Source organism: Humulus lupulus, chromosome X, assembly GCF_963169125.1.
Source record: "Humulus lupulus chromosome X, drHumLupu1.1, whole genome shotgun sequence".
Taxonomy (NCBI): Eukaryota; Viridiplantae; Streptophyta; class Magnoliopsida; order Rosales; family Cannabaceae; genus Humulus; species Humulus lupulus.
In genome coordinates, this window is record NC_084802.1 from 18,956,862 (window position 1) to 19,028,950 (window position 72,089).

The 72,089-nt window shown below is 39.3% G+C and overlaps 3 protein-coding genes across 5 annotated transcripts; 2 read left to right on the forward strand and 1 right to left on the reverse strand.

The window, feature by feature from the left end:
* Positions 1 to 30,365: 30,365 nt before the first annotated feature.
* Positions 30,366 to 36,718, reverse strand: LOC133807027 (dolichyl-diphosphooligosaccharide--protein glycosyltransferase subunit 1A-like). Of its 3 annotated transcripts, none has more exons than XM_062245150.1 (11): positions 36,372 to 36,718; positions 33,725 to 33,966; positions 33,577 to 33,621; positions 32,750 to 33,384; positions 32,523 to 32,670; positions 32,253 to 32,429; positions 31,993 to 32,061; positions 31,772 to 31,861; positions 31,301 to 31,459; positions 30,991 to 31,215; positions 30,366 to 30,796 (listed from the first exon to the last, which is right to left on the reverse strand). In XM_062245150.1, exons 2-11 carry the CDS (start codon positions 33,848 to 33,850, stop codon positions 30,605 to 30,607), a joined length of 1,866 nt encoding a protein of 621 aa, XP_062101134.1. In that variant the 5' UTR covers positions 33,851 to 33,966; positions 36,372 to 36,718; the 3' UTR covers positions 30,366 to 30,604. The 3 variants fall into 3 exon arrangements, with proteins under 3 accessions (XP_062101134.1, XP_062101133.1, XP_062101132.1); XM_062245149.1 differs by having other exon boundaries at positions 33,725 to 33,996; XM_062245148.1 differs by having other exon boundaries at positions 33,725 to 34,023.
* A 2,802-nt stretch (positions 36,719 to 39,520) lies between these two features.
* Positions 39,521 to 42,420, forward strand: LOC133803477 (protein trichome berefringence-like 7). Its single transcript, XM_062241538.1, has 3 exons — positions 39,521 to 40,808; positions 41,373 to 41,531; positions 41,884 to 42,420. The coding sequence occupies exons 1-3, from the start codon at positions 39,991 to 39,993 to the stop codon at positions 42,167 to 42,169; spliced, it is 1,263 nt and encodes a 420-aa protein (XP_062097522.1). The 5' UTR covers positions 39,521 to 39,990; the 3' UTR covers positions 42,170 to 42,420.
* A 356-nt stretch (positions 42,421 to 42,776) lies between these two features.
* LOC133805593 (protein TRACHEARY ELEMENT DIFFERENTIATION-RELATED 7A-like) lies at positions 42,777 to 43,244 on the forward strand. The gene has a single exon (XM_062243773.1). It carries the CDS (start codon positions 42,777 to 42,779, stop codon positions 43,242 to 43,244), a length of 468 nt encoding a protein of 155 aa, XP_062099757.1.
* Positions 43,245 to 72,089: the final 28,845 nt, after the last annotated feature.

Consider the following 72,089-nt stretch of genomic DNA (forward strand, 5'->3'; position numbering starts at 1 on the left):
CAAATTTTTTTTTTTAAAATTAAAGAAAATTAAAATTTTGGATATTTATTATTTATAATCAAAGCAAAAAATATCATATTTTTTTTGTATTTAAATTTTTTTTTTAAAAATAAGATATTTTTGTTAGTTGAGATTTAAATAATTAGATATTTTCTATAAATATTTAAATTCAAATTTAAAAATAGACTAACAACTTAATTTTAAATCTTTTAATATATATTAAAATATTAGACTTAAGATATCAGATATTTAAGATATTTTCTTTTAAATTATTGATATTTTTATTAAATCTTTATTTAAAAATATAAATATCTTTTTATTCTATAGTTTTAAATATTTAAATTATTTGAAATTTGAATATTGTTAGTGAGATATTTTTATAGATATTTGAATTTTTTTTAACTATTTTGAGATATTTTAGGATTGTTATAACTATTTATATTTTATTTTATTTTTTAATGGTTAAAATATTAACTAATAGTTATAACAACACAAAATATTTTGGAAAATAGTTAAAATATTGATTTTAAAATTTAAAATTGGTTAAATTTAGAAAAATATCATTTTTTTCAGCCAATTAATAAAATATTTTTTATAAATGAGATTTAAATTAACTTTGGTTAATTGTTGATAAATCCTATTTAAATTAAATTAATATTTTTTTTTCCAAATTAACCTAAACAAAGTTGATTGTTGATAAATGAAATTTAAATTAACTATTGTTAATTGTTGATAAATTTCATTTAAATTGACTTATTTTTGAATTTTTTTAATTAATTTGAAATTTTTGATAAATTCTAGATAATTAATTGTGGTATTTTTGCAAATGAAATAAATTGTGGTATTTTTGCATAAATTCATAGAATTGCTCATATAGTAACATGATTAGGCCCATCCAATTATAACATGTTTGTTTGCACTATATGTGACATTTTTGCAATTGGGCTTAGATGCATATAGTGGCCCATATGTTTGTTAGATATATGGATTTTTCCAAATAAAATATTCATAAAATGATAGGTTTTATTTGGGCTCATTAGAAAATGTAAAGTTTAAATTCCTCTCTTGTGAGTGATTCCACTTGGGAAGGCCCATTTGCTTTGCATGACTATAGTGGGCCTAATCAATTAATAACAATTAATAAAACGAATTTTTAAATTCATGTCTTTTGGACCTTGTATGGAAGATAGGGGGCCTTTGTAGTGAGAACGACATACTGGACTCAACCCTCCTCCATTCAAGCCCAATTGTTAAGGCCCATTTACCTGAGTTGGACTTAATTGTATAAGTTCATTATATTAGTTAAACCTAAATATTGATTAGCAACAAATTAATTCTAAATTAATTGAATTTGTTTCAATGTGACACTTTAGAATTAATAGGAAATTATAGGACTTTGGTTTTAAAAATTTTAATCTATTTAATTTTTTTTTGGGAAAACCATAATCATTAATTTTCTAAAAATAAATAATAAAAATATTATTTTTTTAATTTAATAATGAGCTTATTTTAAGAATTATATTCGATCTCCACCGTTGGTTTAACATAGTCAATAGCTTAATGGGGCCTTGTAATGACCCACTAATCTAGACTATTTGGACCATTAACGAAACTATACATAAAACTTACATTTTTACGAAAATACCATAATTTCATTGAGTAACTTGTAAAAATAAGAGTTACTTACAAATAAATAGAATACTAAGAAGGATTTGGGATCCCATTGTCTTTAAAAACAAAACATGATTTAAAGGAAAAGAATTACATAAGAAAATGCGGAAAATACATATAAAACCATAATAATTAAAATGAGACTACATCCTCGAATCGAATAACGCTCGGCCCCTTGACTCCATTCACCATCGATACACATCCTCTAAGCGTCACGAATCTTTCCGCCTCTAAAGCTTATTTCCTGCACATAAACAGAAAGGAATGAGCCTAATGCCCAGCAAGGAAAAATCTAACACATAGTCATAAACATAATTTCATAAGAAACATAAAGACATATCATAACACATAATACACTTATTATAATGGCCATTATTACTCGGGGTCCCATAGACTAAACAAGCTTATGCCCATGAGATTAGTGGGGTCCTACCAGCTAAATAGGCATATGCCCACAATCTTTTTGGGGTCTTGTTAGTCAAATAGGGCATAAGCCCAAGCCTACAAACAAACACATTTATAACATATTCATAACATATTATAACATAACACATAAGATAACATAAACATATAGATTCTAGCCTATTTTCCTTACCAAAGTTACCGGGATATGTGGACTGAGTTGGGACTTTTTGGAACACTCCTAAAACCAGAATGAACAAGAGTGAGTTGAAAGAAGGAAAGAGATGAAAATGAATAGGAAGACTAAACCATTGAGAATTATGCTTACCACAACTTATGTAATTAAGAACTTGGATTCCCTAACCAAAATAAGAATGAGGTTAGGAAACTGAGTAGAAGACTAAGAGAAGGGAAACATAACATAAATCAAATGAACTAAAGTTTTGGGTTTACCTCAAAGACTTGCAAGATCAATCTAACCACAACCGAAATACTAACGAATCTCACTTCCCAAAGTGTTTGATAAGCTTATGATGTTTAAGCTTATGATTTTTCCCACACCAGGTGTTTACACTCTCACACTTACTTAGCATTAGCAGCTTCTGAACTTAGAGTAAAAGGTGAAGAAATGGCTGGGTACTAGGTCCTATTTATAGAGTTTGGGAATGAAAGTATCTTGATTTTACTTGAATAAAAATAATGGCTTTTTAGGTGAAAATCATTTGAATAATCGTTCAGCAGAGGTTGAAGACTCGTTCAAAAGATGCTGGACTGTTGAAGGAGTTTGAATGGCTGAAAGGAAATGAATTCAAAAGAGTTTGAATTTATGCTGAAGGAGGCGATATATCGCCCCCTGTAGGCGATATATCGCCTGGGCCAGTATGCCCGAGGCGACCGTGCATCGTCTCGTGTTTTCCGTATCTACGTGCTGCGATATATCGCCCCCTATAGTTGTGATATATCGGCACACGCTGAATATTTAAACACGAAATTACACATTTTTAGCTAAGTTTGAATGGAGTAAACAGCCTTGACTAAGCCTTCAACGTATTCAAAGCTGCTGACTGACCCTATATCATTCAAACTTTACCCTTATTTAATTTAATCCTCAAAAATACTTAATCCTTAATTACCATTCATAACATGTGCTTAAAATCCTATTGGTTGATATCTAAACCTTATAATATAACAAATACTATCCTTAATATCAGTCATATAATCAAACCTTAGGTTATACTTAATATTCTTAAACTATAGGTTAAACTTAGAAAATCTATAAGTACTACTATGAGTGTCCAAATAATTCCCGGTCTGAACCAAAAATCCACAGTAACAAAGATAATACTATACATACTATAATACTACTAAACAATTAGCTAAGTAAAGTTCTTGGACTGTACAATTCTTCCCTACTAAAAAGAATTTCGTCCTCGAAATTTACTTACCAAATAACTCCGGATACCGGCCTTGCATGTCCTTCTCCAACTCCCACGTTGCCTCGCGTTCAGAACTATTACTCCATAAGACTTTGACTATAGGAAAGCTCTTGGACCGTAACTGCTTCATCCCTCTATCTAGGATGCTAACCGGTCGTTCCTCGTAACTTAAGTCTTTCTGGAGCGCTATGGTATCGTACTTGAGGACGTGAGATGGGTCTGACACATACTTGCGTAACATCGAGATGTGGAAGACGTTGTGACTATCGGCTAGTGCTGGCGGTAGGGCTAGTCTATACGCAACTGGTCCCATTTTGTCCAATATCTCAAAAGGACCTATGAATCAGGGACTGAGCTTGCCTTTCTTCCCGAACTGCTTGACACCCTTCATAAGAGATATCTTCAGGAAGACTTGATCTCCAACTTGGAACTCCACATCGCGTCACTTGGTATCCGCATAGCTTTTCTGACGGCTTTGAGCAGCAAGCATACACTGTCTAATTAGCGTTACTGCTTCTTGTGCTTGTCTAACAGCTTCGGGCCCTAGAAGCTGCCTTTCTCCTATCTCGTCCCAGTGCAACGGTGATCGACACCTTCTTCCATATAGCAACTCATAAGGTGCCATTCCGATCGTTGACTGGTAGCTGTTGTTGTATGAGAACTCGATCAGCGGTAAGTACTTGTTCCACGATCCTCCGAAATCAAGTATACACGCGCGTAGCATATCCTCTAAAATCTGAATCGCATGCTCGGACTGCCCATCTGTCTGAGGATGGAAAGCTGTACTAAGGCTTAACTTAGTACCCATGGATTTTTGTAAGCTTCTCCAAAATCTTGACGTAAATACTGATCCTCTATCTGACACTATAGTCTTGGGGACTCCATGCAACCGTACAATCTCTTGGATGTAGAGGTCTGCATATCGGTCTGCTGTGTATGAAGTCTTAACAGGCAGGAAATGAGCCGACTTGGTTAGTCTATCTATTACTATCCAAGCGGAATCATGCTGCTTATTCGTCTTTGGCAGACCCGTCACGAAATCCATGGCTATGTCGTCCCACTTCCATTCTGGCACACTAAGTGGTTGCAATAAGCCTGCAGGGCACTGATGCTCCGCTTTCACTTGCTGGCATACCATACACTTAGATACATACTCCGCTATGTCCTTCTTCATCCCTGGCCACCAATAGATTGCCTTGACGTCATGAGTCATCTTGGTAGACCCTGGATGAACTGAGTACGGGGTGCTGTGCGCTTATTCTAGAATCGTCTTCTTAATACCTTGATCATTCGGCACGCATACCCGATCCTTGTATCTCAATAAGCCTTGGCTAGATATTGAGAACTCTGTAGTCTTGCCTTCTCTGACTGCATCCATGTGTGCTGCTAGTGTGTCGTCATGTCCCTGACCAATTTGTATATCCTCTAACAAAGTCGATTGGATAGACAAATTAGCCAGCTTGCCTACAATCACTTCTATTCCGGCACTGATAAGCTCCTGCTGAAGCGGCTTTTCTATTCCGGATAAGGCTGCTAAATTCCCATAGCTTTTCCTACTAAGCGCGTCGGCAACTACGTTCGCCTTCCCTGGGTGGTATAGGATTTCACAGTCGTAATCCTTGACTAATTCTAACCACCTGCGCTGCCTCATGTTGAGCTCCTTCTGAGTAAAGAAGTATTTTAAAATTTTGTGGTCCGTATAAATCTCGCACCGTTCTCCGTAAAGATAATGGCGCCAGATTTTTAACGCAAAGACCACTGCTGCCAACTCCATATCGCGAGTTGGATAGCGTTGCTCATACTCCTTTAACTGACGTGAGGCATAGGCTATCACTCTGTCGTTTTGCATCAGCACGCATCCTAATCCTAGCTTTGATGCATCACAGTAGACAACGAACTTATCGTTGGGTGTCGGAACACTAAGTACTGGTGTTGAGCAAAGCTTATCCTTAAGCAATTGGAAGCTTTCCTCACACTTATCGTTCCAGTTAAACCTTTGTTGCTTCCGGGTCAGGTTGGTGAGTGGAGTGGCTATCTTAGAAAAGCCCTCTACAAACTTCTTATAATAACCTGCTAGCCCTAAGAAGCTCCTTACTTCTGATGCGTTCTTTGGTCTAGGCCAATCCTTCACGGCCTCTACCTTTGATGGATCTACTGCAACTCCGTCTTTTGATATGATGTGCCCGAGGAACGCCACTTGCGAAAGCCAAAATTCGCATTTCTTGAACTTGGCGTAGAGTTGATGCTCCTTCAATCGCGTCAAAATCAACCTCAAGTGTTCCTCGTGCTCTACTTCATCCTTGGAGTAAATTAAAATGTCGTCGATGAACACAACGACGAATTTATCCAAGTAGTCTTTGAAGACCCTATTCATTAAGTCCATAAACGCGCTGGCGCGTTAGTAAGACCAAAAGACATAACCAAGAACTCGTAATGTCCGTAACGAGTCCTAAAGGCTGTCTTAGGAATGTCTTCTCCCTTTACCTTGAGTTGATGATACCCGGACCGTAGATCGATCTTCGAGAATACCGTCACGCCTCGGAGTTGATCAAACAAATCGTCGATCCGAGGAAGCGGGTACTTGTTCTTAATCGTTACTTTGTTCAGCTCACGATAGTCTATGCACATCCGCATACTCCCGTCCTTCTCCTTCACGAATAGTACCGGAGCTCCCCATGGTGAATGGCTTGGCCTAATAAAACCCAAGTCTATGAGTTCTTGTAGCTGCGTCTTTAACTCCTTGAGTTCCGTAGGTGCCATCTGATATGGTGCCTTAGAGATAGGCTCGGTGCCTGGTACTAATTCTATCGTGAAGTCTATTTCTCGATTTGGCGGCAATCCTGGCAAGTCATCGGGAAAAACTTCTGGGAATTCTTGTATAACCCGAACATCTCCAACTTTAAGTGATGTCTCCTTCTCCACATTCGTGATGCTGGCTAAGAACGCTTGGCATCCTTTCTCCATCATTCTTTAAGCTTTGAGAGATGACACTAACGGGGTGCGTAGTCCTGAAGCTTGTCCCATGAAACATAGTTTCTGGCCGTCAGGAGTATCGAATGTCACCTTCTTGCGTCTGCAGTCGATTGTTGCGCCATGCCGTGCTAGCCAATCCATGCCTAGTATGACGTCGAAGTCTTTGATCACTAGCTCTATCAGGTCTCCTTCTAGTTCCTTGTCCTCAATCTTGATTGGTACGCCTCGTACAATTCGTGATGATAGAACTACTTTGCCCGAAGGCAACTCGGTTACAAACCTAGTTCTAAATCTTTCACTAGGTTTGTCTAGTTTATCTATCATTCCTAATGAAATATATGAATGAGTGGCTCCCGAATCAAATAATACATGACATAATTTATTGAGGATGGAAATCTGACCTGTGACCACCTTGTTGCTAGCATCCGCCTCTCCTTGGGTTAAAGCAAAAACCCGAGCAGGAACCATCTTTTCATCCTTCTTTCCTTCTGGCTTTTGCTGAGGACAATCTTTCTTGCGATGCCCCTCTTGACCACAATTGAAACACTCCTTGGTGTTGGCACGACATTCTCCGTGGTGCTTCTTCTGACATTTGGCACATGACGGGTATTCCACGTAGCCCGACCTATTTCCCCCATTATTTGGTCGTGCCCTTTTATTACTGTCGGCTTGCTTGTTGTCAGGATGCCTTCTCTTCTGTCCGTTACCGTTGTTGTTGGACTGATTGTTGCCGCTATTGCTAGACTGATTGTTGTTCCGACTGGCCTGAGGTTGGCTTTGCTGTCTGGGTTCTAGCTTACTGGCTTCTTCTTTGCTTACGTTGGCCTGCAACCTTTCTACTTCAATTGCCGTTTCAAGAACGTCGGCATATGAAGTGTTTCCCGGGTTCGCTAGTTTCACCCCCATCTCGATATTTGGTCGGAGTCCTCTCACGAATTTGTTCACCCTCAGGTAATCGGTTGGAACTAACTCTGCCGCGAACTTGGCTAAGCGGTCGAACTGACGAGCATATTCCGCCACTGTTAAATTCCCTTGCTTCAGATTGGTGAACTCCTCAACTCTCGTAGCGAGTACAGCCGAGTTGTAGTACTTTTTGTGGAACAGCTCCACAAATCGGGTCCACGTCATGGTGGCAGCATCATGGGATTGCTGGACCAAGTCCCACCATATCCTGGCATCTTTCTTGAGCAAAGATGAGATGCAGGATATGCGGTCTGCATTACTTAGGTTCATGTGGGCCAGAATTGGCTCCACATTTCTTAACCACTCTTCTGCTTCAAAGGGGTCTGTAGTCCCTTCGAAGTTTGGAGCGTGCTGCTTACGGAACCTTTCATACACTGGCTCCACGTGCTGTACTGAATATGGAGCGTAGTTCGTCATAGGCCATCCCCCATATGGACCAACTTGTTGGGGTGCTGGGGCCATTGGCTGTGGCTGCGGCTGTGGCGGAGGCTGAGGCTGAGATTGAGCCTGTTGGCGCTGTTGCTGCAGAAGTTCCTTGACTTGTTGTCGTAGTCTGGCAATCTCTGCAGTGTTGTCAGCTGGCTGTGCCGGCGCGTTGCGGCGAGCAGTAGCACGCACTCCCCTTCGGCGAACGGTAGGGACCGCGTTGGTCGCTGGAACATCGTTGGAGGTGTTTCCGTTGGTGCGTGCAGATCTTCGAAGAGACATCGTTGCAGAGTTCTAATAGTTGAAAGAAACATGTTAGAACTTGACCTAATAGGCTCTAAGGCAAAAACTTATTCTAAAACAAACATATCTCGGACCTATTTATTATGACTTCTTATGAAAAAATTATATAGGTTTTTATTTATTATTAGAGTGGGTTTCTATACTTAGAAAAACAAGTCATCTTTATTTTCTAAGTGTGTTTCTAATCATCCTATATGACTTAATTCTCAGGCTCGAAACTTATCTTTGTTCCAAAGTTAACCATATTGAGGGAGGGCTGGGATCAGTAAAATCGTTCCCACTACTATGGCCCCCTAACTCTCAATAAGGAAACTTGGTTCATTGATTTGTATCCACCCTCACCGAACTTAGTCATTATTCATTTTATTTAGTATTTATTATGATTGCGAAAATAGAATCAAACTCACACATGATATTCAAATAGCATGTTATTCATTTGGAAAAAAAAAATTTCACTTATTACAATCAAAAGTAAATAAAACAAATAAAAACTACTAATCTAAAAATCGGGATCTTCTACATCCGATCCGTCATCTAACATATCATCATCTATTGCCTCATAGTCATCATTATCATGAGCATCAAAATGCCCTCTAGGAAGGTTGGTGAGAATCCTATGTTTTTGCTCATTGGTGAATTGAAACTCTAAATCATAGGTGAACTTAAGTATGAGAGAATAATATCTTAGGGCTACTTGCAAGTCATCATCATTATTTATAGTCTCCCATATTTCTTCTAAAGCTGCTATTACAGGATGGAAATCTTTAAACAACCTAATTACTAATACATATTGTTCCGTTGATCTTAGCATTATTTGTTTAGCCTCTTGAAGGCCACCTATCTCTTGGTGAAACAAAAGCAACCTTCGAGTGATCCTTTCTAGGGCTCCTACGGTGTTTCTTGGCTCCCATATTCTTTTTAAGGCCTTAATGGCTCGGATATCTTGGTAGGTTAAAGCTCCGTTCATTCTTAACTGAAACATAAACACTAAAGTTGTTAGCTATATACATAAGTAAGGTAACTTGTAACTTAAACACTTACTTGGCGGTCAGATTCGGAGCTTTGAGCATGTGTATCGAGGAGAACTTCATGAGAATGAACCGTTTCTCTGATACCAACTGTAATGACCCACTAATCTAGACTATTTGGACCATTAACGAAACTATACATAAAACTTACATTTTTACGAAAATACCATAATTTCATTGAGTAACTTGTAAAAATAAGAGTTACTTACAAATAAATAGAATACTAAGAAGGATTTGGGATCCCATTGTCTTTAAAAACAAAACATGATTTAAAGGAAAAGAATTACATAAGAAAATGCGGAAAATACATATAAAACCATAATAATTAAAATGAGACTACATCCTCGAATCGAATAACGCTCGGCCCCTTGACTCCATTCACCATCGATACACATCCTCTAAGCGTCACGAATCTTTCCGCCTCTAAAGCTTATTTCCTGCACATAAACAGAAAGGAATGAGCCTAATGCCCAGCAAGGAAAAATCTAACACATAGTCATAAACATAATTTCATAAGAAACATAAAGACATATCATAACACATAATACACTTATTATAATGGCCATTATTACTTGGGGTCCCATAGACTAAACAAGCTTATGCCCATGAGATTAGTGGGGTCCTACCAGCTAAATAGGCATATGCCCACAATCTTTTTGGGGTCTTGTTAGTCAAATAGGGCATAAGCCCAAGCCTACAAACAAACACATTTATAACATATTCATAACATATTATAACATAACACATAAGATAACATAAACATAAACATATAGATTCTAGCCTATTTTCCTTACCAAAGTTACCGGGATATGTGGACTGAGTTGGGACTTTTTGGAACACTCCTAAAACCATAATGAACAAGAGTGAGTTGAAAGAAGGAAAGAGATGAAAATGAATAGGAAGACTAAACCATTGAGAATTAGGCTTACCACAACTTATGTGCTTAAGAACTTGGATTCTCTAACCAAAATAAGAATGAGGTTAGGAAACTGAGTAGAAGACTAAGAGAAGGGAAACATAACATAAATCAAATGAACTAGAGTTTTGGGTTTACCTCAAAGACTTGCAAGATCAATCTAACCACAACCGAAATACTAACGAATCTCACTTCTCAAAGTGTTTGATAAGCTTATGATTTTTCCCACACCAGGTGTTTACACTCTCACACTTACTTAGCACTAGTAGCTTCTGAACTTAGAGTAAAAGGTGAAGAAATGGCTGGGTACTAGGTCCTATTTATAGAGTTTGGGAATGAAAGTATCTTGATTTTACTTGAATAAAAATAATGGCTTTTTAGGTGAAAATCATTTGAATAATCGTTCAGCAGAGGTTGAAGACTCATTCAAAAGATGCTGGACTGTTGAAGGAGTTTGAATGGCTGAAAGGAAATGAATTCAAAAGAGTTTGAATTTATGCTGAAGGAGGCGATATATCGCCCCCTGTAGGCGATATATCGCCTGGGCCAGTATGCCCGAGGCGACCGTGCATCGTCTCGTGTTTACCGTATCTACGTGCTGCGATATATCGCCCCCTATAGCTGTGATATATCGGCACACGCTGAATATTTAAACACGAAATTACACATTTTTAGCTAAGTTTGAATGGAGTAAACAACCTTGACTAAGCCTTCAACGTATTCAAAGCTGCTGACTGACCCTATATCATTCAAACTTTACCCTTATTTAATTTAATCCTCAAAAATACTTAATCCTTAATTACCATTCATAACATGTGCTTAAAATCCTATTGGTTGATATCTAAACCTTATAATATAACAAATACTATCCTTAATATCAGTCATATAATCAAACCTTAGGTTATACTTAATATTCTTAAACTATAGGTTAAACTTAGAAAATCTATAAGTACTACTATGAGTGTCCAAATAATTCCCGGTCTGAACCAAAAATCCACAGTAACAAAGATAATACTATACATACTATAATACTACTAAACAATTAGCTAAGTAAAGTTCTTGGACTCTACAGGCCTCGAGGCGCTTTGATTCGTTCCCCTACGGAAGGTGTTCATTAGCTATTTTTACAAGGTTAGATTTCGAAAGATAGATAATTATAGGTCAAATTCTACTAGACTCACCCCTACGGTAACTACTAGGACTAAATCTATGATTATTGAAACCGTGGGTCTAACTCATAAAATAAGAGATTTTGTTTTCTTATTTTGATCGAATAGTAGGTTGTTAATAGTGATATCCATTATTAAATGAGTTTACAACTCTATTTAACAAGTGGTATTTTTGACTTGCATCAACCGGGACAATGATATCATAGACTAGTTAAAAACCTAAAGAAATAGAGATATGGTTGTTTTTGGTATTTTTTCTCATATCTTACATATTTTTGGTATATGTTGTGTTATTTCTTGAAATTTGTGTGAATAGAAGTTTTATTGAGCAAATGTGATTGATTTATATTTTATCGGTAGTTTGTAGTTTTAAGTTAAGTAGTGTCTGTGTCTACTCCCATCCTTTCTCAACTTTCGATGGAGAAATTCACTGGAGAAAACATCCTTAATTGGAAGCAGAATATCAACATCGAGTTGATTGGTGCCAACTCCGAGTTCGTCATGATTGAGGAATCCCCAGAACGAGCATTGTGTCCGCACGTTCATGATGGCACCGTAAATGCTTGGATATCACCTTCTTCGCACATACGTGAAGACACCGTAAATGCTCGAATAACACCGTGTCTGGACGTTCGTAATCAACTCAACTATGGTCTGACGCATCTCATGAACGAGCTTCAGAATTTTGAGCCTATCATGGGTGGACCTAGTAAAGGAGGAGAAAATAAGACTACTGATGTTGTTGCTGATCTAGCTAAGGCTGAAGCTAACCTAGCTTCGTCTTCGAAAGCTGGAAACAAGAGAAAAGGTGGACAAAACAACTACCCCAAGGCTGCAAAGGCGAGTGCACAACCAAGTGCACAGATGCCTAAGGGGAAGTACAAGAAAAACAAGAAAGGCAAAGGTAAGTGTTTTCACTGCAAAGAGAAGGGGCATTGGAAACAGGATTGACCCAATTTTCTAGCAGATAAAAACAAAGGTAATGATTAAAGTTCATTTATCTTGGAAACATGTGTTTTAGAGAATGATAAATCTGTTTGGATTATTGATTTTGGATCTACTAACCATGTTTGAAATTCTTTACAGCTTCTTGAATCGTGGGAGGAAGTGGACGAAGGTGGCTTAAAGCTTAGTGTTGACTGTGTTTTTAGCCAACGACGTGAGAACGTCAAAAACGATGAACCTTCAAGATAAGTAAAACGACACAGACAGTTTAATCAAGAAAAGTAAATAACACAAGAGATTTTATAGTGGTTCAGCCCCGATCAGTCGGCAATAGCCTAATCCACTCAGAGATTTTATTATTTTATCCACACTCAAGATCAGATGAACCAGTGTCAACTGAGTTTCTTTAGTGTAAATAGGAATACAAAAAGGGTTTCTCTCTCAAGAAAAATGCACTTTATCTCTCTAGAACTCAGACCAAATCTCAAATTGCCAAAAAGTCCCTTTCTGATCCCATTAACCCTCTATTTATAGGCTTGGGATCCTAAACTGATCTCCCTCTAGAATCGGGATATTCTATTATTTATATTATATTTAAATTACACAAAATATTCAAAATACAACAGATTCCTCAATTTGAGTGAGGAATGAGAGATTCCCGTGGTGCCCAGACCGATTCTTGCTGAAGTCGTTTCTGGGAATTTGACGTAGCCTAGTCCATTTATTTGATGAATATCATCTTTTGGTCGGACATATGCATGCTGGACACCTGCATACGGACCATAACCCTTACTCTCCTCGGACCAAGATCTGACCACACCCTCCTTGGTTCGCCTCGGATCAAGGTCCGAGCCACTCCTTCCTTGACTCTTCCTCGGACTAGGATCCGAGCCACATGCCTTGACTCTTCCTTGGACTAGGGTCCGAGCCACATGCCTTGGGCCTCCTCGGACTAGGGTCCAAGCCACCTCTTTTGGCCCTCCTCGGACTAAGGTCCGAGCCACATCTAAGGAGTACTCCTCGGACCAAGGTCCGAGCCACCATTTGTGGCCTCTCCTCGGACTAAGGTCCGAGCCAAGCACTTGTGACCTCTCCTCGGACTAAGGTCCGAGCCAACTCTTAAGGGCACTCCTCGGACCAAGGTTTGAGCCACACTTGCATGGGGCTTCTCCTCGGACTAAGGTCCAAGCCACTCACTTGTGGCCTCTCCTCGGACTAAGGTCTGAGCCAACTCTTAAGGGCACTCCTCGGACTAAGGTCCGAGCCACACTTGCATGGGGCTTCTCCTCGGACTAAGGTCCGAGCCACTCACTTGTGGCCTCTCCTCGGAATAGGATCCGAGCCAAGCACTTGGGCTCCTCGGAACTAGGGTCCGAGCCAAGCACTTGGGCTCCTTGGACTAGTGTCTGAGCCAAGCACAACTTAGCCCAAGTATTCTCCTCGGGTGCATTTGGCTTGGTTATGACATCTCTCAAGCAGTCCAAACTCTTCACTGATGCATTGGGCTACTGCTAAGCCAGATTACCCAGCTAATCCATGCCACATGTCAATTTTATTGCCACATCATCATTTTCAAATTTTTGGGATAACATTTGCCCCCCAAGTTTATTATATGATATTCACATAATAAACTTTTTCTCCACAGTTGATGACATTATATAAAAAATAACTGTTCATCTTCTCCCATGCATGAGACTACAACTTAAAGGCCACGATCACTGCAAAAAACTGCCCATGATCGTGGGGAGAAAAAATAGTCCCGGAATGCCAAGGGTCTAAAAATAAACAATAAACCCCACTTTTTCCCCTTTAAATAACCCCATTTTTACACATCTTTCTTCACCCAAGAAAATCATATTCTAAAAACCCTCTCTTCTTCTTTCTTCTTTTTTGGCCGAAACCCCAAAGCCCCTCTTCTCTTTGCCGAATCTTCAAGGACTTCAAGGGAAGCTCTCCATCTTCAAGCAATCTCCAAGCAAGCCAAAGGTTCTTCAACCTTGAGTAAGTATTCTTTTCCATGTCTTTACATTGTGGTTATTTTTCAAAAAATTTCATGAAAACCCATGCCATGGGCGAAACCCATTGATAGCTTTTTTGTTGAGTTTGTTCTTGAATCTCATATGAATGCTTGTATAATGTGTTGGTATGTTGGGTTTTGAGGATGTTTGTGCTATGGGTAACCCAACATTACCTTTAATTTCATAGGAATTTCAAGAAAAATGGGTTACTTTGACATAAATCATGAGTATGGGTTTTGGGGTTTTTGATAGTATAGTGGGTTTTCAAGAACATGAAAAAACTCTCCCACCCCATGTTTTGATCTTGTTTTTGTATGTATGGATGAAGAATTGTGTTTATGATAGGGAATCTAGGGCTTTGCTCTTATGGTTTGGGTTTTATGGTTAGAGTTGGGGTATGAAGAATGGGTAGATTAAGGAAGTGGCCGATCGGCCACTTAAAATTCTGGGCAAACATGTGGTCCGATCGGACCACATGTTCACTTCCTCGGATGCCCTAGGTGCCTTCTCCCCTCGGACACTCCATGTCCGATCGGACACCTTGGGCTGTTGGCTGCAAGGCTCCTCGGAGGTGCAAGGCGTGCAAGACGTTCAGAGGCTCGGACACCATTCGCTCGGACCGTGGGGCGCGCATCTCCTCGGGCGTCTCTCCTCATGGCAGCTGCCTGGTGCATCCGCTCGGACCTACACACTTTAGGCACTTAGGCGCACCACTCCCACTTTAAGCATCCCTTGGCCTTTCCTTGGGCCTTTGTTGTCCGATCGGCCCCTCCTTGGGCCTTTGGTGTCCGATCGGACACACACACCTGTTTTTAGCACTTAGGCTTAATTTTAAGCTCAATTATGGCATTCTTCATGCTATATTTTTCAAATATTTCTTAGGCACCTTTAAGCATTAAAATCTTTTTTCCATGCATTCTATACTTTTTCCACTTAGATAAATTTTTCTAAGTGTGAAAATAAATTTTATTCTTGTTGAATTTTCTCTGTATGGTTACTCACCTCCCCATTTTTTATTTATTTTTGTAGATGAATCGCTCTGATTATAGGGGAGGTGACAACCATACGGACTCCGATACATCCATCCCACAGTCAATCGAGACTCCTCAGAACAACGATTCCTCATTAAAATCGTCCACCAGTTGCACTCCCAAGGACCGCCTTCGTCGCTTCAAGCAGATCCTTCCTCGCTCAGCCTTGTACCTTCTCCACGAGGAACAGTTTCTTCAACAAGTTTCTCAGTCGACGATGAGGGTGAAGAAATCCAATAGACTTCCCCAGGAACAAGATCCACAAGTTGCCCGCAGAGCGGTGCAAACGGTGGTGAAACGCAGTGATGCCCGCACTGCAACTCCTCCAGGATCACCTTCTCAGGAGTTTGCCACCGTGATCCAGAATTTGGCCGTTCAAAAGCCACGGAAGGGGGGAGGAGAAGAACCTTCCTGGTTCATTGCTGAAGTTTCAAAAATTAATCCCGCGTCGTTCCACAAACACATTGAGGCTTTGGGTTTGAGTGGGGCGAACGTGATATGCCCAGGTTCTCACCAGAGAGCCAATAGGCCTGGTGGAGCATACTGCGCCTGGTCTAGGCATCATGTCCACGCCGGAGCGACACTTCCATTACATCCCTACTTCCGATCTATAGCGGACTATTTCAATGTCTCCCCATTCCAGATTGCACCGAATGGGATCTAGGCATTGTCTGCATTATATATTCTCTACTTCTTGCATGGTTGGGACGAGCCTACCCCTCACGAGGTGCATTACTTATTTGACTTCAGGACCAACCCTACCCACAACTACACGGGCTTCTTCCATCTCTACCACAGGCAAAGGGGGACTACATACCTTAATGGTATCTCTCACAAATCGAACCCCGGGAAGTATTATAAAGAATATTTCCTTACATCGGACATTAAGGCCAACAACTTGGCCTTTACCCATGCGGGTCCATTCCAGCGACCCTTGCCTACTGAAGGGATGTTTGATCGAGCAGAGAAGTTGGCTAGCATGAGCCCTGCGGAGAAAGATGTGAAAAAATTGGTCACTGTGGACTACCTCCAGATGGTGGGCCTGATACCGTGTGACCAAGATATGACGGTGGAAAGTACCACCGGGGAGAACAATACAACTGATCAGACCAATGCGGGCACAGAGATAGTGACTGACCAGTTTTCTCCTGGACCCTCTCCGCTTTCTCATAGGCCTGGTGACCTTGTCATTAGGGAGCCTCAGCCTCAGCCTCAGCGCAGATCTGCTATTTCTGCTCAGTCTGGGAAAGGAAAGGCCATCCAGATTGAGAGAGAACTCAGCTCGTCTTCAGACAATGAGGACGAGTTCATTAACCAGATGCTCAACTCAGGTTCAGTAACCATAGGAATAAGTTTAATAACTTGGTGATTTGAGACTAACAAAATTGTAGTAGTAATATACTCATATACATTTTATTATGTTGATATCTCTAACAACTCTGTGTTTTCCTCTATTGCAGATCCAGATATGTTCAGGCAGTGCATTGCTTCTGTTCCAAAGAGGAAAGCTGGCGATGGAAGTGGCTCTACGCCCCCGAGGAAGATTCCAAAGGCAGTGCCGCCCAGCCGAGGGAGACAACCCGAGGGGTCGACCACACTCCCACCGTTAACTCTTCGTCACTTCCTCTATCAGCGAGCGTAACTCCTCCAGGCTCGCCTGGCCCGAGCGAGGCACTCCGGGTTGCTGATACCAAGCTCAGGGGGTCAGCTGATCAGACCCTCCGCGATGCATCAACTATTCGAAGCTTTGAATCTCTTCCTCGGCTTAGTGTCGATGCGGTCCTAGATAGTGGGATTGCTCAGCTGACACACGTAAGTACTCCACCATAAGATAGATTATTACTTACGCTATTGCTTTGTAGTAACTTTTTGTTTTTTCATGCAGACGCTTATGACCTTCTGTCACGCCCAGCAGCGGTTAGTTGATTACAAGGAGTTGATCAAGGTGCTGAATGATCAACTGGTGGAGGCCCAAGCTAAAGCAGAGACTCTAACTGCCTCAGAAAAAGACTCCAAATCCAAGTTGGAGCAGGCGGAGAAGACCGTGGCCGAACGGGATGAGTCTCTTAGGAGACTATCTAATGAGAATCAGCAGCAAGCTCAAACCAACCAGTCCTTGACCGCTCAACTGGAGAAACTGACCCTTGAGAATAAGGAGTTAGCTCGTGAGAATGAAGGACTAATCAGCGAGAATGAAGAGTTCAAACAAGAGAAGGAGTTTGATTTAACTCGCTTCGAGGAGGCTAGCTTCGACTGCTTTTACCAGGTCTGGAAACTGAATAAACCTCTCAAGCTCGATTTTTTAACCAAGGAGGTCCAGGCAGAGGAGCTTGCTAGATGTGAAGCAAGGGCTGCTGAGGAAGCTGCCAATCCTCCTGGCCCTACACCAGCCTCCTCTACATTATCATTCCGAGCAAGAGGAGCAGCTGAGGCCGAGGAGGGGGTTGATCAACCCACCAGAGAAGCACGCCAGTGACTCCTCATCCTGCTAGAGCACACCTGCATGACTAGTTGTAGTCTTACTAGTTTTTATCATATTTTGTTTTATTTTGTAAACTTTTACTCGAACAATTGAGCCATTTTGACACTTAGCACTTTACTTTTTTTTTTCTTGACTTAGCTATAAACTTTTAAGTCTTTATTGTGAATAGTAAAGTGCCTACATGTCTTAAATTTCACATGAGTATTTAGTTTTCTAACTTAGAAATTCTAAACATTTCATAAGTCCATACTAAATACACTTCCTCATGCTCTTCTTGCTCTAATTTTTTATGAGCATAACTTATATTATTACACGAATATCTATTTCTAACTTAATTTTTTTTTTTTTTAAATTCTAAGTTACTTAAGCTTTGGCAAACAAGTTAGCTTGATGGCCTTTTTAGACTTCCAAATTTACAAGTCAGCCCAAAAATAGATATCTTTGCTCGTGCTCTTATTGCCTGTGTTGAAGTACAAACCAGTATACCCTATGTGCCCCCCAAGTGATTGAGGGTTGAAAAATCCTTGATCACTTGCTACTTGATCGAATTTGTCCGAGCAGTTACTACTCGTGAAACACATAAAATATACAAACATATTTCAGTAGTTGACCACTACAAAAACATTATTTAAACGTTGGTCATTCATATCATGATACCGAGCAGTTGAACACTGTTCGGTATATATTTACACTTAGTTTTTAGAAGACCTGTTTTGTTCAAATCATAATGACAGTTGAACACTGCCAAGCAAGAATAATCAACACATATGAAAAATTTGTAGCAAGATTCGACCACGCTGCGCGTGATCTCTTTTATTACTCGTAATAATAAATGACAAAACGTGTCTAACAACGAGTTCCAAACAAAATAACATTGTTCAAAATAATGTGACGGGTAGCAAATAACCAGTTCACAAACAAAAAACTTAAATAACAAGTTAAGCACTTGATACAAAGCTACTACTCTGCAAGCAGTATTTATTGATAATATTTTCTCAAGTGCTCGCCATTCCAGTAGTTCCTGATCTGCTCTCCATTTAACCGAGCAAGCTTGTAGGTGCCGGGTGGCAAGACTTGCTCAACTTGATATGGTCCTTCCCAGTTTGGTCCTAGCACACTAGCTGCTGGGTCTCTAACAAACACCTTTCTGAGGACCAAATCTCCGACTTGGAACTTTCGATCTCGCACTTTGGAATTGAAGTAGCGCGCCACTTTTTGCTGGTGAGCAGCAACTCTCAGGTTTGCCTCCTCTCTTCTCTCCTCGAGGAAGTCCAAGGATTCTGCTAGCAACTGATGATTCTCCTCTTGGTTGTACATGGTCCTTCTATGAGATGGGGGGTTTATCTCCACAGGTATCATGGCCTCATACCCATATGCCAAAGAAAATGGGGTATGACCAGTTGCCGCCCGAGCAGTAGTCCTATATGACCAAAGGACTTCTGGTAATTCCTCCACCCAAGCACCCTTAGCTCGCTCCAGACGCTTTTTCAGAGTGTCCTTCAGTGTCTTGTTTACCGCTTCAACCTGCCCATTAGCTTGAGGATGGGCTACCGAGGAGAAACTTTTTGTGATGCCATGCCGAGTGCAAAAATCGGTAAATATGTCGCTGTCAAATTGGGTGCCATTGCCGGACACTATCTTCTTAGGCAGACCATAGCGACATATTATGTTCTTAACCACAAAGTCCAATACTTTCTTCGATGTGATCGTGGCTAATGGTTCGGCCTCAGTCCACTTAGTAAAATAATCTACCGCGACCACTGCAAACTGCACTCCTCCTTTTCCTTTGGGCAACTTCCCGATCAGATCAATACCCCACATTGCAAAAGGCCATGGACTTTGCATTTGCTTCAAGACATTGGGGGGCGCTCTGGGCACTTTAGAAAATCTTTGGCATTTGTCACACCTACTCACGTATTCCATGGAGTCCTCATTCATGGTAGGCCAGAAAAATCCTTGCCTCAAGATCTTTTTAGATAGACTCTGCTCCCCAGCATGATCTCCACAAAACCCTTCATGCACCTCAGCTAATAAACTTTTTGACTGGTCGGGTGTTATGCACTTGAGTAAAGGTAAGGAATACCCTCTTCTATACAACACCCCATCCACCATGGTGTACCTAGCAGCTTGCCTCATAATCTTCCTTGCTTCATTACGTTCCACTGGGAGGGTCCCTTGCTCAAGGTAAGCAATGATGGGAGTCATCCAAGTGTCAGCTATCGTGATCGGCATGGCCTCTTGTTTACCAATGCTCGGCTCCGCCAAGTATTCTACCGGTACTATATTCAGAGTTTCGGCGTCTTTTGCACTAGCAAGCTTTGCTAGAGCATCTGCATTAGAGTTCTGCTCCCGTGGTACTAGCTTGATGGTATACTCCTCGAATTGTGCTAGTAGATCTTTGGTCTTGTTTAAGTATGCCACCATGCGTAGGCCCCTTGCCTGGTATTCCCCCAATACTTGGTAGACCACCAATTGGGAATCGCTATTTATTTCCACCGACCGGGCACGTACATCTCTAGCCAATCGCAAGCCTGCTAGGAGGGCCTCATACTCCGCCTCATTGTTAGAAGCATTAAATCTGAATCTCAGTGCACAATGAATTCGGTGCTTCTCTGGTGTGACCAATATAATTCCAACTCCTGAATGATGCTCATTTGACGACCCATCAACAAAAAATTGCCAAGTAGGAATTTCTTCTTTCTGCCCAGTAACACTCTCTTGCTGATCGGGAACATCAGTGATTCCGGTACATTCAGCGATGAAATCTGCCAAAGCTTGGCCTTTAATAGCAGTCCTCGGCTGGTACTTTATTTCAAATTGGCCTAGCTCAACCGCCCATTTAAGTAGCCGACTAGAAGACTTCGGCTTCTGTAGGACTTGGTGTAGAGGCTGATCAGTAAGGACCTTAATGGGGTGTGCTTGGAAGTATGGCCGCAATTTTCGTGATGCAAGTACCAAGCAGTAAGCCAACTTCTCGATCACGGGATACCGGGACTCCACTCCTATCAACCGTTTGCTAACATAATATACCGGGTGCTGCACTCTCTCCTCCTCACGCACTAAGGCAGCACTAACAGCATGCTCTGTGACTGCTAGGTACATAAATAGGTCTTCTCCATCAACTGGTTTGGAAAGAACAGGAGGTTGGGCCAAATGCTCCTTTATGGCCTGGAAAGCTTGTTCACACTCTGCGGTCTACTCAAACTTCTTGCCTCCCCTAAGCAGGTTAAAAAACGGGACGCACTTGTCCGTTGATTTCGAAACGAACCTGCTTAGAGCTGCAATCTGCCCAGTCAAGCTTTGCACATCCTTTATTTTAGCTGGAGACTTCATTTCAATGAGGGCCTTGATCTTTTCTGGGTTTGCCTCTATTCCTCGGGAGTTTACAATAAACCCAAGGAATTTTCCAGAACCCACTCCAAATGAACACTTGAGGGGGTTTAACTTCATGTTATACCTCCTCAGTATTGCGAAGCACTCCTCTAAGTCTCGCACATGCCCTTCAGCTTCCTTTGACTTCACCAGCATATCGTCTACGTACACCTCCATGCTCTTGCCGATTAAGTCACGAAACATACCATTCACCAAGCGCTGGTAGGTAGCTCCTGCATTCTTCAATCCGAAGGGCATGACCTTATAGCAGTATAGCCCTATATCTATTTGGAAGCTGGTATGCTCTTCATCAGGAGGATGCATGCTGCTCTGGTTGTACCCTGAATATGCATCCATGAAGGACAATGTTTCATGACCAGAGGTTGCATCTACCAACTGGTCTATTCTCGGTAAAGGAAAGCAATCCTTCGGGCATGCCTTGTTTAGATTAGTAAAATCTACACAAGTCCTCCACTTTCCATTGGGTTTGGGCACCAACACTGGGTTTGAAACCCAAGCAGGGTAGTATGCCTCTCTGATAAACCCATTCTCCTTTAATCGCTCTACCTCCTCCTTAAGAGCTTTTGCTCGATCCTTGTCAAGCAATCTCCTCTTCTGCTGCACTGCTGGATAGCTTTCATCCACGTTGATCACGTGGCTGATCACAGTTGGTGAGATACCCACCATATCCTTGTGAGACCAGGCGAAGACATCTTGATTCCTTCGCAAGAATTCTATCAGCTGTGCTCTCACCTCAGCTTTCAACTTTTTTCCAATCTTGACCCCTCTCGTCGGGTCATTCTCATCTATAGGGACCTCCTCTAACTCCTCGGATGGTCCCACATCACTTTCATAATCCCCAAAGCGAGGATCAAAATCCCTTCCCTCACTTTGGGCAACGCCCTATTTGGTGACTTCATCACCGGATGGGGTCTTCTGCTCTTTCAAACTAAGAATGCTCTCCTGACCACACTCCTCTAACATCTCTTCATCGGTCACTACTGTAAAACTCTGGTCGACATCCATCTTTTCCACCTCCTCTCTCTCAACACATACAATCATGTTGTTCTCCTTGGCCCCTTTCTTCGCCTTGGCTAACGAGGCATTATAGCACTCCATTGCCTCCCTTTGGTCTCCTTGGACACAGCCTATGCCAGCACTGGTCGGGAATTTCATGGAAAGGTGCCAGATTGAAACTACCGCATGCAAGTTGGTGAGTAGTGGTCGACCAATAACCACATTGTAGGTGGACGGGCAGTCAACAATCAAAAACTCAGTCATCACGGTTTCATGCTTGGGAGCTTCCCCCGTCGTGACTGGTAACTTGATTGTCCCAGCTGGTGAAAATCCTTCTCTAGTAAACCCATAAATGACATGAGAGCATGGCTTCAAGTCATTGATAGATAGCTTCATTTTCTCAAAGGAGGACTTATAAATAATGTTTACGGAGCTTCCTGTGTCGACCAGACACCTCTTCACTTTCATGTTAGCAATTTGGACTGTCACAACAAGAGGGTCATTGTGAAATTACCTCACGTGCTTAGCATCTTCTTTAGTGAAAGTGAGGGACTCACTTTCATATCTTGGGTTCTTCGTTGGTCGCTCCTCCACCGTCATAACTTCGGAGGTGGATGCCGCACCCAACTCATGACGAAGGGTGCGAGCATACCTCTCCCTCGCCTTGTTGCTGTCTCCAGCAAGATGTGGTCCTCCACATATAGTATCTAGTGTGAAGTCCATAGGTTCGGGTTGCAAAGGTGGGGACCGTTGCCGCTTGAACCCAGGATTATTGTTGCTCCCCTCTCCTTGGGGCTTCTCTGCTCGATACTTTTTTAGCTTCCCTGAACGGAGGAGAAACTCTATCTCATCTTTAAGGTGATTACACTCATTCGTGTCGTGACCATAGTCTCCATGGAAACGACAGAACTTGTTCATATCCCTCTTACTCATCTCCTTCTTGATTGGTGGGGGTTTCCGGTAAGGGACCTCCTGATGACTGGCTAAATAGATCTCCGCCCGGGTCACCGAAAGAATGGTGTAGTTGGTGAATCGAGGTTCATACTTCGTTGGCTTGTCGTTTGATCCCGACTTAGCTTTTTTCTCATTGCGGCGGTCAGACCCGTTATTCCCACGTTTCTTACCACCACCTTGATCATTTCCGCTATCCTTGGGAGTATCACCTGATCCACTTGGATTGTTCAATCCATTTTCTCCCTTCTCAATTGCATCGTCCAACTTCATATACTTATCTGCTCGGTCCAAAAACTGCTGTAAAGTTGAAATTGGATGGCGATGGATGCTGTCCCACAAAGGACTTCGGTAGATAATACCGGAAGAGATTGCCACCATCTTCCCCTCATCTCCAACCGCAGTAGCTCGGTTAGCTTCTCTCATGAACCTTTGAATGTAGTTCTTGGGGGACTCATCTTTACCCTGCCTAATATCCACCAAGTGGTTGGCATAAACAAGAGGGGTTCGGGCAGTACTAAACTGCCTACAAAACTCCTTCCTAAAACTCTCCCAAGAGGTGATGGAGTCTGGTTTGAACTTCCAGTACCACTCCTGGGCAGTGTCTGACAACGTGGTGGGGAAGACTCTGCAGCGGTAGTCATCACTCACCCCGAGCAGCTCCATTTGATCTTCAAACTTCCCAACGTGTCTTACCGGGTCTGCCTTTTCTGTATAAACTGGCAGTACCGGTGCTTTATATTTCTTTGGTGGTTGAGCTGCTCTAATTCGAGCACAAAAAGGGCTACCACTCCTGTGGTCTACCGGATCAATCGCAGCTGGTTGTTTTGACAAACTCTGGACTGCTGCTGTTAAAGCATCAAGCTGGGCTTGGATGCCTGGGGCCACCGCTGGGGACTCACTTTCGGAACCGCCTGGTCGGGCACTCTTATCCGGCAAACCATCATCGAGTATTTCTACTCGACTGGTAGGACGGATTGGCTCTTGCCCTTCGACCGGGCCGGTCCTCCTCTATCATCAATGACGTCCTTCAGGTCCTTCTGAGCAGTGTTCTTTCCCAACCGGTCGAACACTGTACTCCTAGTCTTCTCGGAAGGTCTGCTGGGTGGAGCGTGCTCCTTGCCATTGCGCTGGTTGGGATGCCGTGGTGGCTTTCCTGTTTGAGTTGGTCGATCCTCTCCTCCTCATTGGTTATTATTCTTCTCCTTCGACTAGTTGGTGTGATGACTGTCAGCCTCATCACGTCCATGCCCATCTTTGAAGTGGGAAGTCTCATTGCCACGAGGAGCTCTATTGTGCTTCTGCTCAGAAGGTGTTTTCTTACTGCCTGACTTATGACTCCCTGACCTTGAAGTCTCTGATCGGTGACTCTTTGAGGGGGTTTTGGAATTCCCCCTTTGAGTTGAGGCAGTGCGTGATTGGACTCCATCCTCCTCATGACCAGGTGGGTTATTACCACCCCTGCCTGGTCTATCAGTTTTCTTACGACCAACTTCTATGGTCCTTGCCTCTGGGGTGGCTGCCACCCCAGGCGCAGCCTGAGCATTGGCTCGGGTCAGTTGCGTAGCTGCCTCCAGAGCGAGTGCAGCTTCGCGATGTCGCCTGTCGGCCTCCTCCTGCTGTCGACGGATCTCCTCACTCCTAGCGTCCATCTCCCGTTTCTGCTGCTCAAATGCGGCATTCTGCCTAGCCATTTCCTCAGCAAACGCCTCCTGCCTGGCGTTGAACTGAGCCATCTCCTCCTGGAATGCGCTCATGGCCTCCTGGAGCTCTTCAACTTCTGGAGCTACGTCCTCGAGCACGACTCTAGGCTCAGTTTCACGATCTTGAACGCTAGGACCCTCTGAACTAGCATGCTCCTTAACAGTGCTAGTCTTCTTGGAGGCTGCATTGGTGTTCTTAGGCGCCATATTGCTTCAGGGACTGTCTGTTCTTCTCTTCAAGCTCTCAATGAAAGCACCAAAATGTTGACTGTGTTTTTAGCCAACGACGCGAGAACGTAAAAAACGATGAACCTTCAAGAGAAGTAAAACGACACAGACAGTTTAATCAAGAAAAGTAAATAACACAAGAGATTTTATAGTGGTTCAGCCCCGATCAGTCGGTAATAGTCTAATCCACTTAGAGATTTTATTATTTTATCCACACTCAAGATCAGATGAACCAGTGTCAACTGAGTTTCTTTAGTGTAAATAGGAATACAAAAAGGGTTTCTCTCTCAAGAAAAACGCACTTTCTCTCTCTAGAACTCAGACCAAATCTCAAATTGCCAAAAAGCCCCTTTCTGATCCCATTAACCCTCTATTTATAGGCTTGGGATCCTAAACTGATCTCCCTCTAGAATCGGGATATTCTATTATTTATATTATATTTAAATTACACAAAATATTCAAAATACAACAGATTCCTCAATTTGAGTGAGGAATGAGAGATTCCCGCGGTGCCCAGACTGATTCTTGCTGAAGTCGTTTCTGGGAATTTGACGTAGCCTAGTCCATTTATTTGATGAATATCATCTTTTGGTCAGACATATGCATGCTGGACACCTGCATACGGACCATAACCCTTACTCTCCTCGGACCAAGATCCGACCACACCCTCCTTGGTTCTCCTCGGATCAAGGTCCGAGCCACTCCTTCCTTGACTCTTCCTCGGACTAGGATCCGAGCCACATGCCTTGACTCTTCCTCGGACTAGGGTCCGAGCCACATGCCTTGGGGCTCCTCGGACTAGGGTCCAAGCAACCTCTTTTGGCCCTCCTCGGACTAAGGTCCGAGCCACATCTAAGGAGTACTCCTCGGACCAAGGTCCGAGCCACCATTTGTGGCCTCTCCTCGGACTAAGGTCTAAGCCAAGCACTTGTGACCTCTCCTCGGACTAAGGTCCGAGCCAACTCTTAAGGGCACTCCTCAGACCAAGGTCCGAGCCACACTTGCATGGGGCTTCTCCTCAGACTAAGGTCCGAGCCACTCACTTGTGGCCTCTCCTTGGACTAAGGTCCGAGCCAACTCTTAAGGGCACTCCTAGGACCAAGGTCCGAGCCACACTTGCATGGGGCTTCTCCTCAGACTAAGGTCCGAGCCACTCACTTGTGGCCTCTCCTCAGACTAGGGTCCGAGCCAAAAACTTGGGCTCCTCGGAATAGGATCCGAGCCAAGCACTTGGGCTCCTCGGAACTAGGGTCCGAGCCAAGCACTTGGGCTCCTTGGACTAGGGTCTGAGCCAAGCACACCTTAGCCCAAGTATTCTCCTCGGGTGCATTTGGCTTGGTTATGACATCTCTCAAGCAGTCCAAACTCTTCACTGATGCATTGGGCTACTGCTAAGCCAGATCACCCAGCTAATCCATGCCGCATGTCAATTTTATTGCCACATCATCATTTTCAAATTTTTGGGATAACACTTAGAGTTGGGAACAGAGCATTCGTTGTGGTCCAAGCTAGAGGAAGAGCTCGTTTGAAGTTTGGAAATAAATTTTTAATTTTAAATGATGTATTTTTTATTCCGGATTTTAGTAGAAATTTAATTTCAGTTTCCATGTTGCAATTAGAACGATTTGTTATGACTTTCAAAAGTTCTAATATGTCTATTTCCTTCAATGGATCACAATTGTGTATTTCATGTTTGGAAAATGAGATTTATATTCTGCGACCTAACAAACCCCTCGCTCTTAACAATGATTTATTCAAAGTAGCTAAACCTAGGACCAATAAACATCAAAAGACCGATAACGATAATATGACGTATTTATGGCACTTGAGACTAGGTAACATTGGCTATGATAGGATTAAAAGACTTAAAAAGGATGGACCTTTGAGGGAACTCACCTTAGGTGAATTACCTGTCTGTGAATCTTGTCTAGAAGGCAAACTGACCAAGCGTCCATTCTCTGCAAAGGGTGATAGGGCCAAAGAACTACTTGGTCTTGTGCATTCAGATGTTTGTGGACCTTTGAATGTACAAGCCAGGGGTAGTTTTGAATATTTCATCACTTTTATTGACGATTACTCTAGATACTCATGTCTTTACCTAATGCATAAGAAATCATAAGCATTTTCAAAGTTTCAGGAATTCCTAGCAATGGCTCAGAACCAATTAGGTAAAACGTTAAAGATCTTGCGATCTGATAGGGGTGAAGAATATTTGGATATGCAGTTCCAAGATCATTTAACTGAACTTGAGATTTTATCACAACTTACTGCCCCAGGTACTCCGCAACAAAACGGTGTCGCGGAACGCCGGAACATAACTTTATTGGAAATGGTTAGATGCATGCCTAGTTACTCAACTCTACCAACTTCGTTCTGGGGACATGCAATTGAAAACGCGAATGACATTCTCAATGTCGTGCCATCTAAATCAATCCCCAAAACACCTTTTAGAACGCTGGAATGGTCGTGAACCTAGTTTACGCCATTATAGAATCTGGGGGTGTCCCGCTCACGTCCTGAGGAAAAAGGAGGGAAAGCTAGAACCACGAACTGAAGTTTGCATGTTTGTTGGCTATCCTAAAGGTACTCGGGGTGGAATTTTCTATAGTCATTCAGAAAATAAAGTGTTTACTTCTACAAATGCTACTTTTTTGGAAAATGACTATGTCCAGAACTTTAAACCTTGCAGCAAAGTAGTTTTAGAGGAGATGGTTAAAGAATTGATTCCAACCAATGTTCCATCGTCATCAACGAAAGTTGATGATGAAATTCCCACTCTTCATGTCCAACCGACGCAAGTTGATTTAAATGAAGAAAGTACCACTGTTCCTGAGCAAACAGTCACAGAGCCTCGTCGTAGTGGGAGGGTTTCTAGGAACCCAGTTCGCTATGGTTTGGATGGTGAAACCAATATGGTTGTTGGTGACACTAGTGATGATGATTTGTTGTCTTTTAAACAGGCAATGGATAGCCCTGAAAAGGAACTATGGCTCGAAGCTATGAAACAGGAAATAGAGTCCATGTACTCAAATTCCGTCTGGGATCATGTGGAAGCACCTAGTGACTTTAGGGCCATTGGGTGCAAGTGGATCTACAAGAAGAAACAAGGTGTTGATGGAAATATTGAGACTTATAAAGCTTGATTAGTGGCAAAGGGTTATACCTAAAGAGAAGGCGTGGACTATGAGGAAACTTTTAGTCCGGTAGCCATGCTCAAATCCATTTGCATCCTCCTATCCATAGCAATCACTCTCGACTATGAGATTTGGCAAATGGACGTCAAGACAACATTTCTTAATGGAAAGCTTGACGAAGTCATTTATATGGATCAGTTAGCCAGAAGGATTTAAAGTAGCTGGACAAGAAGGAAAAGTTTGCAAGTTGAATAGGTCCATCTATGGACTTAAGCAAGCTTCTTGTTCCTAGAATCTTAGGTTTGATGAAATAATCAAAACCTATAATTTTGAACAAAATATTGATGAGCCCTGTGTTTACCAACTGAAGGCAAATCAAATAGTGATATTCCTGGTTCTTTATGTAGATGATATCTTACTCATTGGAAACAATGTTAAGAAATTATCAGATGTGAAGAATTTGCTGAGCACTCAATTCCAGATGAATGATTTGGGTGAAGCAAGTTATGTTCTAGGTATCTAGATCATCAGGGATAGAAAGAACAAACTTTTAGCTCTATCTCAAGCAGCTTACATTGATAAAGTGCTTGAACATTTCTCAATGAAAAATTCCAAGAAAGGGTGTCTACCGTCCCGCCATGGAATTCATCTTTCAAAGAAGCAGTCTCCCCAGACTCCTGAAGAGGAAGATGCAATGAGAAACATACGCATCTGCAGTTGGAAGTCTGATGTATGCCATGTTGTGTACTAGACCAGATATCTGCTATGTAGTGGGAGTAGTGAGTAGGTATTAGTCAAACCCAGGACTAGAACATTGGATAGCAGGTATCTATTCTTTGTTTCTCTTTGAATTCAATTTTAGAAACATGTTTTAGGCTATCTCGTATTAATTTGTTTAATATTAGATATACATGAAAATAAATAAAGAACATGTGTAAATTTTCCCAACACACTCTTTCAAATGACACAATCAAAAGTCTTAACCTTTACATTTAATCTAAATCCCAATTTGAATTAGAATACACTCAACAAAAAAATCAATTTAAGAAAAATTAATTATCATATTACAACAGTGTCGCATTGTATTTGAATATCAACTCAAGCAAAGATGACAAATTATTGCCAAATTTTTATTATTTGTTTATTTTTTTCAAAGTTTTCCCATCAATAATCCCTTCCCTGAAGTCATTCAAAGTTCTAGTCATTTAAAGTCTTAACCTTTACATTTAATCTAAATCCCAATTAAGGGAGCAATGAGATCCCTGTAAGCCCTTCTGTTTCACCTCCTCATTTCTTCATCTCTATTCACTTGAATGATGACTTCTTACTGAGATTGTTTTTGCAGCCTGGAGCTACTATTGAATTAAACATTGAGCTTCTTCAAGTGAACCCTACTCAAAACAAGTGAAAGTGATCTCTGTCTATGCCGTGAGTTTAGTTCTTTGCATTTTTCTTTCTTTCTTCAATCTTGTAAAAAGCAAATTTAATTGAAATATGGAGAGAATTTTACCATAAATATATAGGGTGCCTGGCATAATAGTCTTCTCGACATAGACGACACCCTAACCCTATTTGTACCATAGAGAGCAAATTTAATTGAACTATGGAGATTGGAGAGGATTTTACTGTAAACATATCATACTAAGAGTGGATTTGGTGCAAGTTTTCATAGCTCCAAGTAATTATTTTAGGGAAATTTGAAGCTTTAATAATACTTTCTAATTATAAAATATGACAACCAAACTAATCCTCTCATCACATCTTAAGCCCTCTCTCTCTATCCCTCTCACTTCTCACTCTCTCTCTCTCTCCTCTATCCCTCCTCCCTCTCTTCAATTTCCCTCACTAAAACAAAAATACCCAAACCATAAATTTTTAATATTTTAACTTGAATTTAGATCTCAAAACGATAGTTAACGATGTTAAAATAGTGGTCTCATAAAAATTTCATTTTAGAACAGCTTTGACTATATCAAATTTCTATGGGACTATCACAAACCATCATTTTTGTTCTAAATTTAACTTTTCAAAAAAAAAAAAAAAATCGTGATTAAAACGAAAAAACCCTGTAAAAAAGTGTTCAAAATCTAGGGTTTAAGTTTTAAATTTGATTTTGAATCGTAAAAAAATAAAATAAAAAAATAAGCCTCAAATTCCCTTGTGTTATTATTTGCTGCTAAAACTCAACTCCATCATGTTCATCGAAATATAATAATTAGATTATAGATTGTTTTCTTCAAAATGGTACGAAGGATCCTACAGCAGAGTAGTATTCTTCTCTTTCTAAAATCCTAAAGAGCACAGAAAGAACCAATTGGAATTAGTTTTTACTCTTCGACAACCTATCTGATATATTTGAGGATTCACAAGTTAACATGTAATCATTCTTGCACTTTTCCTTCGATTACAAGGGAGAGTTCTCTCTATGTCGAATTCTTATATCTCGTCGATAAAGTCCAGAAGATCATCAACCTCCTGCCTCAAGACACTGATTTTCTGCTGATGTAGAGCAACACGGTTCTCGATTTCCTTTCCTCCATACTTTTTCTCATAGCAGTCCACAACTGTTGAGTGCTTTGCCAACAATCTCTCTTGTAGATCTTTCTCCTTGACAATCAGGTCCTCCACCTATTTAAACCAAATTTTAAAACCACAATTAGAAAGGCAGGTTCTAGCAGCAGAGCGTATCATAGCACGATACACTGAGAAATAATTCATATTGAACAATGAGAACGAAATTCTGACAATCAGGTCCTTCATCTAAAGTCTTGTTCCAAGTGAAACTTGACACGAAATGAATGGAAGACATAAAGTAAGCAAACCTTGGGCAATATCTGAGCAGCTTGCTGTGACGATTGCAGGGGTGCCAACAATGGCTTCAGCTCTTTCGTAAGCTCTTTCAACGAACCATCAACAGCTTTTCGGGCTGCTTTGCAGGCTTGAACATCCCCTGTCCTCGAAAGATCGTGTAATGATGCTTCCAGTTTATCATGTAGTGTTATGCAACGACTGATAATATTTTGGACCTGCTGAACTGCAGCTCGCACCTAAAACAATGCACCCACGTAATTGGCACTCTTCCAATAATGATCATAAACTATTAAGTAGATACTGAATGGAACGACCACTCACCTCATCCCACTGAAGTTTGGCAAGATAAGAAGGAGATGACTTCGAGATTGACATGTCTGCATGCATATACACAATACCAGTAAGAAATAGGATGAGAAAACCAGAAATCAACATAAATGGTTCCCTAAACATGGCGAGGCTGTTGAACTTGTAATAGACCTGCAAAAACAAATTGCAACATAATGTAAAAGTCACACAAACTTATCTATGTTCTCTTGTATAGTTAAAGTTGAAGACGCACCTCTCTCAATCCCAACCCCAAAAAAGGAAAATAAAAACAATTATATTCATATCAGAATATCAGTTATAGTGGATGAGCCACATGCGACTATAAATAAATTTCTTTACTAGTTAGAAACACCTTACACAGACAATTTCGCTTATTTGAGAAAGTTTTAGGAAAATCTGATTCATGTGCCATCATCACTATAGCAGAGCCCTGCTACTAAATACGCACAACAGTATTATTACCTGGAAATACTGATTATGCTCAGGCACAACATTAGTTTTTTCCAGTACAACCACAGGTCTACCAGCAACATCCAAGTGGGAGATTTTTGTCTGCGGAATAATAAACATAACAATAACAGCGTCATTCACTTAATAGAAAATAAACACAGCCAAATTATAATATCAACATTCAGCAAGTTATGGGAGAAAAATATAAAATGACAACCATAGTCTGGTAATACCTCATTTGATTGTTTAACAGGAAACGGTGTAGACACAGAGATATCCCCAGCGCCCTCAGGTAAAACAACCTGTAGTTCCAGTCACAAACATAGATACCTATTATTATGCTAATCAAATTATTTACATAATACACCATAGTAACAGATTCAAAGATAAATGCGTTTTACATTCTATTCACTTTTCTGATATAACACCTTCTTATGTTATTTGAGAGCACAGAGTTAAAAACCTAACATCAAACTGTCTTCATTTCACTAACCTTCACAATGAGAGTATCAACGACAAGATCGCTAATAGGAGAACCGAAAGTGAAGTTAAGAAAACGTTTTCCCTGTGACTCAAATAAGAAGTCATGAAGCGGCAAGCCATATCCGATGGTAAAAGCAGTTTTCCAACCACCAAACAATGGATACCTAGGCTCAATTTCTAGTTCCGTCTGAATTATGGAAAAGAATTGAGTAAGATTTAAAAAAAAAACAAAAAAAAAGGAACTCCATAAAATCAATTCATATTTAGTTAAAGAATCTACCTTTTTGGAATCACCCCATAAATGAGAAGTTGAAATGTTGCCAATCTCATCTCTATAATAAGCAGAGCGAGCTCTTGGAGGCAATTTTGCAACAAGATGCCTAAATGCAGATGCACCTCTCACATGAGGTCTAGATTGGTAATCAAGCCTGCAACAAAAATGAGGAGATGCTAGATTAAATCCCAACACCAGCAATGCGATAACTACAAGAAAACATATTACCAAACCTGGAAAATTCCCCCTTGAGTTGGGCACCTCCATGGTGAAGATTGTAATGCTCAGTCACCTGAACATTACCCCAGTGTGAAATCTCTAGCTCTCGCACCAACTCATGAGCAACAGCAAAGGGTTGCTTGTTCTCATAATGAACAACAATAGGCGAGTACGAGAAGGGAGGAAGATTCTCATAGGGGCCATACTTGATCTCTGAGCCATGAATCTTGGTATTATCTAATTTTGTATACGATTCAATCCTAGCATCAGGTAATTTAATACTGAGTGATTGAACTTTGATAGCATAAGGAGAGAGAAAATAAGAGCTATCTTGAAAGACTAGGAGCTGTAATTCAGCCTGAGAAATTTTCTCAGGAAATGGCTGCAAGGCATGAGAGTAGACAGCCAATACATCAAGAGTAAAGCTTTCCCCTTTAGCCAGTCCCTTTTGTAGAGTCACCGAATAAAATGTCAAGGAAGAAGGCATGTCTTTAGGGTGGGCAACTTGGACAGGTAAACTATTAGTGAAATCTTTTGCTTTTCCCTTCCCACCAGTAGGGTTGGCACCCAAATAAGCCAAATGTTTAGCCTGTTTATTACGGAAAGCCAACAGAACCTCCGAAACCAAATTGGTTCCTCCATTCTCCACCTGCCAAGTTCAGATTTTATTATTTTTTTTTACAGGTAAGCACTTCAATCATATTCAAAATCCCATCTCAGATTTAGGGTCAGCATCCATTTTAACTAACACTCATTCCGAACAAAGTTTAACATTACAAAATCTCACAAAACCCATTCAGAATTGTTAACAAGGTAAGTAAAAGAGTATTAAATGGGGTACCTTGAGTGTGGAAATTACACGAACAATTTGCGATCTCAAATCAACCTGCGACCCAACAAAATTGAAATGAAGAAATTAAACAAACATTAAAAGTGCATATCGATAGATCTAAAACAAAACCGTTAATAGGGAGTGGTAAGAGACTTACGCGTCGGTCAACCTTGGACAGAACGAGATCGGAGAGTACAGTCCCACAAAGAAAGGAGACTGAAATGATGAACATAAGCACTAACAGATCCAACCTCAAACCCATGCCCTGCCTATGAATCCTCATCGCTCAATTCTCAGTGAGCCACGTTCAAAGTTCAACACACCAATGAATCTTTATGAATACTTCACTCCACAGACTTCGGAAGCCAGCCGAGCGTCTAATTGATTCGTGATTGAAAACTGTAATTTTGAATATCATGATTCTGAGAACTGAAAATATGTTCCATTATCTGTAAACTGTTAAAATTTAAAAAAAAAAAATTGAATATATGACTGGTAGAATATCGTATCAAAATATGTGGTTAAGTTGAATCTCAAAACTATTCTATAATATTTTTAAACAAATATTGAATAATATTTAATTTTAATTTATAAAAATAACTAAATTCAAAATAAATTATAAAATTAGTACATCTATTAAATTCTTAATAATAGTAAATATAGTATAAGTTTTTATCTATTTTAATTAAAATTTCTTAAAATATTATAATATATAGTGTGCAATTTTATTTTCAAACATTTAATTTAGTGAGTAAAACACTTGATGTGTCTTGTACACAATATTGGTGGATAAATATCTATATAAATATATTACACAGACATATTAAGTAAACTCCATTAAAAAAATAGTTTGTTCATTAATACATGGTTATTGATAATTACAATGCTCCAGAGTTAAATATGTGTAAACCTAATTATAAACTCTAAATTGGTGGCCATAGATTGTCTAAGTTGCAAATGAAAACCATTGAAGTTTCAAATGCAAATGCAAGAACTTAAGTTAAGCTGAGAACTAGTCTATGCATATATCATCATTTTCAAGCTTAGTCAATTCATCAACATTTAAAAGAAGACTTGTTTGGAATAGCATAAATGCATCTTTGCACGTTCTTGACCACCACACAACCACTATGATATGCAGTATCCACTTTGAGCTATATTGAAGCAAATAATGCAATTTTTGTTTTCTTTCTCAGCATTTGTTCGAAGAGGTCACAGTTAGCAAATTCTCAACTATATGGGGCATTATAACAACTCAAAATATTAATGCATTACATCCAATATGAGAATGAGAATTACTTATGTTGCAAAATAAAAACCGGAGAAGAAGAAAACACTTTCTAATTAGGTTTTGGAAGATTACAATATGATTCTTATATACAAAAAGAGAGCAGATAAAGCTCAACAAGAAAATGACAGCAATAAGGTCCTAACAAAACATGAGGTAGTGCCACCACTACTAACAACCTGTAGCCATGCAGTACAAGGGAAAGCAAATTACAAAATAGGGAAATAAAATAACAAAATAGGGAAATAAAATAAGATAGCAGTCATATAATTAATAAAACTTAAAAATAAAGAAGAAATCAATCATTTACCTCATAAGATGTATCTAGAAGCTAGAATTTTTCTTGACTTCTTGCAACTAAATATAGGATAACCACTTTTGAAAAAAAAATGCAGTATAATCATAGTCATAAAAAGACAATTTCAGCTGAAAAATAGCCTAATGAAAGCTATATAATGTCACATGTACCTGAATTTGGTATAATCAAAGCTATATAATGGCAATAATACCTTAACATAACAAAACCACCGCTATAAATGGGCACCAGTAACTGATATAAATTGTATAAATAATCAATATTATCTACTTGAGTGAGAACGATTGTAGCCGATGGCTAATAGAATTAAATAACTAAAAATAACACTAAAGCAACAATAGAAATGGAACACCCTTCCATGTTCCATACCCAAAAGAGATGTCATTATGGTAAGAAGGGTGCAAAGGGAGATGAGATAGAATTTCTATTACATCCAATAACAGAGAGTATCAAGTAGGCAACAGCTATGCGTGAAAAGTACGAAAATTAAAACTTATTAAAACAAAAATAAAATAGAACAAGAATGTTCCCAAATATCATACCCAACATAGTTCGAGAAAAGAGAAACATGTTTTACAAATCAGATTCAAAGAAACAATAATCTTGGCACCAAAAAATCTTTGAAACTATCTAGAACACTGAGATTAAATTCCTAAAGTGCCATTTTACAATATATAATTTCCTAGCTATAACGCATTAATAGACCAAAGCCAGCAAGCCTGATGTGTATATATATATACACACAATTATACCAGATGCAAAAAGTGAAGAAAAATAAAAATATGAAGAGAGTCTTATTATTCTCTTCCACAATTGATGACAGAGGAATAATATAATCACGTGTAAATAGGCTTGAGAGTGCAATATGCATTTAGATAATACTTTGAAGATCTTCACTTAAGATCTTGAGCCACCTAATTTCCTCTTTTTTTTAATACAAACAATTAATCTGAAATGGAATTTGTAGTATAAGTGATGCACTTGAGCTAATCTCCTAATTAATTAAGTGATGCTCTTGCAACATACTATTGCAAGGAGATAGACAAAATCAAAACAAGTCCAAGTACAATCATCCACATCAACATCCGTAGCCAACTCACCACATAGATGATCAACATCCCCTTCCATTAAACCCAGAAGCCAACCACCCAAACAAGTAAAAGTCAAAGCATATTTTACGTATAGAATAAATAGTGATACCTCATATGTGGGTGTGGCTAATGACAAAGAAGATGATTTGATTAGACGTGCAGGTGGGGCAACAAGTCAACGTGCAGTTAGTCAACCGTTCACCGTCGATGAGGAGGAAGCTCAGTCCAAATGTGGAGAGGAGGAGAGCGGAGAGGGAACGAGAGAAAGGATTTGATTTTACGTTGTGTTTGGTAGGGGGGATTTAGTGAGGGAGGGAGAGAAGAGAATAGAGACTACTAATCCATTTGTTTTGTAGCATATGTGAGAGGATGGAGAAGAGACTTGGAGGGATGGAAATCCCTCTGGACCCACCATATCTCATCCTTCATTCATTGAAGGGATTGGAGAAGAGAGAAAAAAAAGTGGGCAAGTGGATAAATTATCCTCCAAAATGTTATTCTCTCTCATCTATGCATATATATATATTTAATAATATTATAAGGGCAAGAAAGTAATTTTATAAGTAAATTACTTTTCATCCTTTCAATTCTTCTTCTACCAAACAAAAGGATTGAAAGTTGTGATATCTCATTCCTAACTTACCAAACAACATAAAGGAGTATCACTCTCCCTTCCATTCCACTAGTCTCTCCATCCCTCCTCTTCTCCATCTTCCTGACAAACATAGCCTTAGAGTTTTGGAAAGTAATTTCCCAAACTGCAGAAAATGTGATTTGTGCGTTTTCTTTTTACAATGTAAAATCTGGATATAGATCATGATATAATTTTCAAAAACACCCAACCAATCAGCTATTATCATGGGTCTCACAGATTTTAAATTTTCAAAAACATAAAATTGGATCTGGGTAGGATACCAATCAGCCCCCGAGGTTTTTGTTTTGTTTTTCTTTCTCTAATCCCTCCCCATAGTTTAAACGTCGTTCCACACAATAGTTATAAAAACGACATGTTGTTTAATATTGATGCCAGCTCCAAAAAATGACATCTAGTTTCTCACTCGTTGATGAAAATATGAAATGGTGCCTTGTATATTTCGATCGGGTTGGGCAAGATTACACCGACCATCCAACTAGAGGTGTTCATAAAACTGCCCACACCGCACAAATCGTCCACATCGCACTGCAATTTATGGTTTAGAATCCTTCGTGGTGCGGTTGCGATTTGTATTTTTGCCAAACCACGTGGTGCAGTGCGGTTTTAAATTTTATAAATGCGGTTCAAACCACACCGCACTGCATCATTATATATATTAACTTTTTTTATATTTTTTTTCTTTATAACACATTTAAATTTAATGCATAAATATTTATATAATAAAATATACACAATATTTAGAAAAAATATATAATGTTTTATAGGATGTTAACACATATTCTACTCCAATCTACAGATATTCCTCATTAACTAAAATCTTTACTTCTATATTACGGTGTTATTTGGTAACACTTAATTTTTTTTTTTTTTTAATTAATTAAAAATTTGATAATGAAACATAAAAAAGTGTTTGGTAACTCTATTTTTATTTATTATTTTTAAAAAAAATTAATTAAATTTTGAAAATAAATTTTTTTCACTTTCAATTTTTTTTTAAATCATTTTCAACTTTTCATTTCTTTTTTTTTTTCATTCTCTTCTTCAAATCAACACTTCATTTTATATTTTTAAACAAAAAAATAAATAAATTATCAAACGCATTTATTATTTTTTATTTTTAAAAACAAAAAACAAAAATTATTACCAAATATATTTTTATTTTTTAAAAATAAAGAAACAAAAATAAAAATAATATTTATATTTTTGTATTTAAAAAATTCAAAAACAAAAATTTTACCAAGCACAACCTACATTTTTTCTTTGTTATTAGTTTGTTATATTTTTATTGTTTGCTAAAAGCTTATTAGTTTATTGTATATTTAATTATTTTGTTAAACACTCTATGGTTATGAGATTTATTATGAATATTTATTAATTATAATGTTTAATTATTAAATTATTTGGTCAAAGGTATAAACCGTCCACTCCGTACCGCACCACACTCTATTTTTGCAGTTTGAGATTTATGCGGTGCGGGTTGTGGTTTGAAAAATGACTCAAACTGCATATGCGGTGTAGTCTAAAAAATTAAAGAAAAACTGCACCATCCGTACCACGAACACCCCTACTAGAGTTGTATGTGCTCCTATATAATTAGTGTAAAATTAGTAGAAAACTAATAATAATAATGATAAAACAGAAAATTAGTATGAATAATAATTAAAATAAGAAAAAGAAAGTAAAACTCATTCTTTACTTGAATATCAGTGAAAGTCTTTGCACTTGAATCCTCCCATTATTTGAATGGTCTGGAGTATAACTGTTCATGTAGAATAAGAGTAATATATCGAATGGAAGTTCTGACATTCTTATTTACACAAGAATTTTCAATATGTGGAAAACTACATATTGGAAATTTTCAAGAATATGGTATTGCAAACAAGTGAAATGAGATCTTCTTCTTCTTCTTCTTCAAGTGTTTCTACTTCTGTCTGTCTTGATTGCTGCTTGCTTATTTGTCTTCTGCCTCGTCTATTTATGTCTCTTCTAAATAAGACAACTTCTCAAATATATTTATATATATATTCATATATTATATGCATGCTTAAGTTGTAAGTTTTAACTATATAAATAGAATATCTGCATAATTTTATATTTTGAACACTACTTTACATATAAATACAAAAAAGCTCTTTAACTCTATTTGAAGACCGAATATGAATATGGTCTAGCCAATGATAAATAAAATATATGCAGATTTGTGCTAGTCATCTAAACAATGATTGACCTTGCAATTTGATTTGACTAAAATATGTATTTCTTATTATCATTTGGTGGGAAAAGCACTAACCTAACATGACTAAAAAAAATATGTGATCTTGATTATTATTAATTTTATATATTAAATATTTGTTGCTTACACTTGGATATCCTTAGGCAAATAAAGAATAAAGTTGGTGAGATCATATTAGAGTTTGAGTACCAAAAAAGAGAGCATAAAATTGTACCAATCGTCATTGACTTAAGTCAGCCAAAATCCAATGAAATCATTACAAGTAAGCAAATGCAAGTAAGCTTATGCTGGTCTCACCACAGAGAATCAAACCTCCAGTTTAAGAACTCAACTGGAAAAGAACCACCGACAAGGAGTCAATTTGCAAATTACAGCTAAACTACAATTCAAAGCCTTTTAGACATTACGTTTTACAGTTGGGACATCATGTTCTTCAAACCAACGAGAAGTTTCAGCTCACAAACACACTTCATGTTAAATGACTAGCATACCCTTCTCACCCTTATCCTCTATCTACTTGCTTCCTAAGTCCGACAGGAAGTTGCACCAGCAAGTCATTCAACTTCAGTAAGATTACTAGTTTTTACTTTGTGTCTACGGTTGTTATAGATTATTTCAGTTGGTGGGTATTTTTGGCAATGCTTAAATTTGAAGCTTTTTCTTGAGATGGGTTATGTATGATCTTTGATTTAATCAAGTTTGGATGTGTAAGTCTTTGGAGTTTTGCTTTTGAAGTTCGTTATATGAGTGAATGAGACTTTTCTGGGTTTGCCTCAGTTTTAAGATTATTGTAGGATTATTCAATAAAAACTTGTTGTTCTAGATGTATATGTGGAAGTAATGGAGGTAGTGAGGAGTCTCAATGTGGAGAAGTTATATGAAAATTTAAGGCTTTTCTACACGAGGGTTTTGAGTCTTGGTGATGGAATTATAAAGAGATATTGTCAAATTTGGGCTTTTCAGTCTATTAATGTTGTTATTGGAATTGGGTCATTGTTGTCTTTCCTTTTTGCCATAACATGTGCATATTTGTATATGTTTCCAAGTGTTCAACCTGTAATTCCTAGTTATGAGATTCCTAAGCCAAGTACTTCAATTGCGAAATGCAATGTTTTTGAAGGGAAATGGATCCAAGATGAAAGTTACCCTTTGTACAATGCCTCACAGTGTCCATTTGCAGAAAGGGGATTTAGTTGCTTGGTGAATGGAAGGAGGGATAGTGGTTATGAAAAATGGAGGTGGAAGCCAAAAAGCTGTGATATTCCGAGGTTTAATGCACGAGAAATTCTCAAAAAGCTTAGTGGGAAACGAGTGGTTTTCGTAGGTGATTCATTGAGTAGAACCCAGTGGGAGTCTTTGATATGTATGCTGATGACTGGTGTGGATGATAAGAGGAGTGTTTATGAAGTGAATGGGAAGAAAATCACCAAGCAGATTAGATTTTTGGGTGTATGGTTTTCCACATATAATCTTAGAATTGACTTTTATCGGTCAGTTTTCCTAGTGCAGCCTAGTTCTGCACCAAGGCGATCGCCAAAGAGGGTTAAATCAACTCTCAGACTTGATCTGTTGGATGATATTAGCAGAGAATGGATTGATTCTGATGTGTTGATATTCAATTCTGGGCACTGGTGGAGTCCAACAAAGCTTTTTGAAATGTAAGTTATCCAACTTTCTAAGCCTTTCCTTTTCATGAAGTTTACAGTTCGACTCTGTATATGTATGGTAGTAATGGTACATCGTCCATTGATTTTTATTTTTGTATGATTAACTCCTCCTCACTTATCCTAAATTTGTAGTGCTTTTCATTCAAATCATGCATTGTTTTGAATTATCTATTTTTAAATACTATGCTATACTCTTAAAGCCACTTCCAATCTTCTGCTGTTTTGATTTTACTAGGATAACTTAAAATTTTCTTAAACTTGATGACTTGCTAAGAAAGTATGGATTTGCAAACAATTAATAAAAAGGATCCAAGCTTTAGTAATTAATAGAAGGCAGAGATCTGAATGGTCAAAAGCGAATGCGATAGCTACAATTTTTAATACATTACCATTGTGATGAGAATGTAGTTATCTGACACACAAGTACACTGATGAATCTCTAGCTTTCTCTTTCTCTCACTTGTCAACAAGCATGAACGTGATGATTGTGTGGACATGTGGAAGTTCAGAAACAGAGTTTTTTCCACAACTTTTCTAACTTAGCTTTTCAGACAGGGGCTGCTATTTTCAGGTAGGTAAATCACTAAAGCTTGGAATGCCAATCAATACCGCCTTCAGAAAAGCATTAAACACTTGGGCATCTTGGGTCGAGACTATGGTCAACACAAACAGAACAAGTGTCTTTTTTCGCACTTTTGAATCATCCCACTGGGGGTAGGTTTCACAAACTTTTTGAGCTCAACTTACTCTTTATAGTAGCTTCTGTCCTGCATTTCAGTAAAAATCATTGCTCTTCATCCATTTGTACTGAGATTTATTTTCTTGCTGAATAGTTCATTTGATGTCAAAATAGAAAGATTAACTCTACCATTGTTTTTCCTATTGAGATTATTGGTTGTAAAGTAATGCACATATCTTTTAGTATGGGATGTAGAGATGAAATTTACAGTTACTTCATATCCTTGTAGAAGATTTTTAACTGCAACATATGTTACAGCCACACAAAAAATGTTATATGCATTTGTCAAAAGTGAATAAAATCTTGTGTTTCCTGCATATGTGACAGGGGAAAGAACCGTAACACATGCAAGGTGACCCGGCATCCTTGGTCAAACACCAGAGGGCGCGATCGAAGCTCTATTTCAGACAATATAATCAAAGTTGTGAAGAAAATGAGAGTACCTGTTAAACTTCTTCATGTCACACGGATGGGAGCATTTCGAAGCGACGGGCATGTGGGTAATTGGGGTGATAATCCATCAGTGCCAGATTGTAGCCATTGGTGTCTACCTGGTGTGCCTGATATGTGGAATGAGATTCTCTTGTCAACTCTGCTAGCTGACCATGAATAAATTTCCTCTCCAATGAGCTAAGAAATGGGATGAGTCTTACTTGTAAGATAATTTTCTCATGATCCGCTCCTTGTGGGATTAGTAGTATGAGAAAACATTCTTTTTGAAGTCATTTTTAGAAATAAATCTAAATAAATAAATTGCTGGATAAAAGTTTACATTGCAGACAAGTGTAAACGAGTTCGTCAAGGTGTATATATGTGTACTCTACCCATGTTTTTTACTAAAATTTGCAGCTAAGTTGTACTGAATTCTTGCTTATCATTACCATGTTAATATTTTATGCTGTATAGAAGCAATATACTAAATTAATATTTGAGGAGCTTGATTTCATATGCATATTAGAAGCTTTTCACCTTGTTTGAAGGAAAATATGCTTGTTGGGAAAAATAAAGTCATCTATGAGAAGTGTTTTCCAATGCAAACAACTTTAGAAATCTTAGCATGAGAGTCAAGTCACTTAAAAACTGTCACTACTTCTCAACTCCAAGTCTCCAAGATTGGCCTAAAGCCTTTCTTACAAATAGGGCAGCAAATGCCCTCACTTCTCCACACAACAACTAAAATCTAAACCCTCAGTTTTCTTATTTGTAAAGAGAACACCAAAATGGCATCTCAGAACAACTTCCCTTTTCCAAAATCCCCCCCACCACCGCCCCAGCCTCCCATTCGCCCTCATCCTCTGCCACCGCAGCCACCATCACCAGACAATCATCCAACAGTTATAGTTATTGTGTTCATTTCGGTTGGTGGTGTTTTCTTCCTCGCATTCCTTGCAGCTGCTCTCTTCTGTTTCCTCAAGAAGAGGAAGAATAAAAAAGTCCAAAAAGATGAAATGATCCATTTCGATGAACACAAGAAGGTGACAGAGGCAATTGTGGAATGTCGTCATGGACCAGAGGCTGTGGTATTATCAGTTGAGGATGATGTTCATTTTGAGAAGGAGGTAGTGAAGACTGAAAAGGTTGGTGAAAGTTTGCATGCTAAGTTAGCTCAAGGCGAGGCTTCAACGTCTGCACCACCTTCTTCTCTTTCTAGTGATTCTCATCATGATCAGCTGGGACACAAGGCTTGACTAGATCATACCATAGTGCTCATTTTTCAATCTAGAAAAATTGGATTTGAATAAAAAATAAATGTAAAATCGTGTGAAAAAGTCACGTAAAAACTAAATTCATCTTAATTGTTGCCTATGTTATTCATTTATTTGTAAAAAAACAATTGATAATATTTTAGATTTGATGAATCTAATATTAATATTATTCATATGATAAAAAAAATATTGTACCAAATTTAGTACAACATAAATGGATTTTTTTGTTTGTTTGCCACTATTAATGAATGTTTACTATGCTTACCTGCATTCCATGCGTGAAAGAGTTCGGCAGTACATCTTATAAATAAAAGCATTAATATCTACATGTAAATGAGGAAACACTTACCGTTCTAACGATAAGACAAGGCAATATTACTAATCTTTGTTTTTTCTTCCTAAATCTCATTTCTAGTTGCACTCTTCCCCAAAACAATAATTCTCTATGTTGCGGGATTAGGACCTGCACAACACCAATACAGTGCACAAATAATAGCAACAAAAAAGAACAAGTAATAAACAATTTAAACAAACCCAAATAATCAAAATTAAAACACAAAAGAAAGAACACCAAGAATACTTGGTTCAGATACAACCAGTTTGGTTGATCCTATATCCAAGGATAGGCAGCAATGCCTAAGTCAAATCCACTATATCTGAAACTAGATTATACCCTCCAAACTCTCAAGATTACAATAACACCCATTCAACTTCTCTTGAAACACTCTCTCACTTGAGTATTACAACACAGTTCTTGCTCTTAGTCAAAACTCTCAGAAATTGAATTCACTTAGGTTGATCAGGCCTAAAACTATATATAGGGTCGAGATACAAGAACTAAAGAGACAAATAGAAACTACGTGTAACTAACAACAATTAGTTATTCTGTTACGAATTACTAGTGTCCACGCAGATGCAATTGGAGAAAACGTAGATGCAACTGAAAATAGCAGACTACTGTGAGTTGTCATTTTACTAATCTTTTGATTGGTTGAGGAAAGAAGTCACAATCTTCACAATTCTCCACCTTGACTTCTTATTCCGAAACAGGGTTTAGTGGATTAGACAATGCTGCCTAGCTTTAGCTCTAAGGGATTCCCATCTTGATACCAAGCAAGTTCAAGGCTGAAGTGAACTTGCTCACGGGTATGACCTTAGTCATCATATCAGCTGGATTGATCTCAGTGGATATCTTCACAATCTTGACAAGTTGTTTTGAGACAATATCCTTGAGAAAATGGAGCTTAACATCTATGTGTTTCATTCTTTCATGAAACACAGTATTCTTAGACAAATGTATTGCACTTTGTGAATCACAATGTACAATCACATGATCTTGTCTAAATCCCAGCTCACTCATCATCCCTTTTAACCAAAGAGCTTTTTTAACTACTTCTGTGAGAGCTATGTATTCTGCTTCAGTCGAGGAGAGAGCCACATCATGTTGTAAATTAGACTTCCAGCTTACAACATTCCCTCCAATAGTGAAAACATACCCATATAAAGATCTTCTTTTATCATAATCTCCAGCAAAATCTGAGTCACAATACCCCATAACTTCACATTCATTTTGGTCTGACTTTGTGTACAAAATCTGTAGGTTTGCAGTGCCCTTCATGGACCTTGGTAACCATTTCACATCTTGCCAATGTTCCAAGCTTGGTTTGCTTATAAACCTACTAACCAAACCAATTCCATATGCTAAATCAGGTCTTGTTGATACCATAGCATACATAATGCTACCAACAACATTAGCATAAGGAACTCTCTTCATCTTTTCTTCTTCAAAAGACGCTTCTTCTTCTGTAAGAGACTTGAGCTTGAAGTGGGCTCCAATGGGAGTGTTGATAGATCTGGCTTCCTTTTTATCAAACATTCCCACTACCTTCTTGACATATCCTTCTTGAGACAATCTCAACATGCCCTCATTTCTGTCTCTAGATATCTCTATTCCCAAAATCTTGACAGCTGCCCCCAATTGCTTCATATCAAATTCTTGACTTAGCATCTCCTTGAGCCTTTCCATTTTAGATCTGTGTTTACATGCTATAAGCATGTCATCCACATAAATTAACAAGTAGATGTAGCTTCCATCTTCAAGAACTTTGAAGTAAACACAACTATCAAACTTTGATCTTTGAAATTTCTGTCTTAGCATAAAATCATCAAATCTGAAGTACCATTGTCTTGGTGACTGTTTCAAACCATATAGAGATTTCTTCAGCAAGCACACCTTCTCTTCCATCCCTGGCTGTATGAATCCTTCAGGTTGTTGCATGTGTATTTCTTCATTAAGATTACCATGAAGAAATGTTGTCTTCACATCAAGTTGATCCAATTCTAAATTCTGAATTGCAGTGATAGCCAATATAATTCTTATAGAAGTGTGTTTGACAACAGGAGAAACCACTTCATGATAGTCTATCCCTTCAACTTGAGAAAAAGCCTTTTGCCACCAACCTTGCCTTAAATCGAGGTAGCTTAACTCCTTCAATCCCTGGTTTTCTCTTGTAAGCCCATTTGCACCCTATTACTCTTTTGTTCTTAGGTTTATCCACCAAAATCCATGTCTCATTCTTGGATAAAGACTCCATCTCTTCTTTCACAGCCTTATTCCATTTACTCCATTCAGCATTATTCTTGGCTTCCTTATCGCAAATAAGCTCATGTAGCTATAGTAAATCAGCTACACTAAGGGAAAAAGCAGTAATATCAGCATATGCAAATCTTTCAGGAGGTCTGATTTGTTTCCTTGCTCTATCTCTAGCCAAGAGATAATCTGTAGCTTGAGTATCTCTGTCATCAGCTTCAGTGCCATCTGCATCACTTCCAGATGCATCTCCAAGTTCACTCTCCTGAACTCCACCTTGATTCTGATTCTGTGATGTTTCTCTCAATTCAATTTGCATAGTATCTTTCTGCTCAGCTTGTTTAGAGCTAGCTTGATCACTAAATTTCATGTTAGTTTTATAAAAGCAGTGCTCATTGAATATGACATCACGACTGATAATGCATTTTTTCTCATCTATTAACCAAAGTTTATAACCCTTGACACCACTTGGATAACCAAGAAACACACCCTTCATAGACCTAGGATTCAACTTCCCCTGACTAATATGAGCATAACCTATACAACCAAAAGGTTTCAGGTGATTGTAACTTGGTTTATGACTGGACCAAACATGTTCAGGAACCTTACAATCTAATGTAGATGAAGGTGACCTATTAAAGAGGTAGCAAGCAGTAGCAGCTGCCTCTGCCCAAAATGTTTTTGGCAAACCTGAATCAGCTAGCATGCATCTAACATTATTCATGATTGTTCTGTTCATTCTCTCAGCAAGACCATTTTGCTGAGGGGTGTTCCTAACCGTATGGTGCCTAACAATGCCATTTTCAGTGCAATAAGAATCGAACTCAGCATTACAGAATTCCAAACCATTGTCAGTTCTAAGTTTCTTAACTTTCTTCATGGTTTGATTTTCTACCATAATTTTCCATTCTCTAAATCTTCCAAAAGCCTCATCCTTAGTTCTAAGAAAATAGATCCACACTTTCCTAGAGTAGTAATCAATAATAGAAAGGAAATATTGAGCTTTACCTAGAGATAATGGAACTTGGGATGAACCCCATAAGTCTGAATGAATGTATTCCAATATTCCTTTGGTTTTATGAGTTGAACTTGCAAATTTCAACCTGTGAGCTTTTCCTACAACAAAAGTTTCACAAAACTATAAGTCTGAAATATATTTAGAGTTCAAGAAACCTTGCTTACCAAGTTCTACCATTCCCTTGTGACTCATGTGCCCAAGTCGTTTGTGCCATAATTATGTGGTATTAGGTTTTGTAGTTGAATCTCCAGCAAACCCAATTGAAACTCCAGCAGACCCAGTTATGGTCTCTCCTTGTAGTATGTAAAGTCCTTATCTTAGCTCACCTCTCATAAACACCCTTGTACCTTTGGATACTCTCAAGACTCCACCTTCAGCTTTGTAGCTATAGCCTTTGGAATCTAAAACACCAAGAGACAACAAATTTATTTTTAGTTCAGGTATAAATCTAACATTAGAAAGTACCTTTATGGTGCCATCTCTCAATTTGATCTTGATAGAACAAATTTCTTGAATTTTGCATGTGTTGTTATTTCCCATCAACACTTGCCCTGTACTTTCTTCTTTTAGATCAAAGAACCAATCTAAACTTGGCGACATGTGAAATGTACACCCAGAATCCATAACCCATTCATCCTTAGGATCACTGGTTAACACAGTCACAACATCAGCATCCATAGATCCATCTGTGACATGAGCTTCATCTTTGTTGTCTTGCTTTTGTCCTTCATTTCTTCTCTGTGGATAGTTTCATCTGAAGTGACCTTCTAGGTTACAAATCTAACAAGTTCTCCTTGGTTTTGACTTGGATCTTGATCTCCCTCTGCTCTTTCCATTTCTATGGTTGTTGCCATCTTTTCTTTCGAGTCTTCCTCTCACATTTAGACCTTCGGCTTGAGATCTTGACATCTTGACATTAGCTTTTAGATCTAATTCATTTGAGTATGCAGCACCAATCACTTCTTGCAGTGACAATGTATCTTTACCATACTTCAAAGTGTCCCTCAGATTATCATAGGCCTTCGGAAGTGAGGTCAATAGAAAGATTGCTTGATCCTCTTCTTCAATCTTTACATCAATTGACTCCAAATCTGAAACTAGCTTGGTGAAGTCATCTATATTATCATCAATAGACTTGGATTCCTCCATCTTGAATCCATAGAATCTTTGTTTGAGATAGATTCGATTTGGTAATGACTTGGTCATGTACAACTGTTCTAACTTCTTCCACATATCATGAGCTGTTTCTTCTTTGATTACTTTCCTCAAAACTTGATCATTCAAACTCAGACTGATTGTGTTTTTTGCCTTTTTCGGCACCTCTGTCTTGTTTTTCAACTTAGCCATCTTACTTTCTTCTTGTAGGGCTTCTTCACATCCAAGATTACCCATATGAGCCATCATCTTTGCACGACATAGACTGAAATCATTCTTGCCATCAAATTTCTCCACCTCAAACTTGGAAGTCGATATATTGAAGAGAATTGCTCCTGGCCAGCGAACAAGTTCTCAATAGCGGAAGTACTTTGAAGTTCTTGATCTCTCTTGGAGAAATCACAGTCGAAGATGGTGAAGAATGCAACCACTCTAAACCTGGCTCTGATACCAGTTTGTTGGGGGGGATTAGGACCTGCACAACACAACCAATACAGTGCACAAAGAATAGCAACAAAGAAGAACAAGTAATAGACAATTTAAACAAACCTAAATAATCAAAGTAAAGCACAAAAGAAAGAACACCAAGAATACTTGGTTTAGATACAACCAATTTGGTTGATCCTACATCCAAGGCTAGGCAGCAATGCTTAAGTCAAATCCACTATATCTGAAACTAGATTACACCCTCCAAGCTCTCAAGATTACAACAACACTCATTCAACTTCTCTTGAAATACTCTCTCACTTGAGTATTACAACACAGTTTTTGCTCTCAGCCAAAACTCTCAGAAATTGAATTCACTTATGTTGATCAGGCCTAAAACTATATATAGGGTCGAGATACAAGAACTAAAGAGACAAACATAAACTAACTGTAACTAACAACAATTAGTTATTCTGTTACGAATTACTGGTGTCCACGCAGATGCAACTAGAGAAAACATAGATGCAACTGAAAACAGCAGACTACTGTGAGCTGTCATTTTACTAATATTTTGATTGGTTGAGGAAAGAAGTCACAATCTTCACACTCTATAATAACGTCAAGAAGCATCCTCACTTTTGTGTGTATAGTATATTTTGCTACAAAAAAAAAAACAACAACAATTACAATATGTGAGCATAAAACACATTGACATAACTTCAATACAATCATCGTTAGGCCATCTTCAACCGTAGCTTCAAAACTAGGGATGGAAATTGGGCGGTTAATTGGCGGGGTACTCTCCTGCACCCATCCCCATTAACCATTTTATTACCCATTCCGCCCCCATCCCCGCATATTCCTCGTCGGGGATGGGGCGATGAGTACCCGTAGGTACCCATTTGTTTTAAAAAATAAAATAAACAAAGGTAGACTACTTAAAATTAATATATATTACACTATATTAATCACTCAAAGTATTAAATATGTCCAAAATAAAATTAAAAAATCTTTCAAAAGTTACTAATATGCTACAAAATCACATAAAGAAACACGTAAAATAAATAAAAAAATATTATAAAATAAAGAAAAAATTAAACTGGTCCCATCAAGGTGGGGAGTATTTTAAAAAAATATTTTAAATATTAAATATAAAAACTAAAATTTAAAATTACAAAAATAAAAAATAATATTCAGTAATATAAATATAAAACTAAAAGAACGATTATTAAAAAGAAAATTAAATATGTGTTCTTGAGTTCTTCCACATCACCAAAGAAAAATCCTAAATTTAATTCCAAAATCAAATTAAAAAATTATGAATTATTACAACCAAGATCATAAAACTCCAACCTAGATCTTCATCATCAAAACAAATTCCGTAACAACGATTCACGGCTTAGATTCAAGAAAAAAAAAATCATAAAAACCCTAACCCAACCCAGGTCATTATCATCATCATCTCACTGTCTTCCATGGTCGTGCATAGCCTAGCTTTGCCATAAAACTCCAACCCTCCCTGACGCTCGACGCTTGAAGCACCCAATCCCCAACGATCTCATGGCCAGATCTTCGACCATGTGTTCTGTAACACCTTGGATATCCAAGATTGTTACACTTTGTATTTTAAATGAGTCATTAGGCCATAAACATGTATCTAAGTGTGATTAGTGATACAGGGTAAAAAAATTTGGTTAAAAGGAAAGGGTGTTTCATTAAAAACATTAAATTGTGCATGGGTCCAGGGTAAAAAATTTCGGTTACAACCCGCCGATCTAAGCGGCAAAAATAGGGTTTAACCCTAGTTCCCTTGAGAAACCTTGGTCGTGCTGGTCAAGTGGCCGCATATGTACACATCACCACCTAAACTCTCCAACTCATGGCTGGTCCAACTTTCCTTTCCCTTTACCTGCACCACGTAGTACCCGTGAGCCAAGGCCCAACAAGAAAACTTAATACAAGTGGATGAACAATATATACAAATTCAGATGCATATCTAGCATGCCCAGTAGTAATAACCTACTCATGCATGCATACATGTACAAATAAATGATTATGGAATCATTATGGGGCTCGCAACCCTAATCTGATGACCATAGAGTCAACCTGGGGCCCTTTGCCCTGAATAGATGACCATAGAGTCAACCTGGGTCCTTTGCCCTAGCTCTAAATAACTAGCCAAGTGCTTTGGTTTTCTACGACCATTGGGTCAAACGAGCGTGTAACACTTTCCTGATTAGATCCAATCATATCAACTAGCACTCAACGTGCTATTTCCACCCTTGACTCATAAGTCAATGCTTTACTCAAGTTGTTGACCTGTGAAATTGGCCAACGGTCGTATGTACAGTATACGACACCTTTTGAGCGAAATAAATAGAATAAATAACAGAGTACAATTATCTTAAGTAAACACACATAAATTTTATAGTGGTTCAGCCCTGTTTTGATGAACAGTAATAACCTAATCCACTTAGCTTTTAGTATTGAATCACTCGACAATTACACTGAGTAACAAAAGTATTCACTCGTTTCTGATTTGCCCAGAATTTATCCCTAAATGTTCTTCAGATCTCACAAATTCCAGAAAAAGCGATCCAAGGGAAAAAAAAAAAGTCCAAAAAGTCGTTTTTATGAAGCCCTGGGTCCTTTATTTATAGTACTGAGGGGCTGTTACATGATTAGTAGTACTGGAGATCGTGGTTTGGTACACAATCATTGTGAGTGGAGAAACGTGTCCACCTCCCCATTATTATGAGATCGTAGGTCTTCTTGTTGTCTTCTCTGGATCGTGGTTGATAATGCACGATTTTGACCCTCGAGAAAATGATAAGTCTTGATTGGTTTATGGGACTTAGGTGCTAGGCCCTATGACCCTCTGGGTGTTGGACCTGTTAATCCTCTGGGTGCTGGACCTGTGATCTTCTGGGTGCTAGACTTGTTTGATCTCAGTTTGAACAAGTGCGAGTGTCTCAGTGAAGTGTAATTGGGAGTTTAGGCCGACCACCCTATGAAGAATAGGGTGGGCCGACCACCCAGGTGGTTCTTGAGCATGTCAGGCCGACCACCCCTAGGGGTCTTTGGGCATTCTAGGCCCGACCACCCCTGGGGTAGGGGTTAGGCCGACCACTCCTAGGGGCCCTTGGACACACTGGGGCCGACCACCCCAGGGGTAGGGGTCAGGCCGACCACCCCTAAGGATCTTGGGCCTGCTTAGGCTAACCACCCTAGGGGTTGGGGTCAGGTTGACCACCCCTAAGGGTCCTTGGGCATACTGGGGCTCACCACCCCTGGGGTAGGGGTCAGGCCGGCCACCCCTAGGGCTCTTGGGCCTGCTTAGGCCGACCACCCCTAGGGATAGGGGTTAGGTCGACCACCCCTAGGGGGTTTAGGTTTGGTCGATTTCCCTATAGGTCCTAGACCTATCTTTTTTTGCCCATCGGTCTTTTCTCAATACTTCGTCGTTTTTTCCTGATTTGTGATGTCACGTGTTGCATTCTCATTCGCCACGTCATTCTCATATTTTTTAGGGATAACATTTGCCTCCCAAGTTTATAACTTGATCCTGGCCTGAGAAACATACTGTAGCAGTACTTAAATAATCAAGTCCCTCAGGACATTACATAGTACTTTTTTAACTATCGATAATTTTCTCAACACTAATTTTTCAGGGATAATTAGTAATTCCTAAAAATAATTAGGTTTTTCAAGGGTCTTCAAGGTTGGTGCCTTCGACTATGAAGTCTGCCAATGCTTGTCCTTTTATCGTCGTCCTCGAATGATAAGTGATATTAAACTGTCCTAGTTCCTTTTCCCACTTGAGTAATCGTCCCGAGGCCTCTGGTTTCTGAAGAACTTGTCTCAGCGGTTGATCGGCTAGGACTCGGATCGAGTGAGCTTGGAAATATGGACGCAACTTTCGAGGGGTGATTACTAAACAGTAGGCTAGATTTTCAAGAGGAGGATACCTAGACTCTGCCCCTATTAGCCTTTTACTAATATAGTACACAGGGTGTTGTACCCTGTTCTTTTCTTTTACCAAAGCAGCACTGATTGCATGCTCAGTGATTGCCAAATAGATGAATAGTACTTCACCATATATTGGCTTTGCTAGGACGGGAGGTTGAGCGAGATGCTCCTTCAAGGCTTGGAAAGCTTACTCACATTCCTCGGTCCATTGGATCTTCTTGCTGCCCCTCAGTAGGTTAAAGAAGGGGACACACTTGTCCATCGACTTTGATGTGAACCTACTTAGTGCAGCTACTCTCCCTGTTAAGCTTTGCACTTCTTTGATTGTGGTAGGTGATTTCATGTCGATCAATGCTTTGATCTTCTTGAGGTTAGCCTTGATTCCACGTGAATTGACCATGTATCTGAGAAACTTACTAGAACCAACTCCAAACGAGCACTTGAGAGGGTTTAACTTCATGCTATACTTTCTAAGTATTGCAAAGCATTCCTCCAAGTCTTGAACATGTCCTCCAACTTCTTTGGACTTGACCAACATGTCATCGACATATACCTTCATATTTTTGCCGATCAAGTCCCGGAACAAGCCATTCATTAAATGCTGGTAGGTGGCTCCTGTATTCTTCAAGCCAAATGGCATCACCTTATAATAATACAATCCCTTGTCCGGAAGCTGGTATGTTCCTCGTCGGGAGGGTGCATACTTATTTGGTTATACCCATAATACGCATCCATGAATGAGACTATTTCATGTCCTGTTGTTGCATCGATCAGTTGGTCTATTATGGGTAGTGGGAAGCAGTCTTTGGGGTAGGCCTTGTTCAGATCTGTGAAGTCCACGCATGTTCTCCACTTCCCATTTGGCTTTGGGACCAGCACGGGGTTTGATACCCAATATGGGTAGTAGGCCTCCCTTATAAAACTGTTTTCCTTGAGCTGCTCGACCTTCTCCTTCAGGGCTTGAGATCGATCTTTGTCAAGCAGTCTCCTCTTTTGTTGCACTGGTGGGTAGTTCTTGTCCACGTTGAGGACATGGCTTATCACGGATGGAGAAATTCCAACCATGTCCTTATGTGACCAGACAAATACGTCATGGTTCTTCTTAAAAAATTCTACCAACAGTGCCTTAATTTTCACCTTTAGCTCCTTCCCAACTTTAATTACTTTAGTCGGGTCCTCCTTATTTAGTAGGGCTTCGTCAAGATCTTTAACTAGTCCTAACCCCATGACGTCATCCCCAAAGCAAGGATCGATGTCGTTTCCCTCGCTTTGGGAAACTTTCTATAATAACAAATCTTCTTTAAAAGGAGCCCCCGACTCCAGTATAGTGTTTCTTTCAACATCAACCTCCATGTTGACAACCTTATCAGTTCCTTCATTCTCTTCGTAGAAGGTTACTATCATGTTGTTTACGCATGGTCTTTTCTTTGCCTTGACTACTGACGCATTATAGCATTCTCGCGCCTCCCTTTGGTTTCCTTGTACGCATCCTTGCCCTACACTCGTGGGGAACTTCAAAGATAGATGGCAGATAGATACTGCTGCATGTAACGCCATCAGGAGGGGTCTCCCAAGCACTAAATTGTAAGCCGATGAGCAATCTACCACAGGAATTATGTCATCACAGTCTTGTGCCTGGGGGCATCCCCCATCGTGACTGGTAGTCTGATAGTTCCTGCTGGTGCTAGGCATTCTCCTGTGAACCCATATATCACTTGGGAACACGGTGTTAGGTCCTTGACCATGAGCTTCATCTTCTTGAAGGATGATTTGTAGATGATATCTGTGACAGTTAGAATCCCGTGATCCGTAGAGGGAAATACCAGGTAAAAGCTGTGCAATCCCACATTGCCTGGGGAAGGTCAAGTGTGATGATTCTAAGACTGTGTAGGTATGGGACTACACAGTTGAAGAGAGCTTAAATGGATTGATGGGTACTACCTATGCCAACAAGATGCATCTTCTTTTCGGTAGCCCATCACTTGAGAACTCCAAAGTTAAGCGTGCTTGACTTGGAGTAATCTCAAGACAGGTGACCTCCTAGGAAGTTTTCCTAGGAAGCGTGCAAGTGAGGACAAAACATGCTGGAAAGACTAGTGCTGGTTTGTAGGGTTAGTCGTCATTCTAGGAAGCAGCCATAGTGATGTGGGGCATTACAAATGGTATCAAAGGATTACAAATTGTATGTCGGATCCCTAAGGGTGGGTGATTGTGACAGTCAGAATCCCGTGATCCGCAGAGGGAAAGACCGGGTAAAAGCTGTGCAATCCCACATCGCCTGTTATATTATTTCATATAATATAATATTAGATTAAATAATGTGACAAAATGTGATTTGTCACACAAATGTGATTTGTCACACCTTGTAACATATTATTGAGAGTCACAAAATTGGACTAATGTGTGTACCCAAATGTGACATATTTTGGAGTTACAAAATCAGTTACAAATTTGTAACTCCCAAATATTACCCAATAATGTGTATATTATATGTTACACATTTGAGATTGGATTTCATAAAGTCATGATGATATATGACTGTTAGAGACATGTTTTTAACTCCCAATAGGTGTTTGGAGGTTACAAAATCATGTGGGAAAGAATTTGGGACGTTTTGGAACGTTTTGGAAAATGACTTTTTTGTGCTGAAAATGGCCTGTGGCCGCGGCCAGTGAGGCTGACAGCCTATGTGAATTTTCAGTTTTTTCCAAATTGAACGGTTCTAACATCCCAAATAACTCCCAAATCTCCATTTTAATTCAATAAACATCCAATTAAACATTGGTAACAACCATGAGGGTTGGTGGAATTTGAAATTCAAAGGGGTATCTCAAACTCTATAAATAGGAGCCTAATGCTCACTTGTAAGACAACATCATTTTTCATCCACAAAGCACTTGGCTGAAAAATACACCTTGAGGCTTGATAATTCCAGAGAGCTATTTCCTTGAGAGATCCCTTAGTGCTTAGAGAATAGGGGGAAATAAGCTTTTGGACAAAGGTCTTGAACCTTGTTCAAGTTGGTGATCCTCACTACTCTACACTTTGGTTGAGTGTGAGAGTTTGTTTGTGTTTTCATTCTTTTGTTCTTCTTATTTTCTTGTATTATTATAGCATTGAGTTTGTAATCTTCTTCTTCTACATCTTTCTATTTACTGGTATTTTGAGCAATTGAGTTGTAATATTTATTTAATCAATATTATCTTGTCCATTGTATTTTTTCATAGAGTTGTATTTGGTTTTTTAAATAATTCCATTGAGCAATAATATATATTCTCTAACATCGCCTGGTGAAGGTCAAGTGTGATGATTCTAAGACTGTGTAGGTATGGGACTACATAGTTGAAGATAGCTTAAATAGATTGATGGGTACTACCTATGCCAACAAGATGCATCTTCTTTTCGGTAGCCCATCACTTGAGAACTCCAAAGTTAAGCATGCTTGACTTGTAGTAATCTCAAGATGGGTGACCTCCTGGGAAATTTTCCCAGGAAATGTGTGAGTGAGGACAAAGCATGCTGGAAAGACTCGGGTTGCTTTGTAGGGCTAGTCGTCATTCAGGAGCAACCATAGTGACGTGGGGCATTTCAAAAAATACTAAGCTTCCATATCCACTAAGCATCTCTTCACTTGGGCATTGGCGATTTGAATGGTAAGGACCAGAGGGTCATTGTGGGGGTACCTCACGTACCTGGTGTCATCCTCTATAAAAGTGAGAGTTTCACTTTCATACTTTGGATTTTTTGGAGACCGCTCCTCGACTACCATACACTGGGAAGACTCCCCTACCTCATGTCTGAGGGTCCTTGCATATTGCTCAAGGGCATTGTTAATGTTGCCTGCTATGTGGGGCCCTCCACATATGGTATCTAGTGTGAAGTCTACAGCTGTCGGCTCCAGTGGTGGACTCCTCTGCCTTCAGAATTCTGGATTCCTGCTTGGGGTTTCGGTCTTGCCTTGGTACCTCAGCGGCAGTGGTGGCTTTCGGTAAGGTACCTCTTGGTATGTTTCCAAGTAAATCTCAACCCTTGATGTGGTCATGATGGTATAATTGGTGAACTTGGGCCGGTAGGGTTGGTGCTTAGCTTGTTTGTCGGCGGGTGCTGACTTAGCTTTCTTTTCTCCATCCTGCTCGACCCTTGAGGTATTCCTCTTCTTATCGTTGCCCCCACTGCCACCCTGAGGGTTTGCGTCATTCTTATCTGCCTTGATAGTGGTCGGATGATTTATGCCTTTTTCTTCCTTCATGATAGCATCATCTAGCTTCATGTATTTGTTGGCTCGGTCTAGAAACTCCTGCAAGGTGTTGATAAGGTTCATGTGTATACTATCCCATAAGGGACTACGCTAAATTATTCCTGCCGAGATGGCAACGAACTTCCCTTCATCTTCTACCGTGGATGCTCGGTTTGCCTCTTTCATGAATCTTTGAATGTAGTCTTTCAGGGATTCATCTTTCCCTTGCTTGATGTTAGCTAACTGATTGGCATAAACTGGTTGAATCCGCCCGACACTAAAGTCCTTACAGAATTCTTTCTTGAACTACTCCCAGGAAGTGATAGATCTAGGTTTGAATTTCCAATACCATTCTTGAGCCGAGTCAGAGAGAGTGGTAGGGAATACCCTGCACCTATATTCATGCTCCACATCGAGCAACTCCATCTGATCATCGAACTTCCTAATATGTCGTATTGGGTCCTCCTTCCCAGTGTATGTTGGGAGTTTCAGGGTCTTATATTTCGGTGGTGGTTGAGCAGCTTGGATATTAGCATTGAAGGGACTCCCACTTCTATGTGCCAACTTGATATTGGAAGGTTTCTTTGTCAGACCCTGGACAACCATGACGAGTACATCTATTTGATCCTGCACTGCTGGTGGGATCACTGCTCTAGGTAGGGTAGACGTCCTTGGTACCCCCTCCTGAGCATTGGTCCTCCTGTTGATGACTTCCCTTAGATCCTGAGGTTGTGCTCTCGAGCCTATCGAACACCGTATTGGTGTTGTTCTTTGGTTCCTTTCCCTTGCGAGGCTGAGGGTGTCGGGGTCGCAGGTTCGCCTTGCCTTTGTCGGTGCGACCCTGTCCCCGAGCCTCTCCTCCTACATGACTTTGAGATTTTGAGCGGCCATTTCCATTTCTGTCACTCCTCTCAGATGTTTGACCTTCATCTTCTGCATTGTTTTGTCTATCCCCTGGGAGGGGACCTTCGGGTTGGTAACACTCCTACTCCGAGATGAATTTTTATTCTTCTTAGTCATGGAAGAGGAAGTCTTGGAATGTGGCTCTTCATCCTGTCTCTAGGAAAGTGGCTCTGAGAGCGTCCATGGGGTTCGACTCCTCCCGTGGGACTCTTTGTTACTGTTGTCTCGCATTCCTGCTGCTTTGGCCTGAGCCTCTCTCACCGCCTGAGCAGTAGCTTCAGCGTTAGCTCGGGCTAACTGAGTAACCTCCTCCAGGTATACAGTAGCCTTCTGGGACCTCCGGTCAGCTTCCTGCTCCCTCTGGATCATCCTCTGGACATGCTCATCTATCTTCCATCATTGTCGTTCCATATTCACCCTTTGGAGGGAAATTTCTACAGCAAAGGCCTCCTGCCTTGCCAGAAATTGTGCCATCTCCTCCTGGTGAGTATCCTGTGGATCTTCTGCATCAGGTTGGTCTCCAACCTCCACCTGAGGTTCGTTAACGGGATCGATGGGATCCTGAATGTTGGAATCCCTGGGAGTCGTCTTCTTTGTCTGGCTGGGTTTTGGAGGCATCGTAAACTGATGAAAGTGTGTTTCTTGATTTCTTACTCTCAAAGAAAGCACCAAAATATTGACCTGTGAAATTGGCCAATGGTCGTATGTACAGTATACGACACCTTTTGAACGAAATAAATAGAATAAACGACAGAGTATGATTATCTTAAGTAAACACACATAAATTTTATAGTGGTTCAACCCTGTTCTGATGAACAGTAATAACCTAATCCACTTAGCTTTTAGTATTGAATCACTCGACAATTACACTAAGGAACAAAAGTATTCACTCGTTTTTGATTTTCCTAGAATATCTCCCCAAATGTTCTTCAAATCTCAAAAATTCCAAAAAAAATGATCCAAGGGAAAAAAAAAAAGTCCAAAAAGTCCTCTTTATGAAGCTCTGGGTCCTTTATTTATAGTACTGAGGGGCTGTTACATGATCAGTAGTACTGGAGATCGTGGTTTGGTACACGATCATTGTGAGTGGAGATACGTGTCCACCTCCCCATTATTATGAGATCGTAGGTCTTCCTGTTGTCCTCTCTGGATTGTAGTTGATAATGCACGATTTTGACCCTCAAGAAAATGCTAAGTCTTGATTGGTCTATGAGACTTAGGTGCTAGGCCCTATGATCCTCTGGGTGTTGGACTTATTAATCCTCTGGGTGCTGGACCTGTGATCTTCTGGGTGCTGGACCTGTTTGATCTTAGTTTGAATGAGTGCGAGTGTTTCTCAGTGAAGTGTACTTGGGAGTTTAGGCTGACCACCCTATGAAGAATAGGGTGGGCTGACCACCCAGGTGGTTCTTAAGCATGTCAGGCAACCACCCCTGGGGGTAGGGGTCAGGCTGACCACCCCTGGGGTAGGCGCCATGCCGACCACCCCTAGGGGCCCTTGGGCGTACTGGGTCCGACCACCCCTGGGGTAGGGGTCAGGCCGACCACTCCTAGGGGCTCTTGGACACACTGGGGCCAACCACCCCTGGGGTAGGGGTCAGGCCACCACCCCTAGGGCTCTTGGGTCTGCTTTGGCCGACCACCCTAGGGGTTGGGGTCAGGCCGACCACCCCTAGGGGTCCTTGGGCATACTGGGGCCGACCACCCCTGGGGTAGGGGTTAGGCCGACTACCCCTGGGGTAGGGATTAGGCCGACCACCCCTAGGGCTCTTGGGTCTACTTAGGCTGACCACCCTTAGGGGATTTAGGCTTGGTCGATTTCCCTATAGGTCCTGGACCTATCTTTTTTTCCCATCGGTCTTTTCTCAATACTTCGTCGTTTTTCCCTGATTTGTGATGTCATGTGTCGCATTCTCATTCGCCACATCATCCTCGTATTTTTTAGGGATAACACAAGTATATAATGCAAACAAGCATTCATCATATAACAAATATCCATATATAGAGCACTCAACATGCTTCATCAATAATCACAGGCATAATCATAATCATGCACATTTACATGGCCCAATGACCATTCAAAACTTTATTCAACATTCGGGCCAAGCCCTAATCATGTATGTCACATAATGGATGCAGTTTTCTTACCTCAAGTCCGAGTATAATGAAAAATAATAATGACCCTCGAGCACGATCCTGATCCTGAGCCCCTAGTGATAACCTAGTCACAACAAGTATAGAATCCCATCAATAATGAGTAAATAAAAGCTTCCGGACTGAGTCCTAGCCTCCAGGACGTCGAATCCTACAAAATCGGGTACTAGGATCGATCCCAAGCCCTTAGGTTTAAGTTCCCATCACTAAAAACCCTCCCTAAGGCCATTTTCCCTTTAAGCGTCGCGACCCCAAGCTTTTGTGTCGCGGCCCGCTGAAAATAGAGGCCCCTGCCCCTTTTTGTCTGCGCTGTGCACCGCGGCACGCCTATCAGGTGTCGCGACCCTTAGTGCCCATCAGCCAAGAGCCTCCTCCTTCATCATGCTTGGGCCGCAGTGTAACGACCCAACTTATTCTAGACTTTGGACCATTAATAACTAGTATACACAAACACTAATCTTAAGAAAACATCATATGAAATAACCATAACTTTATTATAAACTGTAAAGCAAATGTTAAATACATGAAAATTCATTTAGGATATGGGATCCCATTGTTTTGAAAATATTAAAATAATCATAACTTTAAATCTTAAAATTCGTTACAAAACAAAGTGCGGAAAATACATGTAAAGCATAATTTTAAATGACTAGAAACAACTTCATCCTCGAATCGTTCACGCAGTCCAATGATTCCATTCTCCCTCAATACACATTCCCAAGCTGCCAAGAACCTTCCCGCCGCCATAACTATTTTCCTGAACATATAAAACATAAAGGAATGAGCCTAATGCCCAGCAAGGAAAATCTACTACAAGCCTGAAACATAATCATACACATAAACTATGAACATATATCATATACTATAATACATATATCATAATTCTAACCCATGTACATGGTGACTATTGGAGTTTGCTAACTAAGCAACTATAAGCCTCAAACTACAATGAGGTTTGCTAGTTAAGCAACTATGAGCCCCAAAGCATAAAAATGTTGGGGTTTGCTATATCACAACTATAAGCCCAAAACATAAAAGTGTTAGGGTTTGTGATATAATAACTATAAGCCCCAAAACATACATATATCATAACATATAAAATCATACTATAGCATAATCATAACATATTGAAAACATAGCACATATCACATAGGAGCTATCCTATTTTCCTTACCAAAATATCGGGATGATGAGAACAAAATGAGCTCGGTTTAAAAATCATTTGAAAATGCAGCCCTAGAGGCGATATATCGCCTACCATAGGCGACATATCGCCTGGGCTCATATTCCCGAGGCTCGTCGAAATGGTCGTGCGAAGTTACGTGTTTTTCGTATCCCCGTGTGGCAATATATCGCCCCATAGAGCTGCGATATATTGGCATACGCTGAAATATTATACACGTAATTACACTTTTTCAGCCTAATTTGAATTGAGTAAACAACTTTGACTGATACCTATAACGATTTCAAAGTTGCTGGCAGACTCTGGGATTTTCAAATATTACTCTTAATAAACTTTTCCTAAAAAATACTTAATTTCTCATTAAACATGCACATGAAAAATGTCATTATCTTATTGGGTCTATCTAAACCTTATAGTATAATAAGTATCATCTTCATAATCAGTCATATTAATCAAACTTTAGGTTATAATTAATATTCTTAAACTATAGGTTAAACTTATAAAATCTATAAGTGAGTGTCCAACTAAGTCCCGGCTTGAACCAAAATCCACAGTCATAAACATACCACAACTACTACTAGCTATTACTATTACTACTACTATCTAACTAGCTAAGTAAAGTTCTTGGACTCTACATGCGGTGCCCAAGAACAGTGTCGCGGCCCGACCACGAACTCAGCTAAAAACTCCATTTTTCTCATTTCAAAACCTTCCATAAACCTATCCAAATCCCCAAAACAAAGTCCCCAATCATCTCAATTGTCCAAAACCATCAAAACCCAAGCTTCAAACCACTCAAAAATTCATCAAAACATAGAATCCAAATTCAAAACTTAAGAAACTTTAGGAAACGAAAACTCGAAAATTCAAAGCTTAAATTACCTCTGATTATGTCGTTTCTCGCTAAATCCTCCAGCTAATAAGCTTCTAATCTTTCCTAGAATCGTTATGACTCGATCCTTGCTTGAATTCGAGTCCAAAAGCTCGAGTTTCCTTCGAAAATTCGATGAACGGTAAAAAGGGATAACGGGAGAGAGAGAAATAGTATTTTGAACGTATTTTTCTTTCTGACAGGTTACTTCGAGCTTAAGTAACCTTAAGTAAATCACAATTCTCAGGGTACCAAAAACGCCCTCGAGTGTAAAATAGTCAAAATTCCCATAATTTCCTCCTGATTTCACTAACTCCCAATAAATCATCAAATATTCATTCCCATTATCCAATATCTCGATAATGTGCTAAATACCCAAAATACCCCTTGACTCAAACCGAGTCAAATATTGGTCCCATTGTGACTTTCCCGCTAACTTGCTCCCTAGGATCACCTCGTGCCAAATAACCTCAATATATCCACATAATTATGTGGTCCCACACATATATCACATATATGCCAAATATTCCCATAACGGGCAAAATTACAAAAATTTCCCTTCTAATAAGAAACAGGCCCACATGCTTAATTAATACACCTAAACATGCATATCAAGTCATATTATAATACAACTCACATAATCACATAATTACACGTATATATAACACATAAACATGTAATTTCCATAATTTTCCATCATGGCCCCCTAATCAAGGCCCTAAGCCTTATTAGGTAATTTGGGACGTTAAAACTATCCCCTCGTTACAGAAATTTCATCCTCAAAATTTTACCTAAACAACTCGGGATACTGACTCCGGATATCTGACTCCAGCTCCCAGGTCGCTTCCTTGACCTTGTTGTTCCTCCATAATACCTTAACCAAAGGTATAGTTTTATTTCTCAGGACCTTGTCCTTCATGTCTAGTATCTGGACTGGTTGTTCCTCATAGGAGAGATCTGCCTCAAGCTCCAGATCCTCGTAACTCAATACAAGAGTCACGCCTGACACATATTTCCGAAGGGCCGAAATATGAAATACATTGTGTACGCCTGACAGTGATGGAGGTAAAGCCAACCTATAGGCTACCTGACCAATCATTTCCAGGATCTCAAATGGTCCTACAAATCTATGGCTTAACTTGCCCTTCTTCCCAAATCTCCCCACCCCTTTCCATAGCGAGACTCTAAGGAAGACATAGTCTCCCACTTTGAACTCCACGTTCCTACGTTTGGGATCAGCATAACTTTTATGTTTGCTTTGAGAAGCAAGCATCCGAGCTCTAATCTTCTCAATGGCCTACTTGGTCCTCTGAACTGCCTTAGGACCCAAGTATTTCCTTTCTCCTATCTCATCCCAATGAATGGGAGACCTGCAATTCCTACCATACAACATCTCATAAGGAGCCACCCCAATGGTCGACTGATAACTGTTATTGTAGGAAAACTCTATCAAAGAAAAATACTTACTCCAGGACCCACCAAAGTCCAGCACACATGCTCGCAGCATGTCCTCTAATATCTGAATCTTCCTCTTAGATTGTCCATTTTTCTGAGGATGATAAGCAGTACTAAACTTCAACTGTGTACCCTCTACAAACTTCCCAGAACTTGGAAGTAATTGTGGGGTCCTGGTCTGACACGATCGATCGCGTAGCCCCATGAAGATGCACTATCTCTCTCACATAGAGATCTACATATTGGTCAACTATATACGTTGTTCTCATTGGTAAGAAGTAAGTTGATCCACAATAACCCACATCGAATCATGTTGACCCACAGTCTTGGGTAACTCCACCACGAAATCCATCGTGATGTCCTCCCATTTCCACTCTAGGATGTCCAGAGGCTGTAATAGCCTTGTTGGTCTCTGATGCTTAGCCTTGACCTACTGACATGTCAAGCACTTAGCCACAGATTCTGTCACATCATTCTTCATCAAATGCCACCAATACAGTGATCTCACATCTTAATACGTCTTCGTGGTGCCTGGATGCAGAGAGTACGGAGTAGTATGAGATTCATTCAGAATCTCCTGTCTGATAACAGTGTCCATCGGAACACATATCTGACCCTTGTTTCTCAACAAGCCTATATATGACACTGTATAGTCCCGAGACACTCCAGCTAGAACATCCTCTCTGATCTTTATCAGTTGTGGATCACCCAATTGACCTTCCTTTATCCTCTCTAACAACGTAGATTGTAGCGTGATGTTGGCCAACTGGCCCACCAGCAACTCTATACCAGCTCTAGTCATATCCTCTGCTAATTCTCTGGATATCAGTCTCGCACAAAAAATCTGTCCCGGACCCTTCCGACTTAAGGCATCTGCCACTACATTGGCCTTCCCTGTGTGATACAGGATTTCACAATCATAATCCTTAACCAACTCCAACCAACACCCCTGTCTCATGTTTAGGTCCTTCTGTGTGAAAAGTACTTTAGGCTCTTGTGGTCAGTGTATATCTCACAATTCTCCCCATAAAGGCAATGCCTCCATACCTTTAATGCAAATACCACTGCAACCAACTCTAAATCATGTGTGGGGTATCTTTGTTCATACTCTTTCAACTAGCGTGATGCATAGGCAATCACCTTCCCTGACTGCATAAGAACATAACCCAAACCCTGATGTGAGGCATCACAGTAAATCACAAACTTCTCCTGATTTTTCAGGAGACTTGAAACTGGAGTTGTAATCAATCTCTACTTCAGAGATTATACGCAGCGGAACAAAAATCAAATTGTTAGTTTAATCCCATAAGATTTCTAGATCTACTTCTTCACATGCATATATATATATTGAATCAAAGACATGAATAGAAAAATTACCTCAGGTCCTTCCTTGCTGCTATCTTTTTGTATGGCTAAATCCTTGAGATCTCACACCAAGATCTTCCAAAATGTTCTCAGCACACAAAGAACGAGTGTGGGCTCGTTATATAAACAATAGGCAAAAAACTATTTATCAGATATTCTCAACACATGAGATCTGATAAAGTTTGGACCTAGGTTTTGTGAAGAATAATGACTTTTGTTTGTGTCACTGTTCTCTTTCTCTGAGAGAGATTTCTAGATATTTTTCTATCCCTCAAAAGTTACGTTCTGAAAAAACTGATATCCAATATTTAATATATCCAATATATTAAAAAATAAAATCTTAGTTATTTTCAACAATTTGAAAATAACTAATAAGTTATCAGATTTTTGTTTAAATAATAATATTTTAATCAAATTACAATATCTCATTGTTTATTTAATATTTAAATAACTAAAATTGTGGAACCTAGAAAGTGATTACAGTCTCTTATGCGTGTAGCACAGTGACTGTGCACTGTGCTACACGTGTACCACAGTGACTCTGTACTGTGCTACACGTGTACCACATGCCAATGATGGCATGTGATTTTTCCCAATTTTTATTATTATTTAAATACCAAAAATCCCAAAAATAAATTAATTCAAAATTAATTATATTTTTGTTAAATCAAATAATTAATTAATTACACATAATTAAACAATAATTATGTTTGATACATAGAAAAATATTTTACTTATCACATAAGTCTTTTTTGCCCATTTTTGTATTTACATTTGTAGTGATTGTTTGAGCCATTTCGGGGACCATGGACCTATAACATTAAGCTCCAATAAATAAACTAAATAATTAAACTCTTTAATTATAATAGTTAATTTATTAATTCTGATATTACTCCACTATAAATTCAGAATTGCACTCTTTATGTTATAGATATACTTTTACAGAAATATTTTCTTAAGTCGTCCATTGATATAACCATCTTACAATAGTTCAACCCTCTAATTAATTAGTTCATAAATTAGAATGGAAGAATTACCATTTTACCTTTCTAATTTACTTCTTATTCCTTAAGTATCATTAATTCACTAGTGAATAATTAATCTATAATTTAATTATATATTTGAGCTCAAAATCATTCAGTTCCAGAATTAACCCTTACGGGAACTAATATACGATATGTTAGGAAAGATTAGATTCCGTATTATTGATACATGTTCCCAGCCATCCATGATATTAAATCTCCAAAACAAAAGTCATTAGCCTCATTCTTTGAAGAGACCTTAACGAATGAATCAAAAGATTTAATAAACATGAACAGGAGTTCATGAACACTCATGATTTAGGTTGATCTATAAATGATCATCAGTTATGATATGAATTACAAGTCTTTATTGTTAAATAGTTTTTGGATAAAGACTTTAATTCACTTCGGTCCATGTCATATATAATCATATTATATAAAGCACCTTTACCGAGATGTCTTACCACATCAATAATCTGAATCTAGATTATTTGTATCATTATGATACTCAATAAACCGTACTTACAACTCCAATTAAAGAATTCCTTAACTTTAATTTGTTGTTGTTGACTATTTTTATTCATTCATGTGATCTTAATTCTCTCGTACTAATACAAGATCACATCCTCAATAATGAATATGGAATTTTTCTGATATTTACAAAATTATTCAAACAATAATTTAACAATCTAAATATAACAATAATAATAAACCATTGTATTTATTTATTCATAGAATAAACAAATGTCTTTACATGCTTTTAGGACACACTCCTAACAGTTTTCACATTTGTCTGACCACACAAATTTATGATTCTTGCATGTTAGTTCAGTTAATGAAGTTGCAATCCATGAGAACCCTTCCACAAAACGCCTGTAGTAACTTGCCAATCCAAGGAAGCTCTTAATTTCTGAGGCATTCCTTGGCCTTGGCCAATCTCTGATCGCCTCAATCTTGGCTGGTTCCACCTTGATCCCCTCCTTGCTGACAATATGACCAAGGAAAGTTATCTGAGGTAACCAGAATTCACATTTCTTGAAATTAGCAAACAACCTATGCTCCCTTAGTCTCTGTAGAACCAACCTCAGATGTTGCTCATGTTCTAACTTTGACTGAGAATAAACCAGAATATCATCGATGAAAACAATCACAAACCAGGCCAAGTAATCCTTGAACACCCTGTTCATCAGATCCATAAAAGCAGCTGGGGCTTTAGTCAACCCAAAGGACATGACTAAGAACTCATAATGCCCATATCTAGTACGAAAGACAGTCTTTGATATATTTCCCTCCTTGATCCTTAGCTGGTGATAACCAGATCGAAGATCTATCTTTGAGAATACCATCTTACCCTGCAACTGATCAAATAAGTCATCTATCCTTGGCAGAGGATATTTGTTCTTGATTGTTAGCTTTTTCAGTTCTCTGTAGTCAACACACATTCTCAGAGAACCATCCTTCTTCTTTACAAATAGGATTGGTGCACCCCATGGTGAGAAATTGGGTCTGATAAAACCCAAGTCTAACAGCTCCTACAGCTGTATCTTTAGTTCTTTTCACTCTGCTGGGGCCATTATGTAAGGTGCCCTAGACACTGGCTCCGTCCCTGGCTCCAGTTCAATAACAAATTCAATATCTCTATGTGGTGGCAATCCTAGTAAGTTCTCTAGAAACACATCCGAAAACTCACAGACTAATCTGGTCTCTTTTGGTCCCACTGGCATGACCTAACTGGTGTCTACCACACTAGCTAAGAATCATGTAATGTCCCAAATTCCATATTGTGGTTAATTCTTGGATTAGGGGGCCAGAAGGGCCATAATTTATTTATTATGCAAGTATGTGATTAAATGCATGATTATGTGGAATATATGATGATAATAGCATGCATGTGGGTCCAATTTTCATTAGAAGGGCATTTTCATAATTTTGATCTATTAAAAGCATATCTATATATTTATGTGCATGTTGGTGATTTATGGTTGAGACCACATTATAATGTGGATATGTTCGAGCTATTTGGCATGAGACGATCTTAGAATGCAAATTGGCAGTTTGGTCATAACAGGGTAATTTCCAGGCTCGGGGTAAGTCTGGAGGTAATTTGATGTTTAGTACATTACCGGGAATGAACAGGTAATGGGTTATGATTTAATTATTATTTGAGAATATTGGGAATAACGGGAATTGGAGGACGTTAATTATGATTAGCAGGATAAGTGGGAAATGAATGTTTTGCCCTTGGGTGGCTGTCAAGGAATTAAATGGGCTTAGGGGCATTTTGGTCTTTTGACCATGGGATATGTTTAAACTTAGATGGCTGGTTGTAGAAGGTTTAGGCAGCCAAAATAGAGTAACTTTCTTCCACCTATCGATCGTCTCTCTTTCTCTCTTTTCCTTTGAAATTTTGAAGCTTAGCTTGAGGATTCATCTTGGGGAGTCAGGGCTTGTGAGCTTAGGATTGTGTTACAGTCATTGAAGGAGGTTTAATTCAAGTTTGAGGTAAGAATTTTAGTTCAATTTTCTGGTTTTGCTTTGTCTTTCAGGTTATGTTTAAGCTTTGAATCTTGATTGTAGAAGTGGTTATTTGGTGTGGTTTTAAGTATTATAAAGCTTAGGTTTTGTTGGTTTAATGATGGATATGTTGTGGTAATGTTAGCTGTGACTTTGGGATTTATTTGGTGAAGATTTGATTGAGGTTTGAATTGAGATATGGGTAGGGTTCGCTGGGTCAAGTCATGACCGAGTTCATGCAAGTTGCGATCTGGACCTAAGCCAGAGCCTCCTCTGGGCTCTGTTAAGCAGGCACGCCGCGACCCACTAGGCCAAGTCGCGACCCACCTCTGGTACCCCAGACAGAGGCTCTCTGTCTTGGGGGCGCACCGCGACCCACTAGGCCAAATCACGGCCTGCCCATTCCTTTTGTGTCAAGAGGGGTTTTTCAAGGGTATAGGCTCGGGGTTTCATTTCTTAAGGCTCGGGATCGAATCTACTAACCATATCAGTAGGATTCGAGGTCCAGCAGCGAGGTTTTAGACCATGAACCTTTTATTTATTTATATTATTGATGGGATTTCATGTTTGGTTATGACTAGGTGACCGCTAAGGGACTTAAGGACCAATCGTTCTCAAAGGTCGTTCTTTTATTATTTCTCGCTCGAACCAAAGGTAAGAAAACTGCACCCAGTATGTGATATGCATGGGATGAAGCATGTTGAGTGCTCTATATATTGACATTGATTGCATAGTAAATGCATAGCAGCTTTGCTTATCTGTGTATGGCACTGACTTATTAGTCAGGGAACGGCAATGGTGTCTAGTATTGATCATGAAGTTGTGAGTTATTAGTCAAGTTCAACGGTGATATTGAGCACTGGTAGTATGGTATTGGCTTAAGATTCAAGAATGACATTAATGTGTTTAACATAGGCTGAAATGATTAGATCTAATCACCATGAGCATGAAATGCTTGACCGACCCCGAGTTCGAAGAAAACTAAAAGCGCTTGTCTGGTCTAAAGGCTAGTTACTTAGAGCCAGGGCTGAAAGACTCAGGTGACTGAAATGTCACATGGCTTAGGGTGCAGAGCCCCAGAGATAGACTTATTAGTCATCTATTCAGGGAGCGGATCCCCAGAGATAGAACTAATAGTCATTTATTTGATTAGGGCGCGGAGCCCCAGAGTGTGACTCTTTATTCACCTATCTGATTAGGGTGCAGAGCCCCAGAGTGTGACTCACTATCTGATTAGGGCTGTAAGCCCCAAAATGATTACCAGAATCATTTATTGATATTACATATATGCAGTAATAAGTTTTCTTGCCGAGCCTTGGCTCACAGGTGCTATGTGGTGCAGGTAAAAGGAAAGAAAAACTCACCCAACCTCGAGTGGAGAGCATAGGTGGCGATGTGTACATATGCGGTTGCTTGACCACCACGGGCAAGGTGTTTCTCAGAGGAACTAGGGGTTAACCCTATTTTTGTCGCTTAGGTTAATGGGTTGTAATTTTTATACTGTAATGACCATTTTGGATTGTAAATAACTTTGTAAACACTTTTATGGGCCCATGTACAGTTTAATGTTTTAAATAAAATATATCCATTCCTTTTGATTGAGATTTTTCACCTTAGCCTATTAATGACACCTAGATGCAAGTTTATAACCAAATGACTTGTTTAACGAGTTAAGCATTGTTTAAAGTCCATAGTAACGGTCTTGGAGTAACCAGAGCGTTACATCTTGGTATCAGAGTGTGCCAAGGTTTAGGGTTCCTATAGACTGGTTGGGGCCACTAAAGATAAGCTCGACTCATGGTTTGGTAGCTATTTATGTGGTTATATGTTTAACTGCTTAAATAGAATATAAATGATTTACCTGTCTACATGAGATACATTAATATGGCTGGGCCTTGACTACTGCATGATAAGCAAGAACGTGCTTATTAGTGCTGATATTGCTAGAACATGCTTATTTTCATTGTCAATTGTCAATTGTTAATTGATAAATGCTAAATGTTAAATGGTAAGATCATGAATCAACATGTTTATCTGTATTATTGTGGAACATGGATGAATACCTACTTGATCTTGGACCATGAGGCAACAAGAGGTTTAGTTATCACTGCCTAACTGGCCGCATTGACCATTGCAGCAAGGTTTAAGTTGATAATATGCTTTTAAGGCAGATAAATTCATCAATTGGCCAGGAAGATCAGGGCCAGAATGACAGACAGGGTTAGGAGAATGACCAGAGTCAGATCCCTCAGCCAACTCCTGATAACTGGCAGCAGCTGTTTGCTGATTTACAGGCCAGAGTTATGAGACAGGAAGAAGAAATCTGCCTCCTGAGACAACAACAGGCTCCTACAGGGAAAATTTTACCAGAGGCTCCACCTACAGCGGTGCCATCAGTTGAGCAATTGTCAGAGGCTGGAAGTAAATGGGAACCTCTTTATGAAAGGTTCAGAAAACAACAACCTCCACTTTTTGTGGGTAGTGCAGATCCAGCTAAGGCTGAGCAATGGATGAGCATGGTTACCACCAACCTTGAATTTGTGAGGGTGTCTGGTAATGTGAGGGTTGCTTGTGCCACATATATGTTTCGGGAGGATGCCATTCGGTGGGAAGTGATAATTCAGACCAGAAATGTCAATGCCTTGAGTTCGGAAGTGTTTCAGACTTTGTTTAATGAGAAGTACTACAACGATGCCATCAGGGCTGCAAAAGCTGAAGAGTTCAACAAATTACTTCAGGGGAGTCTGTCAGTGACTGAGTATGCTATGAAGTTTTACAGACTAGCCAAGTTTGCCATGGAGTGGGTGCCCACTGATGGGACCAAGAGGGAGAGATTTCTCCAGGGGCTAAAAGCTTTGAGAGAATACCACAAATCAATAATAAGTGTTCATTTGGTTTGTCCTGAAGATGTTGTGAATAAAAGGCACACATAAAGATACCTTAATGTTATAAAGTATTAATAATTTGAGCATTAAATAAAAATGGTGCTCTAGAAGAGACTCCCTAAAGAAGTTATAGACATAACAAAGTTTATAATAATTAAAGCCCTAAAGTGGTTATATAGGTACCTATAAATAATATACATGTTTGACAAGTATGTTGAAAATAATGAGATCTCTTTAAGTTATGTCAATATGGGAGGAAATTATCATATTACGAATTATTATCGAAAATACAAAATGTTTGCATATGCAATAAACTAATATGAGATAGCAAAGATCATGATATTAAACGGGTCGAGAATTATCGACGTATATATAGTTTTGGCCAAAATTATATGACACAATCCAGGCAGTATAAATGTACTCACATAAAGTGAAGTAAAACCTATAGGGGTACAAATAAATATTTGTACAAGAAAATGTAATTAGAATGAGAATTTTGTATATTTGTAGACAAATGAATTATTGTACAAAATTTACATAGACAAGAGAATGATTAAATAAAGGCATATACATATTGTTATGAGAAAATATAATCAATATTTGATTATAGCCTGGAGTATATATGTTTTATGAGAATTGATATGTGTCATATAAACGTTGCAACACAAATTATTTATTTGGAGCTCCTAGTAATATGAGAATTTAAAATATGCCTTACCGGAAAAATTCCAGAAGAATTTAACATATCTTAAGAGATATAAATTCAAAGTCGTGCACATTATATAATAAAGATGTTTGTTTGGATTAAAGACATGTAGGTGAATAATTATTTGAAATTACAAGTATGATTTTCTATGCAATGTGAATTCGTAAATAATATGTTGTAAAAGGCTCTTGAAGAGCTTCTGATTATTTTATAAACTATTGAAGAAGGATTTCTTATTTCATCTTGTAGATTGGGAATTATTAAATATATTCTTTGTTTATAGATTAAATTATGAGTAGAGAAGTCCCGAAGAACTTTGTATGCATAAAGAATCATAGTGTATTTGATCATATGATGTAGAAATTAAAGAACAT

Excerpts from the sequence above, each read along its gene's own strand:
- LOC133803477 (XM_062241538.1), top strand. The coding sequence starts at position 39,991 with ATGGAGGTAGTGAGGAGTCTCAATGTGGAGAAGTTATATGAAAATTTA. Across the intron at positions 40,809-41,372 it reads CCAACAAAGCTTTTTGAAAT|GGGCTGCTATTTTCAGGTAG; the intron begins GTAAGTTATCCA and ends CTTTTCAGACAG. Across the intron at positions 41,532-41,883 it reads TTTGAATCATCCCACTGGGG|GGGAAAGAACCGTAACACAT; the intron begins GTAGGTTTCACA and ends CATATGTGACAG.
- LOC133807027 (XM_062245150.1), bottom strand. The coding sequence starts at position 33,850 with ATGAGGATTCATAGGCAGGGCATGGGTTTGAGGTTGGATCTGTTAGTG. Across the intron at positions 32,062-32,252 it reads TTGATACTCTCATTGTGAAG|GTTGTTTTACCTGAGGGCGC; the intron begins GTTAGTGAAATG and ends CTGGAACTACAG. Across the intron at positions 31,216-31,300 it reads CCAAACTTCAGTGGGATGAG|GTGCGAGCTGCAGTTCAGCA; the intron begins GTGAGTGGTCGT and ends GCATTGTTTTAG.
- LOC133805593 (XM_062243773.1), top strand. The coding sequence starts at position 42,777 with ATGGCATCTCAGAACAACTTCCCTTTTCCAAAATCCCCCCCACCACCG.